The sequence below is a fragment of the Muscardinus avellanarius genome (genome assembly GCF_963383645.1).
Source record: "Muscardinus avellanarius genome assembly, chromosome: 16".
Taxonomy (NCBI): Eukaryota; Metazoa; Chordata; class Mammalia; order Rodentia; family Gliridae; genus Muscardinus; species Muscardinus avellanarius.
In genome coordinates, this window is record NC_137802.1 from 51,109,669 (window position 1) to 51,181,757 (window position 72,089).

General features: G+C 41.2%; 4 protein-coding genes across 4 annotated transcripts; 3 read left to right on the forward strand and 1 right to left on the reverse strand.

Annotated features, from left to right (window-relative positions):
• Positions 1 to 6,703: 6,703 nt before the first annotated feature.
• Positions 6,704 to 14,757, forward strand: LOC308275707 (uncharacterized protein; the record flags this gene model as incomplete). The annotated part of the gene is made up of 2 exons (XM_080714059.1): positions 6,704 to 7,500; positions 13,635 to 14,757. The coding sequence occupies 2 exons, from the start codon at positions 6,704 to 6,706 to the stop codon at positions 14,755 to 14,757; spliced, it is 1,920 nt and encodes a 639-aa protein (XP_080570185.1).
• A 10,812-nt stretch (positions 14,758 to 25,569) lies between these two features.
• On the forward strand, positions 25,570 to 40,966 carry LOC308275708 (uncharacterized protein; the record flags this gene model as incomplete). Its single annotated transcript, XM_080714060.1, is given in 3 exon segments — positions 25,570 to 25,950; positions 37,147 to 37,927; positions 40,422 to 40,966. Coding segments are annotated over 3 exon segments (1,707 nt in total).
• Positions 40,967 to 46,018: 5,052 nt separating this feature from the next.
• LOC308275709 (uncharacterized protein) lies at positions 46,019 to 46,525 on the forward strand (the record flags this gene model as incomplete). Its single annotated transcript, XM_080714061.1, has 1 exon — positions 46,019 to 46,525. One exon carries the CDS (start codon positions 46,019 to 46,021, stop codon positions 46,523 to 46,525), a length of 507 nt encoding a protein of 168 aa, XP_080570187.1.
• Positions 46,526 to 70,873: 24,348 nt separating this feature from the next.
• KRTAP29-1 (keratin associated like protein 29-1) lies at positions 70,874 to 71,943 on the reverse strand (the record flags this gene model as incomplete). The annotated part of the gene is given in 3 exon segments (XM_080714062.1): positions 70,874 to 70,948; positions 70,951 to 70,974; positions 70,978 to 71,943. Coding segments are annotated over 3 exon segments (1,065 nt in total).
• Between the last annotated feature and the right edge of the window lie 146 nt (positions 71,944 to 72,089).

Sequence of the window (72,089 nt, forward strand, 5' to 3'; positions counted from 1 at the left end):
ATCCTTCCGTTCTCATGCCAAGATCTTAGCTTTCCATGTAAATAACTTAGAAAAACACTTCTTCATAAAAATGAATTAGGTTTATACAACTATCCAACTTTAATCCTCTTTTCTATAGCATTGTTCTCCACATTCCACTTGCTGTTTTTTCCTGTGATGGTCTCCTTAGGTGTATTTTTAGGGGGAAAAAAAGCATTCTTAATAAATACTTAATAAAACCAATGTCAGTAAAATTCCATTGTGTACATATCCCATGGTTCTGTAATCCATTTATCTGTTGTTGATGAACACCTTGGCTGGCTCCACAGTTTTATCAATTGTGCAGCTATGGACATAGCATGCATTAGTTTGGTAAATTGGTTTCCATTCTTTTGGGTAGACACCCAGAAGTGGTATTGCTGGATCATATGGTAAGTTCATTCCCATTCTTTTACTCAGCCATAAAGAAGAACAAAATTACATAATTTGCAGGGAAATGGTTAGAACTGAAGAACATTATGTTAGGTGAGATTAGTCAGTTACAAAAAGTAAAAAATCAGATGCTCTCTCTAATATGTGGAATCTAGAGAGAAAAAGAATCATAGGCAGAACTCTAGATGAAGAAAAAGAAATCACAGATGAGCAAATAAGGCAACCTAACAGGAAAATGGGAGGGGGAAGAGGGAAATTCTCTAATGTATGTGATTTACATTCACAAACATATCAAACTTGAGAATGAGGGAGAGGGGAGGGAATGGGGTTGGAATTGAAAAAAAGGCTAAATAAGTGATGTGTTCATGTATGCCACTACCATCTTGTACCCCATTAAGATGTATGACTACAATGCACCAATAAAAAATAAATAAATAAATAAATAAATAAATAAATAAATAAATAAATAAACTCAGTGTCACAATTCATTCAATATCATCTTTGTTTTTGTGTGGTAAGAGCACTGGCAAGAGGGTTGCATGCCTAATAATTTTTATGTTCAAAACACATTGTCATTATATAACACTCTTTAGGCAAAATATGGTTCAACTGATCCCTATAAACTAGTCATCTTGTCTGGATAAAATGATATATCTATTGATTAGCAACTTTCTACTTCTTTCTACTCAAATCCTTGGTAATGACCATTCTATTCTTTTCTTATTTGAATTTAATAATTTTTCCAGACCTGGTCTAGGTGGAATCATGTAATGTTTGCCTTCTAGGACTGGCTCAGTTCATTAAGAAGAGTGTCTTCGAGCCTGCCGCGAGGTTAGGCCGGTGCCGGGGCCAGCAAGGCTGGGATCAGAGCCTGCCACGTGGCAAGGCCAGTGCTGGAGCCAGCAAGGCTGGCATCAAAGTCTGCTGGATGGCCAGGCCAGTGCTGGGGCCATCAAGAGTGGGATCAGAACTTGCAAAGCGGCATACACAGAGAAATATCACAGAAAATAAAAAACCAGATGCTTTCCCTAATGTGCAAAAACTAGGGAAAAAAATGGGTAATAGGCGGAGATCTAGTTGAAGAAAGGGCCCTATAGAGGAGCAATAAGGTGACCAATCAGAGGGGATGGGATGGGGAGGATGGAATCTCTTCAAAACTCATGATGTACATAAACAAATGTATCAAAGTTAATCACCAATCAAGCATGGGACTGAGGGAGGGGGAGGGAATGGGATGGGGATTGGATAAAGGCTAATTGGATGATATGTGCTTGTATATCCTCACAAGTCTGTGTTCCATTGTGATGTATGGCTACAATGCACACACACACACACACATACACACACACACACACACACACACACACATATATATATATATATATTTTTTTTAAGAGTGTCTTCAAGATTCATCTATGCTTTCTCAACTCAGTTTTCCTTCTCTTTTAAGGCTGAACCATTCCATTGTATGTATATACCAAATTATCTTTACTTATTATGAATGCACATTGGTGTTGCTAACCCATATTGAATATTATTAATAGTGCTGCCATGAACACAGGAGTTCTAATATCTCATCACAATTTTCACTTCAATCCTTTTACCTAATTCTCCTGAGAAAGGGTTAATGAATCACATAGCATTTCTTTTTCTAATTCCCTAAGATAGCTTCACACATATTTCCCCAGCTCCTGAACCATGTCACATTCCAACCAGGGAGGAAGGGTTTCAAAGTCTCCACAGCCTTTATAACAGCTATATAATCTTGAGTATTTTTCATAACAGCCAGACACAGTATTCCAATATAAAAATTATAGCAACATTGGAATTAATATGGCAATGCTTGCTGACAGCTCATTCAACATGGACAACATGCTTGGTGCTGCCGAAGGAAATGGGAAGTTAGAAATAATGTCTCTCCCCTATGCTATGATAGGAAGGGCACTGCTAACAATCTTTTCTGTTCAACAACCCACCCTCAGCCTTCAGTCTTTATGGAAGAACACCATATTGCTTTTTTAAATTTCTTATTTTGTTTGCACAAGCTCCTCAGTCCAGCTAGTATAAATTCTGCTAACCTTGATACTACTGTTCTTTCACTTTGAGGAGCTTTAGCACCAAGTGACTTTGCTTCTCCTTTGGTCACTTTGCAGTTTCACTTTCCAAGAAAAATCAGATTTATCTTTTTTTTCTTATGTTTTGGCACCTAAGAGTAGAGATGAAAAGATGATACTTCTGATTTATTACTCTAAGCTCAGTACTCTCAGTTGGAACAGGTTAGGGCCAATTAAAATAATATCATATGAGTGTAATATTACTTTCAGATTATTGAGTGCTTCTCCCTACATTTTTTAAGCTACTAATTCACAACTTGGAGTTAGAAACACAGTGAAGATCTGTGTTCAGGAGCACAGGGCCTCTTCCTGTATTATGTGGTAGCTGATTACGTTATAATTTGATATCTTCAGCTCTTGATGAGTTCAATAAGCACACTTTTCCCCAAGCCTCTCTTCACTGGGTTCAACGTTCTACAAGTAAGTGCCTCCTCTTATCATTTAAATTAATGGCAAAATGTATTGTCATTTGTATTATCTATAATAATACAATATTGTGGTATAAGTGATAAGTGTCAATTTTTACAACATTGGTCTGGAATAGTTTTCCTTATTTCAGGCACATAATAAAGCTGAACAATTTTTCAACAAGTGTCTCCTTAGAAGAGCTCCCATGGTTTACACTCTAGTCTACTTACTGCAAAGATAAATGCTGCTCCCCATGCTAAGACTCTGCAAGAGCTCAGCTAGCGCAGCCTATGGGCATGAGAATTCTTTTAGACAACTGTGCAGGAGCCACATAAAATCCCAATTTGGTCACAGAAAAGTGTAGTAGTTTGGCTTCCTCTGACCTGACTTACTTAGAGAAGGTGGAGGAAACACAGTGAAGAATGGAAAGACAAATTAGTGGAATGTTCACTGATTTACATAAGATTTGTAAGGATATATACACAAAAATGTATATTTACACTTGAAGGATATGTACATAGGAATATATGTACATAGGAATATATGTACATAGGAATACACACACACACACACACACACACACACACACACACACACACATAGGAATGTATATATCCTTCAAAAACGGAAGTAAGGCTCAGTGATATATGCTTATGATCATACCCACATTATATTCTTTTCAGAAATTCAAGATTTACCTAGCATTTGGAAACTCTTCAATGTTTTTATCATATATATGGAAAAGGTAGGAAAAGCATAGGATGGTCTCAATTCTTAAGGAAAGGCATTCTATAAACAACAACATTTTATCAAGATAAAACATATTAGCAACTAAAACTAAAAAGGTCTCATTGCTGTAACTTCAACAAGGCCTATTTAATTCTTTGTGCACTAGGCCAATCATGAAAAGAAGTAGGTTTCCAAATAGAAATAGATTATTCATGAGCCAGACACACAAAGGATGGATGGTCAAATCTCAAATCTGCCTCCAAAACAGAGGTTTGGGGAATACTCATGAGATTCAGGGTCAGGATGGGACCAAGGAGAGTGGGAAAAGATGAGGGAAAACAAAAAAGTGAGGTGGCCAGTGGTCTGTGAATAAAGTCAAACATCATGTCTCTTTATAGAACACACATTCAGAAAACCATGGATTAACATGACTTCAGTGTGAGGTTTTGCTCTCATGCCAGAGATGACTGCAATCCAACACTTTCCCAGGCCAAAGTGAAAAGTCAGTAGTTTCTGCCATATGCAGATAGACAAATAAATGCTGACTGCAAATATCTGAGAATCCATCTCAGCAACTGTTACCACGACAACACACACCAGAGATGTTATCTCTACAAAAGCTAGTGGTGCTCTTGAGATATTTTGCTTAGCCTAGGATCTCTAAAATGGGTGCTTTTTTAAGTCATTAGAAGCAGAAATCTAAAAGGATGTGACACAATTTCAGTCTAGAAGGTGTTTTAAGATGCATCAAAATGGCAGTGCTGTCATTAAAAGAATCTACTACAAAGACAAGGGGCATGATGGAAAAGTGAACTATATTAAGAGTTCTGCTTTCTCTGCTGAGATTGTTTGTATCTGTTCTAGGCACAGTTGTACTAGAGGGTCTACTGTTGGACCAAGGCAAGAAAAAAAAAGACACATAAAGATACTGTGACGATATAAACCAAACATTATCATTGCATATGACATGACTGTAGTGAAAAATTACCCTTTTTTTTAGTAAAACCTATAATGTACTACTAAATAAAACAAGGAAGCTCAAATAAAATGTAAACCTACAAAATGAATAACTTTCAATATATGATAAGCATGAAAATGTAGCCTTTAAACTGTAACACACATATGGAATAAAAATAAAACACCTAGACAGGCGTGGTGGCCCATGTTTGTAATCCCAGTACTTGGGAGGCTGAGATAGGAGGATCTGGGTTCACAGCCACCTCAGCTACTGAGTGAGGCCCTCCAAAACTTAGTGAGAACCTGTTTAAAAATAAAGAATAAAAAAATCAGTCTGGGTGTGTAGCTAGAAGGTAGAATTCCCCTGGGTTCAATACCCCTCACCAAATATATATGTAATACCTAAGAGTGAATTCATTGAAAACCAGGCAAGACCTCTAGAAAGAAACAAATATAAATTTCACAAGAAAATTCCATTCCATTAACAATTTTGTACCAAATTTTATCTCCAACAGAAATGATCTGACACTTTTGTGAAATGTTTTGTTCAAAACATTTATAGTAGCAGCATTAACTCAATAGTTTCAACCTGCATATATATATATATATATATATATATATATATATATATATATATATATTACATGTTTAACTAGAGAAACATCAACAAACCAATTGTGTCAGATTCATTCACTGGAAGATTATATGGCTCTGAGAATGAACATACTAAGCATAAATATGTTGATGACTATCATTCTATCACTCTACAAACACAAATAGAGAGAAACAAATTATTTTCATTATAATAAGAGTCAAAATGACAAAATCAACCTAAAGAGCTCTTAGACAACAGGGTGATGAGCTCATTTGGGGGAGGTGCTAGAGGATTAAATTTATAGGGATTGGGGTAAATTTCAATTTGCTAACCTGTTAAAAGTGGCTTGAACAGGTACAAATAATCATTTTATTGGTGCATTGTAGTCATACATCTTAATGGGGTACATGATGGTAGAGGCATATATGCACACATCACTCATTTAGCCCTTGAAAATTAATAATTTGTATCCTTTTAAGTAAATAGTAGATGTGGAAAGGTTTGAAACATATTAATGATCAAAAATAAGCCATTTGTAACTGAACTACGCTTGGTTTCCTCATGCAATAAAAAACTAAAGGAATATAAGAAAAAATAAAGGAATATAAGAAAGAGAATGATCACAGAGAAGAAAGAAATAGAGACAGAGGAACAGGTGCAGAAAGAAAGAGAGATTAATCCCTGACTGAACATAAGTGACTCTACTCATGCCAGTTTAGGACTCAGTCACCTGATCATCCTGGTTTGATTGAATCTGCAGAGCACACAGGCTCATGACAGTGAACCCTGCACCCTGTGAATACCAGTCCCAGTGGTCACTCACACATCGATTGATGCCTGCTCCACCCTAATATTCTGCTTCTGCTTCTACACACAGGTTCTGCTTCTACTCTGCTGTTGAAAATATTATGCAAAACATCTTCCTTTCAAGTGCCTTTGACACACCTGGGGCACAACAGGTGGAAGAGCTAGTGCAGAGTCAGATGCCTGTACTAGTCCTGAGTCACGATTAAGAGGGTAAACAAACATGGTGCCAGGTACTCAGCTCATCACTGTGATTAGAGAAGCATCATGTCCCACCCAAAGATACTTCCTAATCTAAGCACAACCAAAGGAACAGAGCTGTGGAGGAGCCACTATCCTGACCCTCCGAGGCCACAGGAGCCACCACATGACCAGGGGGTGGTGACAGCCCAATCAAAGCTAATGATGTGACTGTCTTCCTTTCATTTGAAAAAGTTCCAGTGAATTACCCCCACTTAAGAAACAGATTAAACAGTACTTTCAAAATATTAACAACATTTAAAGACACGTTTCTTCCTCAACACACACACAAACAAAAGGTGGAAAATAATGTAAACAACAACAAAATATCTCCTGCTGATTGGTCTAACTTTGGAAGCCCGATGTATAAAAGGCTGAGTTTGAAGGAGTTACAATATTCTTCCCATCTCACCTGTGAACAGGACCCACCCTCCACACTGACACCATGTCCAACTCCTGCTGCTCCCCTTGCTGCCAGACCACCTGCTGCAGGACCACCTGCTGTAAACCAGCCTGTGTGACCTGCTGCAGCACACCCTGCTGCCAGACCACCTGCTGCAGGACCACCTGCTGTAAACCAGCCTGTGTGACCTGCTGCAGCACACCCTGCAGCCAGCCCAGCTGCTGTGAACCCTGCTGCCCACCTACTTGCTGCCAGACCATCTGCTGCAGGACTACCTGCTGTAAACCAACCTGTGACTCCAGCTGCTGCAGCACACCTTGTTGCCAGCCCAGCTGCTGTGAACCCTGCTGCCCACCTACTTGCTGCCAGACCACCTGCTGCAGGACCACCTGCTGTAAACCAACCTGTGACTCCAGCTGCTGCAGCACACCCTGCTGTGAGCCCAGCTGCTGCAGAACTATCTGCTTCAGGACCACATGCTGTAAACCATCTTGTGTGACCTGCTGCAGCACGCCCTGCTGCAAGCCCAACTGCTGTGAGTCTTGCTGCTGTCCCAGTTGCTGCATCATCCCCTGCTGCCAGCCCTGCTGCCCCCCAACATGCTGTCAGACCACTTGCTGCAAGACCACCTGCTGTAAACCATCCTGTGACAGCTGCTGCTGCAGCACACCCTGCTGCAAGCCCAGCTGCTGTGTGTCCAGCTGCTGTGAGCCTTGCTGCTGCCCCAGTTGCTGCATCACCCCCTGCTGCCCCCCAACATGCTGTCAGACCACTTGCTGCAGGACCACCTGCTGTAAACCATCCTGTGCCACCAGCTGCTGCAAGCCCAGCTGCTGCCAGCCTTGCTGCCCATGATCCAGCTTCCAAAGCACGAACAACTGTACAACCAAACGTCTGCCAACTGATTTTTCTTACTGCACAAATTCAGTTCTTTCCTTGCTTTAGAACCATCTTGCTATAACCAGAAATTTTATTCATCAGCCCTAAGCATGTGTGAAACCTCTGGAAGGAGTGCTGAGTCCTGCACCCTCAACCTCTTCTTTCTGAGCCCTTGTGGGCCTTGTGCCAGCTGCATGGATCCTTGATGTGAACATGTGGTCTTGGCTTCAATTCTGAGCCAGGAAATTCATCTCTTCATTTAAATCATCTAGTAAAATGCTTCTTTGTTAACCTTTCAAAGGATTGTCATGCGAGTGACCAATCATCTTTCTAACCATGCTTTCTTTTGCACTGGGCATCAGATTTCTGCATGCTCCATTTCCCTCTCATCATAGTCTCCTTCTGTTATCTCTTTAAATATAAGCATCCTTAGTAAATTCTTAATAAACACAGAACCATCATTCATTCCATATTGTCTTTCTTTATTTTTCTGTGGGATAAAAACACCTGACATGAGATTCACATGCTTACTGAAGTTTATATGCAAAATGAGTCAGTCCATATACGGAGGTATCCTCAAGGTTCATTCGTATTATCACAACCAGGAGGGTTTCCTCTTCTTTTATTTTGTGGTGCCGGGATTGGAATTCAGGGGCATTTCTACCTTTGAGCTACACCCCCAGTCCTACATTTTACCCCCCAGTCCTACTTTTTATTCTTTATTTTGAAACAGGGTCTCACTGAGTTGCAAAGGGCCTCACTAAGTAGTAGCTGAGGCTGTCCTGGAACCGTGATCCTCCTGTTTCAGCCTCCCAAATGCTGGGATTACGAACTTGTGCCCCCACACTTCATTTGTTTCTTTTTTTTAAGGCTGTGTAATTCCACTATGTGTCTACACCCCATTTTTATAATCTACACTTCATTTACACACATTGGGTTGCTGCCCAACCTGGGGTATTATTTGCTACCATAAACACACAGGTGCTGATATTTCTTCCAGTCTCTGATTTCAGTTATTTTACCTAAATTTCCTGAGGAAGGGTTGCTGGATTACATGGTGTTTTGGTTTCTAAATCTCTCAGAAATATAGACACACATTTCCCCAGCTCCTAAACCATGGCATATTCCAACCAGGGTGGAAGAGTTTCAATATCTCCATGGCCTTTTCAACATCTATATGCTCTTGGGTAATTCTCATAAGAGCCAGACACAGTATTTCAATGTCAAAATTATTGCGACATCGGAATGATATGGCAATGTTTAGTGACAACTCATTTTGTTCAACATGGACAAAATGCTTGGTACTGCTGAAGGAACTGGAACATCTAGAAACAATGTCCCTCCCCTGTGCAATGATCTAGAGGGCCAATATTTCTATTCTTTCACCACCACCACCACCCTACCCTCCACCTCCAACCTTTATAGTGGACGACCCTACTGCCTCTGTAAACTGTTTGCACATGATCCTGCTAATTGTCATGCCATTCATTCACTTTGAGGTCCTTTAGCAGCAATTAACTCTGATCCTGCTTATGTCACTTTTTTATTCAAATGAAGTTTAAATGCTGCAGAAATAAAAAATATTAGAATTCTATATACAATAAAAAGTAAATATAAATTAGCCATGTCCATGGACATTCCCAGTTAAACACTCATACAAATACATGTTCACCCTTTTTTTTTAGAGAGAGATAACACATGCATACATGATATGAGCATTCTGGCAAAATAATCAGAGCTACTAAAAACATTCTCAGGTTTTAAAAATAGTATGGAATATGTTTCAACAACATTGTATATGAATGTAAACCCTTGATTTAATTCAATGATTTTATCATGCCAGAACCATGGTTGGTTTTACACACTGGCTTATTAATAATTAAGGCATGTTTCACATACAGTATCTCAATGTGAATAAACATTTTTATATTGATTATTTACTATGATATTTTAAACTTTAAAAGTCTTTCAACATAATAGCTGCACACCTTTAAGTTTTTTATGAAACACAATAAAAAATTAATGATGATTTGGTTCCTAGTAATAAGTCCTCTCTTATTTTTAGCTTAGTGTAAATTACATTCTCATGCAGGATTGCATTAAGGCTCAGTACTTCTTAAGCAATGTGGCCAGATAGCCGTGCAATCCAGAATGCAGCAAGGGCGAGCAATCTCCACAGCACACTTTCGCTTCATTGAAGCTGAACCTGATCATTCAGGATAGTTTTCTACTTCAATGTGAAGTATATTGTTAGGTTTTCATTAGTGGTTCTATTGTGTGGGTTTTTAAAAGAAAAAAATCCACATAATAAATTATTTCTTCTGTAGTTCATAGTTCTAGAAGAGACCTATTTTGGGAAATTGTATAGTCCAAGGATGTTCTGAATAACCAAATGCTCTTTAGTGGACAAACTCTCTCAGTGCAACTGTAATAAATATGCATCTACATGTTCAGCTATATTACCCGTATATCTTGGAACCAAGGTAAGATGATTTTTCTGTTCCCACAATCCACTTAACTGTTGTTGCACTTTCCAAGAAGAATTTTATTTCTCCCATTTTCTTATCTTTGAGCACCTTAGGGTAGAGACTAAAGTGTGATACTTTCAATTTCTTTACTCAAAACCCAGTGCTCTTCAGCGAAACACTTCCAAGCCAATTACAACATTATCCTACAAGTGTAATTTTATTTTTAGATTTTGGGGTGCTTCTTCCTTCATTTTCTCAAACTACTAATTAACAAACCAGAGTTAGAATCATGGTGTTAGGAGCATAGGCACTCTCCTTTTGTGTGGTAGTAGATTGGGTGATAATCTAACTTTATCGGCCCTTGACAAATTCAAACAGCATTAACCTCCAGGCTCTCTTCAAAGGGTTCATCTGATGCTTGCATATCCTGCAAGAAATTTTCTATTCCTAAAATTTAAGCTAAAGGCAAAACACACTTCTTCATTCATGTTTTTTCTAGTAATGCACTTTTGTAGTAGTAATCACCGGTATGAATTGTTAAAAAATTGGCCTGGAGCTTGTTTTTATTATTTCAGGTACATAATGGAACTGATAAATTTGTCAAAAAGTGTCCTTTTAGAAGTCCTCCCACCTTCATACCATTGCAGGAGCCACATTAAGGCCCAGCTGGGTCACGGGAGGGTAGACAAGCTCAGCTTCCTCAGATATGACTTGAGTAGAGAAGGCAGAGGAAACAAAGTGAGGATGGAAGGGTAAATAAGAAGAATGCAAACTCACTATGCATCCTTCAAAGACAGAAGTGAGTCAGATGTGGAACCAAGTGCTCATGATTCTATCTTCATGACATAGCTTTGGAAATGCAAGATTGGTCAGTATTTTCATCATATATATTGAAGCAGGTAGGCTAATCCTAAGGTTGTCTTGATTCATAAAGAAAAGGCGTTCTATAGACATTTACACATTTTCCCACATACAACCCCTTAACAAACAATGACTGAAAAGGTCTCATTGCTGTAAATGAAATAGTCCCATTTAAGCCTTTGTGCACTAAGCCAATCAGGATGAGAACTAGGTTTCTAAAGAGAAAGGGAATGGCCTCCATGTAGAGTTTGGGGACCTTTAATGTTAAAAGACAACTTCCATCAGACACTTGCCCAATTCAAAACAAAGAGCTAGTAGTTTCAACCACTTTCAAAATCCTAAATGGTACAAGTCCCTGAGAAGCCAACTCTGCAACTGCTACCATCATAACACACATATCAGAGGAGTTATCCCTAGAAAAGCTAGTGGCAGACTTGTAATATATTTCATAGCCTGTGACTATTAAAACTAGTGCTTTTCAAAAAGGACATGAAGGACATGACACCTAAAAGGACATGAAGGAATTTCAGATTAGAGAATGTTCCAAGACTGCTGGAGCCAGCCGGCAAAAGTACGGGTTCCGAAGAGAGGAGTGAGGATGAAAGAATTTAACTCTTAAGAATAGGATTCCAAGAATTTTTTAATTCTAACATGGGGGAAGGGCTGCCAGCCTACTCCTGAGTCGATATCTCTACTGGCCGACCCCTGCTCCTGGGTCAATATTTTCTACTGGCCGACAATGGGTTTATTTCTCTTGAAGTATTTATACAGTTACAGGTCAATCAATATCCTCGTGCTATCACCACCAGAATACAACAAAAGACCAATCCAAAGCACATACATTACAGGTAGGTCAATCAATACCCTCGTGCCATCGCCACCTGATCTTCTCTCAGACCTTTTACTTTGAACCTTCTATGACCCCAAACCTTGTTGACTCTGGGTGAAGGACAGTCAGCTGAGTCAGAAATATTATTTTAGGGGAAAACCTTAATGGCTCCCCACACAAGACTCATTACAATTTCAGTGCTGTTATGGAAAAAAATATCTATAGAAAATATGAGGAGTTATTATGGATAACTGAAATATATAGAGAGTTTTCCAATCTATGCTGAGGTTCTACAGAGATATTTCTTCTACAAACAATTTTACTAGAGGTGTTGTAGTGAGCATAACTGTCCATAGCCAATTATTAGTCCGTCAAGCCACACTTTATTACAGGTTCGAACCTGAACCCAAGCGCATGTGTCTCCACATAAGCGACAAGGGCCAAGATCGCCATTTTGGGGGATTTTTATACAGTTGTACAACATCTTGCAAGTCATCCTGTTACAGCATTGATGACACTTTCTGAATTTACAGCTTCCATCCAATAAGGTAATTTGTACAGACCGTTTTTTAAGATAATAGGGTAGGGGTAGGGGGTATTTTATCTACTATTGTGTTGTAAAGTCATTCTTATTACATAAGCCTTAACTTTTAACATTTACAACTCTATACATTAAAGCAGCTACACAAAGCACATAGATGTTCCGGAAGATAACAGGGTCACACGAGAGAAGGTCACTTGAGAGAGGGTCTCTTATCTAAGATATGCGACCTTGGGTCGGGCAAATGCTTTCAGCTAGGGCTGATGTCCTTAGCTAGGGTGGATGACCATAGCTAGGGTTAAACTTATTTAGGACTATTTAACTTAAAAAAATACTCTTGTACAATATTATTGATCAACATTATTAGTTTAGGCAATTTCTTAGCAACTACACCGCATTGCACTCTCATAGCACACTTTGTTAAAAAACTTTAACCACAACAGAGGGTCTACTGAATCATACAAAGATTTTATAATATAAACAAAACTATTGCCGGGCGTGGTGGCGCACGCTTGTAATCCCTGCGCTTGGGAGGCAGAGACAGGAGGATCGCGCAGGTTCGAAGCTAGCCGCGCGCGCTGGCTTAAGAGACCCTGTTTCCAAATAAAAATGTAAAAATAGGTCTGGGAGTGTAGCCCGGAGGTAGAAGGGCTTCCAGGAACCCCAGTACCACCAAAACAAAAACAAAAAAAAACTATTATCTTAGGCCCTCATCCCAGTAAGCCCCTCCACCATATATACATCAGTCCCAGTGGTCACTCACAATCTAATGATACCTGCTTCATCCTAATATTCTGCTTCTAATTTTACATACAGGCTCAGCTTCTACTCTGCTGCTGAAAACAGTATGCAAAACATCTTCCTTTGAAGTGCCTTGACACACCTGAGACACACAGGTGGAAGAGCTGGTGCACAGTTGAGTACCAGTACTAGTCCTGAGTCACAATCAAGTGGGTAAACACACATGGCGCCAGGTACTCAGTTCATCACTGTGAATAGAGCAGGACCATGCCTTCCCAGAGACACTTCCTAATCTAAATACAGCCAAAGGAACAAAGCTGTGGAGGAACCACTACCCTGACCCTCGCAGGTCACAGGAGCCGCCACATGACATGTCAGAGGACAGTCAATGCTAAGAATGTGACTGTCTCCCTTTCATCTAAAAACAGTTCCTGTGAGTTATACCCTCTTAAGAAACAGATTAAGCCCTTACTTTCAAACCATTCATAACATTTAGAGAAACACTTCCTCCACAACACACAAAAACAGAAGGTGGAAAATAATGTAAACAACAACAAAAAAACTCCTGCTGATTGGTCTAACTTTGGAAGGCAGTTGTATAAAAGACTGAGATTGAAGTAGTTACCATATTCTGCAAATCTCACCTGTGAACAGGATCCACCCTCCACACCACACCGACACCATGACCAACTCCTGCTGCTCCCCTCGCTGCCAGCCCACCTGCTGCAGGACCACCTGCTGTAAACCAGCCTGTGTGACCTGCTGCAGCACTCCCTGCTGCCAGTCCAGCTGCTGTGAACCCTGCTGCCCACCCACTTGCTGTCAGACCACCTGCTGCAAGACCACCTGCTGTAAACCAGCCTGTGTGACCTGCTGCAGCACTCCCTGCTGCCAGCCCAGCTGCTGTGAACCCTGCTGCCCACCCACTTGCTGCCAGACCACCTGCTGCAAGACCACCTGCTGTAAACCAGCCTGTGTAACCTGCTGCAGCACACCCTGCTGCCAGACCACCTGCTGCAGGACCACCTGCTGTAAACCAGCCTGTGTGACCTGCTGCAGCACTCCTTGCTGCCAGTCCAGCTGCTGTGAACCCTGCTGCCCACCCACTTGCTGCAAGACCACCTGCTGTAAACCAACCTGTGACTCCAGCTGCTGCAGCACACCCTGCTGCCAGACCACCTGCTGCAGGACCACCTGCTGTAAACCAGCCTGTGTGACCTGCTGCAGCACACCCTGCTCCCAGCCCAGCTGCTGTGGCTCGAGCTGCTGTGAACCCTGCTGCCCACTCACTTGCTGTCAGACCACCTGCTGCAAGACCACCTGCTGTAAACCAACCTGTGACTCCAGCTGCTGCAGCACACCCTGCTGTGAGCCCAGCTGCTGCAGCACACCCTGCTGTGAGCCCAGCTCTTGCAGAACTATCTGCTGCAAGACCACCTGCTGTCAACCAACCTGTGACTCCAGCTGCTGCAGCACACCCTGCTGCCAGCCCTGCTGCCCACCCACTTGTTGTCAGACCACCTGCTGCAGGACCACCTGCTGTAAACCAAACTGCGGTACCAGCTGCTACAGCACACCGTGCTGTGTGCCCAACTGCTGTGAGCCTTGCTGCTGTCCCAGTTGCTGCATCATCCCCTGCTGCCTCCCAACCTGCTGTCAGACCACGTGCTGCAGGACCACCTGCTGTAAACCATCCTGTGACTCTACCTGCTGCAGCACACCCTGCTGCAAACCCAGCTGTTGCCTGTCCAGCTGCTGCCAGCCTTGCTGTCCATGACCAGCTGCCAAAGCACAAACATCTGTACAACCAAACTTCTGTCAATTGATTCTCCTCGCTGCACATATTCACCTTTTGCCTTGCCTGAGAAACAGAAAATTTATTCATTACCCCTTGTATAAGATATTGTCAGTCCCCTGGGGGAAGAGCAAGGCACTGCACCCAATCCCCTTTCTAATCCCTTGTAGACCTTGTGCCAGATTCATGGATCCTCGAGATGAATATGTGGTCTTGGCTTCAATTCTGAGCCATGACCTTCACCTCTCCATCTAAATCACTGAGTAAAATACTTCATAAAATTTACATAGGATTATACAACTGACTAATCATCTTTCTAATCATGCTTTCTTTTGCACTGGACTCCAGATTCCTATATGCTCTATTCTCTTCTTAGTCTCCTATTGTATCTTCAGATATAAGCATCCTAAATACATTCTTAATAAACTCAGAACCAGCATTCATTCCATGGTGTCTTTCTTTTTTTTAATTTTTTATTGGCATATCGTAGTCATACATCTTAATGGAATAAAAGACATGTGGAGACATACATGCACACATCACCCAATTAGCCCTTACCCAATCCCCACCACATTCCCTCCTCATCCCTCCTTCCCATGCTTGGCTTAGTAATTGACTTTGATATGTTTGTTTAAGTATATCATGTGCTTTAGAGAGTTTCCCTCTTCCCCCCTCCCATCCCCTCAGTTAGGTCACCTTATTTGCTCATCTATAGAATTTCCTTCTTTATCTAGAGTTCTTCTTGTTACCCATCTCTCCCTAGCTTTTGCATATTAGGGAAAGCATCTGATTTCTTATATTTTTGGACTGACTAATCTCACTTAGCATAATGTCCTCCAGCTCCATCTATATCCCTGTAAATGATGTAATTGTGTTTTTCTTTATGGCTGAGTAAAATTCTACGGTGTATATATCCCACAGTTTTGTAATCCATTCATCTGTTGATGGACATCTTGGTTGGTTCCACAGTTTGGCTATGATGAATTATGCAGCTATGAACATAAATATACATGCATTAGTTTGATAGTTTGGTTTCCTTTCTTTTGGGTAGATACCCAGAAGTGGTATTGCTGGATAAAATAGTAAGTTCATTCCCATTCTTCTGAGGATCCTCCATACTGTTTTCCAAAGTGGTTACACTTATTTGCAATCTCACCAACAAAGTTTTAGAGTTCCCACTTCCTTGCCAGCATTTGTTGTTGTTTGTGTTTTGAATGATGGCCATTCTAGTTGGAGTTAGGTGAAATCTCAGGGTAGCATGATGTGCATCTTTCTGATTGCCAACGGTTTCTTTCTTTATTTTTCTGTGGAACAAACACCTGATATGAGATTCAGATGCTTAATAAAGTTTTATGTGCAAAATATATTACCTTCTATCACACTCTCTAGGCACAAGATTGCACAAAAGCCCTCTATAACCTATTCATTTTACCTTAATGAGATGTGACAATCATGTAGTGTCTGCCTTCCTGAAATGGCTCGGTTTGTTAAGGAGTTCACCCATGCTATCACAACTGGGATGTCTTCTTTATTCATTTATTTATTTATTTTTGCAGTACTGGGGATAGAATCCAAGGGCATTCTACCTTCACACTACACCCCCAGTCCTATTTTTTATTCTTTCTTTTAAAACAAGGTCTCTCTGAGTTACAAAGGCCCTCACTAAGTAGCTGAGGCTGTCCTTGAACCGCGATCCTCCTGTCTCAGCCTCCCAAATGCTAGGATTACAAGCATGTGCCACCACGCCTGGCTGTCTTCTTTCTACTAAGTGTCTCTACAAAGTAGAGACATACCATCCCATTGTATGTCTCTACTTAGTTTCTTGATCACTGACAGACACTGAGTTGCTGCCCCACCTGGACTATTATTATTGCTGCTGCCATGAACACAGAAGCGCTGATATCTCTTCAAGATTCTGATTTTACATGGGTTTCTTTTATCTAAATTTGCTGAGGGAGGATTTGATGAATCACATGGTATTTCTGTTTTAATACATTGAGGAAGCTCCACAAACCCTTCCACAGTTCCTGAATCATGTCACATTTCAACCAGTGTAGGGGGTTTCAATGTCTCCACAATCTTGTCAAAACCTGTATGTGCAGGTATTTTTTCATAATAACCAGATATAGGATTCTGATACTATGTCTGAGTAGCTGAGGCTGTTTGCAAACCTCAATCCTCCTGTCTAACCCATCCCCCAATGCTGGGATTACAAGCGTGTGCCACCACACCCAGCTAATTCTGGGAATCTTGACAAAAATCTTATACTCTGGAGGCAGGCTTTAGACTTTTCCATCTCTCTTCTTACTGGCTCATGAATAATACCTGTTTTTTAAAGAAAGCTCATTTTTTTGTGATGGGCATACCACACAAAGGGTTACATGGACCTGTTTCAATAACAGCAGTTTCAGTCCCTTTTTGTTAAAGTGTTTTAGAATGCCTTTTCATTAAGAACTGAGATGATCTTATGATTATTCTGTTCTTCAATAAATGTGATGAAAACATTAAAACTATTCAAATGATTCTAAGCACATAAGGCTGGATCTCACTCACTTCTGTCTTTGAAGGATATATATTGAGTTCTTATTCCAGGAACGTATCCATCCATTCTCACAGTATTTCCTTCTCTTTGCCTACTCAAGTCAGTTCTAAGGAAGCCAGGCTTCTCCACCCTCCAGCCTGGCCTTGATGTGACTCCTGCACTGATATCTAGAGGCACTCTCATGGCCACTGAATGCACTAGCAGTGCTCTTGCAGAGCCTTATCTTGGGGAGCAGAAGTTCTCTTTGCAGTAAGTAGACCAGAGTATCCCAAGGGCTCCTCTCTGGCACACAAGCTGGAAGCAATCCTAAGGAGACACTTATTGATATTGAAAACATCATGGCTCTTCATCAGACACACGTTTGGAAAATTATGGGTTAGAAGACTTCAATGTGGAGTTTGGGAACCTCTAATGTTAGAGATGACAGTCTTTAGACACTCTCCAAGGCCCATGCAAAGTGTCTGTATTTTCAACCACCTCAGCAACAGATACCATCACACACACACACACACACACACACACACACACAGCCACTATCATCATCATCATCAACAACAACAATCATCATCATCTCTAGAAAACCTAGTTTCAGTCCTGCAATATATTGCCTAGTCCAGGACCTCTACTATTTATGCTTTATAAAGTCATTAGAAGCAGAAACCTATAAGGACATGAAGCAATTTCAACTTAGAGGGTGTTTCTAGGCTCATCAAAATACACTATTAGATATAATCAGAAAGTCTGAATATAAGGAAGCCTTACAAAAATAGGGGTATTTCTAAATTGCTTGATTCCAAAATGTTTATACCAGTATTAATTTAATAGTCCCATGTTTCAAAAACAAAACAAAATACATAAGAAACAAAGAAATGAAACAACCACATATTTACCTAGAGGACCATCAACAACTCATCTGGGTCAAATTCATTCACTGGAAGATTATGTGCTCTGAGAATGAAGATATTAAACCTAACTATGCTGACAGATCTCACACTCCAAATAAAAAGATACATAGAAATTAATTCTATTATTTTAATTAACATAAGTCAAAAATCAAAAAAGTGACCTAGAGGGTTATAAGTCAATAAGGTGATCAGTCATTTTTATGAGGACTGATTGGAAGGAATGATTATTCTAAGGAAATTATTGGAAGGGAACAGGATTAATTTCTACTCCTGTTAAAAGTGGCTTGAATATGCACAACTAATAGCATTTCATCAAGGTAAAAATTAATAATTTGCATCTTTTGTAAGTTAATGGTAGACCTGAATGTGTTTTGAATATGTTAATCCTCAAAGATTAATCATGTATTACTGGACATAAACTTAGTACCTTTATTCAATATAAAATAAAAGAATCAGCCAGGCATGGTGGCACATGCTTATAATCCCCGCGCTTGGGAGGCAGAGACAGGAGGATCGCACAGGTTTGATTCCAGCCTCACTGGCCTAAGAGACCCTGTTTCCAAATAAAATATAAAATAGATCTGGGAGTGTAGCCCGGAGGTAGAAGTGTTCCATCCCCACCAAAAATAATAATAATAATAATAATAAATAAATAAAATAAAAGAATCTAAGAAAGAACAATATAGGATTATTGCAGACAGCAAAGAATCAGAGAAAGACAGACAGACACAGAAGGAAGGCAGAATAGACATAGAACAATCCGTGTCTGAACATAAGACTCTACTAATGGCCAGATTAGGACTCAATCGCCTGCTCCCCCGGTTTGTTTGAATCTCCCGAGTTCTACAGACTCATGACAGTGAACCCATCTATCCAGGGTAAATCAGTGGTCACTTAAACATCTACTGATACTTGGCCATCCTAACGTTATGCTTCTGCATCTACTCCTCAGAGGTTCTGCTTCTATTATGCTGTTTAAGACATTATGCCAATTTCTTCTTAAGCGTCTTTGACATACACCTGATACATACAGGTCAAGAGCTGATACAGAGCGAAATGAAAGTTCTAGTTGTGAGTCAGGATTGAGTAAAACGCACATGTTGCCAGGCACTTAGTTCATCACTCTGAATACAGCAGCATCATGACCTTTGCAGAGATACTTCCTAATCTAAGCAAAGACAAAGGAGAAAAGTGTGGAGGAACAACTATCCTGACCCTCCCAGGTCACAGAAGCTACCACATGGTGGTCAGAGCACAATCAGAGCTAATGGTGTAACCATCTTTCTTTCATCTGAAAAGAAAATTCCTATGAGTTATGCTTACTTTAAAAGATTAAACACTTACTTACATAATAAACTGTCATAACATTTAAAGACACACTTCTTCCTCAACACACATACACAAACTGAAAATATTGTAAATAACAAGGAAAAGCCCTGCTGATTGGCCTAAAACTTGGAGTCTGGATGTATAAAAGACTGAGATTGAAGGAGTTATCATAGTCTTCCAAACTGCAACCAGGATCCACCCTCCACACTGACACCATGGCCAATTCCTGTTGCTCCCCTCGCTGCCAGCCCTTCTGCTGCAGGACCACCTGCTGGAAACCAGCCTGTGTGACCTGCTGCAGCACACCCTGCTGCCAGCCCAGCTGCTGTGTGTCCAGCTGCTATGAGCCTTGCTGCTGTCCCAGTTGCTGCATCCCCTGCTGCCAGCCCTGCTGCCCCCCAACATGCTGTCAGACCACTTGCTGCAGGACCACATACTGCAAGCCATCCTGTGATGTCAACTGCTGCAGCACGCCCTGCTGCCAGCCCAGCTGCTGTGTGTCCAGCTGCTGTGAGCCTTGCTGCTGTCCCAGTTGCTGCATCCCCTACTGCCAGCCCTGCTGCCCCCCAACATGCTCTCAGACCACTTGCTGCAGGACCACATGCTGCAAGCCATCCTGTGACGTCAGCTGCTGCAGCACACCCTGCTGCAAGCCCAGCTGCTGTGGCCCCAGCTGTTGCCTGCCTTGCTGCCCATAATCAGCTCCCAAAGAACAAACATCTGCACAACAAAACCTGTCAACCGATTTGCCTTACTTCGCAAATTTATCTCTTGTCTTGGCTGAGAACCATCATGCTATGAACCAGAAAATCTATTCAAAACCTTTTTCTAAGAGCATGTGAATTCTCTAATGGGAGTGCATAATACTGTACCTTTGTGCCACCTTTGTGAATCCTTGATGTGTACATGTGGTCTTGGCTTCAATTCTGAGCCAATATGGTCATTTCTTCACCTAAATCACTTAGGAAGATACTTCATTATAAAACTTTCATCAGATTATGCAACTGACCAATCATCTTCATCTTTTTGTTTTATTTGACACTATACTTCAGACACCTGCATGCTCCATTTCCCTCTCATAGTCTCCTTCAGTTTTCTCTTTAGGTATAAGTATCCTAAATAGATTCTTAATAAACCCAGTACCATCATTCATTCCATATTGTCTTTCTTTATTTTCTGTGGAAAGAAAAATGTACATAATATTCACATGATTGATCAATTTTAAGCACAAAATACATTAGCTTCTACCACACTCTCTAGACACAGATTGCACAAAAGATGTCAAGAAACTGCTCATCTTGTCTAAATGAAATGGAATATCTATTGACTAACAATATCCCACTTCCTCCTAACCCAGACTTGATAACCATCACTCTATTCTTTCCTTATTTGAATTTAATAATGTTCCATACCTCATCTAGGTGAAATTACATAGTATTTGCCTCCTAGAACAAGTTCAGTTCTCTCAAGACAGTGTCCTCAAAGTCCTTCATGTTATCACAACTGAAAGGCTTTCCTTCTGTTTTAAGGCTGAGCATTCCATTGAATCCCTACATCCATTATTTTAATTTACACTTTGTTGACAGTCATTGGGGTTATTGCCCCATCTGATCTACTACTAATAGTGCTGCCATGAGTGCTCATATTTCTTCAAGATTCTGATTTCAAGCCTTTTACCTAAATCACCTAAAGAAGGATTGCTGGATCACATGGTATTTCTGTTTCTAATTCTGCAAGGAAACTTTATACACATTTCCCAGCTCCTCAACTATGGCACATTCCAACCAGGGTGGAAGGATTTCAATGCCCCCACAGTCTTTTCAACATCTGTATATTTGGGTATTTTTATAAAAGTCAGACATAATATTTCCATATTGAAATTGCAATGTTGGAAAAATATGGCAATGTTTACTGACACCTCATTCAACACAGACAAAATATTTGGTATTGCTGAAGGAATGGAAAAGTCAAGAAAAAATGCCCCACCCCTATGCCAAGTTCTGATTGGCCCTGGCAGCAATTCTCTCTGTTCACCACCCTCCCCTCCACCATAAAACATTACGGTGGACCACCCCACTGCCTCTGTAAACTACTTGCTTGCACAAGATCCTTAATAAGGACAGTAAAAATTCTTCTAATCTTTTTTTTTTCACTACTGGGAATGGAACCCAGGGCCATTCTACCTTGGAGCTACACCTCAGCCCTATTTTTTACTCTTTATTTTGAAACAGGGTCTCACTGAGTTGCAAAGAGCCTCCCTAAGTAGTTGAGGCTGTCCACAAACCATGATCCTCTTGTCTCAGCCTCCCAAATGCTGGGATTACAAGCATGCATCACCACACCCAGCTTAATTCTGCTAATCTTAGTTCCATCTTTTCTCTTTAAGGTTCATTGGCACACATTGATTCTACTCCTGATGATGTCCCTTTTCCATTTCACTTGCCAGGAATAACCTGATATCTCTAATTTTCTTGTTCTTTCTTGTGGCACCTGAAAGTACAAGGCCAAAAGGTGATAATTCCAATTGGTTACTCCAGACTCAGCACTCTCAGTCATAACAGCTTAGAACTCATTAAAATATTTTTATACAAAGGTAATTTTATTTCTAGCTTAGTTGGTGTTTCTTCTATTTCTTAAAATGCTAAATTTACAGCTTGGAGTTAGAATCCTGGTGCAAAGTTGGTGCTCAGGAGCATACTTCCCTCCACTCCATCTTCACTGGGTGTAGCTGAGATGTTTCTATATGCTGCAAGGATGTTTCTACTCCTATAATTTGAATTAAAGCAAAATGCATTACTTCATTTTTGTTTTCCATAATAATACAATATTATGGTTGGAATGACCAGTATTCATTTTTTAAAATTGGTCTGCAGGGTTTTTTTTTCCCTTATTTTAGGTATATAAGGAAGCCAGCAATTTTTCAACAAGTGTCTTTTTAGAATTGCTCCCATAGTATGTGCCAGAGAGGAACCTATATGATGTTCTAATCTTCTTACTGCAAAGAGAACTGCTGCTTCCCATGCTAAGGTTCTGCAAGAGGGAAACTAGTGCACCCCCTGGCCACGAAAGCTCCTTCAGACACCAATGCTCACTAATGCCCAATCAAGTCACATCAAGGTGGAGAATCATGGCTTCCTCAGCACTGAGTAGAGAAGGTGAAGGAAATACAGAGATAATGTAGGGATACGTTAGTGGAGTGCAAACTCAATATAAGTTTTATCCTCCATAAGACATAAGTGAGTCAGATCCAGTGCCATGTGCTTTCAATGATATCCAATCTGATATCCATATTACGTTGTTTTCAGAAATGCTATATTCTTTAATGTTTACATAATGCTTACTGAGACAGAGTGATCATGAAATAACCTCAATTCTTAACCAAAAGACATTATATAAACATCAACATGTTTTCAACAAGGACATAAAACAGAGGACTGAAAAGATCTCACTGTTATATTTGAAACAGCACCACTTAACCTTCTGTGTACTATGTCATGATAGAAAATATCACTTTCTCAAGAGAGATAATTCCTGCGACAACCACACAAGGAAAGGGAGAAAACATCTCAAATCTGCCTTCCGAGACTAAGGATGTAGGGATATCATGAGATTCAGAGTCAGGCGGTCTATAGAGAATAGGGAAAGGTTATGGGCAACAAGGAAAAGTGAGGTGATCTGTTGCCTTTGTACACATAGTCAAACAACATGGCTCATTTAGGACACATGTTAAAAAAAAAAACATGGGTTAGTAGCAACTCAATATGTAGTAATGTCAAAGACAACTGCCATCACTTGCCCAAGTCCATGCAAATGATCCCTGTGAGTCTCTGAGAAATCACCTCAGCAACTGTTACCATCATTACACAGGCAGCAGAGGTGTTATCTACATCAAAACTAGTGACAGTCTTGCAACATATTGTTCACTGGCGAATTATAAAATTGGTGCTTCTTAAAGTCATTAATAAGCAGAACTCTACAAGAAAATGAAACCACTTCAGTCTATAGGGTATTTTAAGACATAAAAATTTTATTGCTGACATGAAAAGAATCAATAGAAAAGAAAATGGATATTATAGATAATTAGGAAATATCAACAGTTCTTCCTTTCATGGTGAGATTACTCAAAGATGTCTATTCTAGGCACAATCATAAGTAGAGTCTACCATTTGGCCAAGACAAGAAAAATGACACATAAGGAGACCATGTTGATATGAACAAAACTATTAAACTATTATACGCATATAACACGGCTCTGCGTAAATATTACATTTCTCCAGTAAAATCTATGATAAAATCTAGATATAACCAGGAAGCTCAAAAATAAGGTAAACCTACAAAAATTGATCACTTTCAACATATGAGAAGTATTAAACTGTGACATAGTTTATAAAATTAAAATACTTAGCCAAACTATGAAACCAACCACAATGTCCATCAACAGATGAAGTGATTACAAAACCATGGGATATGTACACAATGGAATTTTACTTGGCCATAAAGAAGACAAAATTATGTCATTTTCAGGCAAATGGATGGAACTGAAGAACATTATACTAAGTGATATTAGTCAGTCATTAAAGGTAAAAAAAAATCAGATGCTCTCCCTAATATGCAGAAGCTAGGAGAAACCTTAGGTAAGCAAAGAAGGTGATTTAACTGAGGGAGGTGGGAGGGGGAAAAAAGAAAATTCCCTTATATACATAAAGTACATTCACAAACATCAGAGTCAATCACTAAACAGAACTCAGGAGGGAGAGCAAGGGAATGGGATAGGAATTGGGAAAGGGCTAAATGAGTGATGTGTGTAAAGTGTGTACCTCTACCATCTTGTACCTAATTAAGATGTATGATTACAATGCGAAAATCATATATATATATGTATATAAAATATAATTATTATAATATATAACTGGTGTTATATACATATAGAACAGATGTAATGAAAAATGACTTCTCCAAATAAGACCTCTATGAATAAGAATAAATATTTTACATGGAATTCTATAAACAATTCTATACTTAGTTATATATCCAAAAGAAATGATCAGACACTCTTTAACTTAATAGTAGATTTGAAAACATTTCAAATGTTAGTCAAAGCTAAATACACATAACTTCACCTAAGAATAGTTCCCTCATACGATAGAAAAGAATATAAAAACAAACAGAATTATGGCTGAGTACAAAGAGGAAAAGACATCAAAGACAAGAAAAAAAAGATGTAGAATGATCCCTGACTTAACAGAAGACTCTACCAGTGGCCAGATTAGGATGCAGTCACTCACTCCTGCTGATCTGGCTGAATCTGCAAAGCCCTTAGGTTCATGCCAACGAAGCCCTCCACCCTGAGCAAATCAGGCCCAGTGGTCACTCACACATCGATTGATGCCGGCTCCATCCTAATGTTCTGCTTCCACGTAGACTCTGCTTCTACTTTGCTTTTGAAAACATTATGCAAAACATCTTCCTTTCAAGTGCCTTTGACACACCTGGGGCACACAGGTGGAAGAGCTAGTGCAGAGTCAGATGCCTGGACTCGTCCTGAGTCAGGATTAAGTGGATAAACACACATGGTGCCAGGTACTCAGTTCATCACTGTGATTAGAGAAGCATCATGTCCCACCCAAAGATACTTCCTAATCTAAGCACAACCAAAGGAACAGAGCTGTGGAGGAGCCACTACCCTGACCCTCCAAGGCCACAGGTACCACCACATGACCAGGGGGTGCTGACAGCCCAATCAAAGATAATGATGTGACTGTCTTCCTTTCATCTGAAAAAGTTCCAGTGAATTACCCCCACTTAAGAAACAGATTAAACAGTACTTTCAAAACATTAATAACATTTAAATAAACACTTCTTCCTCAACATAAAAACAAAGATGAACAATGTAAACAAGAACAAGTCGTGCTGATTGGTCTAACGTCGGAAGGCAGGTGTATAAAAGACTGAGACTGAAGGACTTATGTATTCTTCATATCTCACCTGTGAACAGGATCCATCCTCCACACTGACATCATGACCGTCTCCTGCTGCACCTCTTGCTGCCAGCCCACCTGCTGCAGGACCACCTGCTGCAGGACCATCTGCTGTAAACCAGCCTGCGTGACCTGCTGCAGCACACCCTGCTGCCAGCCCAGCTGCTGTAGCTCCAGCTGCTGTGAACCCTGCTGCTCACCCACTTGCTGTGAGACCACCTGCTGCAGGACCACTTGCTTTAAACCCACTTGCGTCTCCAGTTGCTGTAGCACACCATGCTGCGAACCCAGCTGCTGTGTGTCCAGCTGCTGTGAGCCTTGCTGCTGCCCCAGTTGCTGCATCACCCCCTGCTGCCAGCCCTGCTGTCCCCCAACATGCTGTCAGACCACTTGCTGCAGGACCACCTGCTGTAAACCATCCTGTGCCACCAGCTGCTACAGCATTCCCTGCTGCAAGCCCAGCTGTTGCATAACCACCTGCTGCCAGCCTTGTTGCCCATGATCAGCTCCCAAAGAACAAACATCTGCACAACAAACTTCTCTCAACTGATTTACTTTACTGCACAAATTCACCTCTTGCCTTCCCTGAAAACCACCATGCTATAATCAGAAAATCTATTCATCATCCCTTTCTTTTTTTTTCTTTTTGCGGTACTGGGGATTGAGCCCAGGGGCATTCTACCTCGGAGTTACACCTCCCCAGCCCTATTTTTTATTCTTTATTTTGAAACAGGGTCTCACTAAGTTACAGAGGGCCTCACTAAGTAGCTGAGGCCAGCTGAGAACCTGCGATCCTTCTGTCTCAGCCTCCCACATACTGGGGTGAGAAATGTGCACCACCACACCCGGCTTATTCATCATCCCTTTCTACCAGCTTCTGAATCCACTGGAGGGAGTAAGGAGTACTGCTTTCTCTTCCTGAGACCTTGTGCCAGCTCTGTATACCCTTGATATGGATATTCGGTCTTAGCTTCATTTTTGAGCCAACATCTTCATCTCTTCATCTAAATCACTTAGGAAAACGCATCTTTGTAAAAGTTTCATCGCATTATTCAACTGCCCAATCATCTTTCTATTTGTGCTTTCCTTTGCTCTCTACCTCAAATTTCTGTTTGCTCCACCCTCTTCTCATAGTCTCCTTCACTTGCCTTTCTAGATAAATGCATCCTAAACGAATTCTTAATAAACTCAGAACCATCGATCATTCCATATTGTCTTTATTTTTCTATGGTACTACTAAAAATCATTAGAAGCAAAAATATAAAAGGAAAAGAAGCAATTTCAGTCTGTAGACTATGTTGAGACATCAAAAGTTCATTACTGTCAAGAAAAGAATCAGCAGAAAGGTCAAGGAGCTTCATAGATATTTGGGAAATATAATATAATGTAAATATTTATATATAATATAAACAGTTCTTCTTTCTATACTGACATTATTCAAAGATCCCAGCAAAGCTAGGATGAAAGGATAGGAGAAGAAGAAAGCTGAGGTTGATTAATGGAGGAGCTACACCTGAATATGAGTAAAAGTATGAATATAGCATGGTTAACCTGAACACTCATTGTTGGGAAGAGGAAAAGGAAAATGGCAGGGGGGCACCAAGCACAGTTTAAATGTATACCACTTGCAATAAAAATTAATTAATTAAAATAATGATCAAAGTTGTCCATTCTGGGTACAATTGTACTTCAGGGTCTACTGTCACACCAAAACAAATAAAAATTACACAAAAAGAGATTTTTAGGATACCAACAAAGATGTTATCGTTACACTTTGCATGAAAAATTATGCTTTTATAGTAAAAATCTATAATCAACTACTCTGAGCTACATTATGATGTCAGACTACAGTGTACCATAAAAGTATATAAAAATTATTGGATATAACCACAAAGCTCAAATTGAAGGTAAACCTACAAAAATGGATTGCTTTCAATAAGTCAGATCCATTAAAACTATAGATTTTAAACTATAAGACATATAGTGATTAAAAAGTAAAATACCTAAGAATATATCTAATGAAAATGGGAAATACCTCTAAAAATAATAATGAACGTTTCATGAGAATTCTATATGTAATTTTATGCCTAGTTATATATCCAATAGAAATGATCACTCTATAAAATGCTCTGTATATATAGCAGCATTAATAGTTCCAAGCCAAAAAGAATTTAAAAGCCTGCATGCTTATCTAGAAGATCATCAACAACTCAATTGTGTCAAATTCATTCACTGGAAGAATATGTGACTCTTAGACTGAATATACTAAACATAATTATTGTTACAGTAGGATATCGAATATCACCTGAAGAATTCAGATTTGATTTAGTCAAGTCATAAGGGTTGTGATCTCATCAATAAATTAGATAAATTCATTATAATCAGTTTATCTGAGTGATAACCTAGGCTGGTAGGATGTGGCTGAAGAAGTTGGGTCCCTGGAGCGGGGGGCGGGGGGGGCTCAGGGATTGTGCTTGTGTCTTCCAATCCCTTTGCTTGCTGCCCCTCTCTTTCTGCTTCTGGCCTCCATGAGCTTTGTATGCCTCTTCTTCTTCTTCTTCTTCTTCTTCTTCTTCTTCTTCTTCTTCTTCTTCTTCTTCTTCTTCTTCTCTCTCTCTCTCTCTCTCTCTCTCTCTCTCTCTCTCTCTCTCTCTGCTTTCCTCTGCCATTTCCTAAGCTTCAGACCCTGGCCTCACATGAACTGAACTCATAATCTTCAAAAGACTCTGATCAAATAAATTTTTCTTCATCTAAGGTGTGTTGTCAGTTGTTTTGGTTAACAGCAGTGAGAACATTGATCAAGACAAGTATGTTGATGGTTCTCACACTCCAACTATACATAAAGAGAAACCACTTTTTTATTTTCATTAGCATGAGAATAAAAATGACAGCACTGACCTAGAGGGTTATACATCAGCAGGGTAATCAGCTCCCTTTGGGGAGAAAAGAGAGGATAAAATTTTTAGAAAACACAGTTAATTTCTATTTCCTATCCTGTTAAATGTGGCTTGGATATAGTTCCTTAATAACATGTTATGAAGGCAACAATTAATAATTTGCATCCTTTTTAAGTTAATGGTAGTCATGTAAACATTTGAAATATGCTAATCCTAAAAGGCAAATCACATATCACTGCACCTAATGCTAGTTCCCTCATGCAATAGAAAAGAATCAAAGAATGCAAAAGAGAGGATGATTGCAGAGGAGAAAGAAAGAATCCGAGAGAGAGGGATACACAGACATGGAAGGAAAGAAGAAAAGACACGGAATGATCCCTGAGTGAATATATGTCTACTCCACTAGTGGCCAGAATAGGAGTCACTTGCTCCTCCAGGTCTGGCTGGATCCACAGAGTCCACAGGCTCATCCCACTTAGCCCCTCCATCCTGAGAAAACCAGTACTAAAAGTCATTCACATACATAATTATCATACCTGTTCCATCCTGATGTTCTGCTACTGTCTCTACACACAGGTCCCACTTCTGTTTAGCAGTTGAAGACATTGTGCCAAACATCTTCTTTTCAAGTACCTTTGACACACCTCAAACATTGGTGGAAGAGCTGATACAGAGTCAGATCCCTGCACTAGTCAGGAGTTAGGAGTAAGTAGGTAAACACACATGGTGCCGGGTATTCATTTCACCTCTGAGAATAGATCATCAAAAATGCCTCTCCCAGAAATATTTCCTAATCTAAGAATAGCCAAAGGGTAAAAGTAGTTAAGGAAAAAGTTCCTTGACCCCTCAAGTCACAGGAGTTACCACATGACCAGGTGATGCTCAGAGCACAATCAGAGCTAATTGTTTATCTGTCTTCCTTTCATCTAAAAAAAGTTCCTATGAGATACCCCACTAAGAAACATGTTAAACATTTAACTTCAAAACATTCGTAAGGCCGGGCGTGGTGGCACACACTTGTAATCCCCGTGCTTGGGAGGTGGAGACAGGAGGATCACATTGATTCGAAGCCAGCCTCGCTGGCTTAAGAGACCCTGTTTCCAAATTAAATATAAAATAGGTCTGGGAGTGTAGCCCGGAGGTAGAAGGGTTTCCAGGAACCCCAGTACCACCAAAAAAAATTATAATATTTAAGAGACCATTTCTTCCTGAACAAACACAAATTATAGATGAAACAAAATGTAAATAACTACAGGGAAATGTCCTAATAATTGGTCTAACCATCAGAAGCTGGGTATATAAAAGATTAAGATTGAAGGAGTTACAATATTCTTCAAGTCAAACCTATAAACAGGATCCACGCTCCACACTGACATCACGACCAACTCCTGCTGCTCCCCTTGCTGCCAACCCACCTGCTATCAGACCATCTGCTGTGGGACCGCATGCTTTAAACCAACCTGTGATACCAGCTGCTGCAGCACACCCTGTTGCCAGCCCAGTTGCTGTGGCTCCAGCTGCTGTGGGTTAAACAGCTGTGAGTCCTGCTGCTGCCAGCCCTGTTACCCACCCACTTGCTGTCAGACCACCTGCTGTAGGATGTGCTTTGAACCAATCTAAATGACCAGCTGCTGCTGCAGCAAGCCCTGCTGCCCGCCTAGTTGCTGTGTTTCCAGCAGCTGCAAGCCTTTCTGTTGTCCCAATGCCTGCATCATTCCCTGCTGCCCATCTTACTGCCTCCTGCCAGAGCACTTGCTGCAGGACCATGTGCTGTAAGCCATCCTGTGTCACAAGCTGCTGCTACAAGCCCAGATGCTGCTGGTCTTGCTGCCCATCATCAACTCACAAAACACAACCTCTGCACAACCAGACCTCTGTGAACTGATTTGCCTTACTGCACAAATTCACCTCTTGCCTGGTCTGAGATTAATCGTGTTATTACAAAGAAATTTGTTCCTTTTTTTTTTTTTTTTGGTGGTACTGGGGCTCCTGGAAACCCTTCTACCTCCGGGTTGCACTCCCAGACCTATTCTTTATATTTTTATTTGGAAACAGGGTCTCTTAAGCCAGCGCAGCTGGCTTCGAACCTGCGCAGTCCTCCTGTCTCCACCTCCCAAGCACGAGGATTACAAGCGTGCGCCACCACGCCTGTCCGGTGTTTGTTCCTTATTTTTAAAAGATTGTGAATCCCCTGGAGGGAGTGCAGAGTACTGTACCCTCATCCTCTCTTACTGAGGATTGTGGATCTTGTGCCAGATTCATAGACCCTTGATGGGGAGGTGGGGTCTTGGCTTCAATTCAGGGCCAAGATATTACCTCTCCACATAAATTACTTAAAAAAATGCTTCTTCATAAAATTTTCATGGGACTGTGTAACTAGCCTATCAACTTTCTCATCGTGCTTTCTTTCACACTGTAATACTGACCTTGCATGCTACATTTCCCTGCCATAGTCTCCTTTAGTTGTGTCCTTAGGTATCAGCATTCTAAATAAATTCTTAATAAACTCAGAACCATCATTAATTCCATATTGTCTTTATTTTTTCTGTAGAAAGAATGCCTGACATGAGATTTACATGCTTGATAAATTTTTTATGTGCAAAATATATTGTCTTCTACCACACTCTCTAGGCACAATATTGCACGAAAGATCTCTAGAAGCTATTCTTCTTACCTTAATAAAACAGAACATCTATTGATCAGCAACTTCCTACTTTCTTCCTGGTAACCATGATTTTATTCTTTCCTCATCTGAGTATAACTATTTTTTATACCTCATCTAGGTGGAATCATTCTACAATTGGCTAGGTTTACTTAAGAGAGTCCCCTTGGCTTTTATCCATGTTATCACAACTGGGAGTTTTTCCTTCTCCTTTAAGGCCAACCCATTCCATTGTATGTCTACACACCACTTCCCATATCTACTCATCATGGACACACATGAGGATGCTTCCCTCCTTAGCTATTATTAATAGTGCTGCCATGAACATGAGAGTGCTGATATTTCTTCAGGATTCTAATTTCAATTATTTTACCTAAATCTCCTGAGGAAGAGGGGATAGATCACATGGTATTCTGTTTCTAACTTTCTGAGGGTGCTCCTTACACATTTCCCCAGATCCTAGACCATGTTGCATTCCAGCTTGGATAGAAGGGTTACAATTTCTCCACCTTTATACTCTTGAGTGTTTTATAAACAGCTAGAGTTTTCCAATACTGAAATTATTGCAACTTTGTAATATTATACCAATATCTTATGACATCTTATTCAATATGGGCAAAATGCTTGACATTGCACAAGGACCTGGATGATCAAGAAACAATGTCTCTCCCCTGCATTACGCTCAGTGGGCACTGACAACAATTTCACCTGTTCACTACACCCAGCCTCCACCTTTAACCTTTAACCTTTGTAGTGGAATGCCATGCTGGTTTTTTAAGCCATTTATTTCTTTGTACAAGAGCCTCAATCAGGCTAGTGTAAATTCTGCTCATGTTAGTGCTACTCATTACATTTATGGAGCCTTGGCACCAATGAACTCTGCTCCTACTAATGTCAACTTTCAATTCCACTGTCCAGGAATAATCTGCCCTCTCTTATTTCCTTATGTTTTCTTGTCTTGTGGCACATGAGAGCACAGGCCAAAACTGGATGTTTCCAATTTGTTACTGTGAACTCTAATGGAGTTGAGTTCTAACTCTTTAAAGTTAATTACAATATTGTCATATGAGTGTAGTTACATTCATGGTTTTTATGTTCAAAGAGCACAGGGGCTCTTTCTAATGTAAGAGATGACCACCATCAGACACTTTTCAGATCCAAGCAAAGAGTCAGTAGTTTCAACTACTTTCAGATAGACAAATGCTCCAGGTCTCTGAGAAACTAACTGTTTCTATCATGTCACACACTGTTGGTGGGAGTGCAAGCTAGTTCAGCCACTATGGAGATCTGTGCGGAGATTCCTAAGAAAGCTAGGAATAGATCCACCATACGATCCAGCTCTACCCTCCTGGGTAATTTTCCCAAAGGGTTGAATCCAGAGAACTATAGCAACATATGCATACCTATGTTCATATTACAATTCATAATAGCCAAAATATGGAACCAACCCAGGCCTCCATAAACAGATGAATGGATTGCAAAACTCTGGGAAATACACACAATAGAATTCTACTCAGCCATAAAGAAGAACAAAATGATATCATTTGCAAGAAGATGGAAAGTCCTGGAGAGCATTATGTTAAGTGAGATCAGCCAAGCACAGAAGGAGATATGTTTCCTCTAATATGCCCAAACTAGGGAACGTAGAGGATACCAGTGGGACTCCAGATAATGGAGGGGAAATACCAGCAAAGCTTGAATGGAAAGATAGGGGAGGAGGAAGACTGAACTTGATTAATGAGGGTCTACATCCAAATATGTGTAAAATTATGAATATGGCATGGTTACCCTGGACAATCATTGGTGGGAGGGAGGAAGAAAAAACAGGAGCGGGGGGGAGAGGGCACCAAGTATAGTTTAAATGTATACCATTTATGTTCAATAAAAATAAAAAAACATATGGCCATAAACTATAATTATATTCTTGGCTTACTTGGCATTTCTTCTTAAAAACACTTAATTCACAACTTGAATTTAGAATCGTGGTGAAAGTCAAAAAATACAAGGGCCCTCTCTAATGTTATACATGACAGACATCAGAAACATAAGAATAAATCTAATGGAAAATGGGCAGGACCTCCAGAAAGAAATGAGTAAACATTTCACATGAGAATTCTATAAGCAATCTATATACATTCAGTAGAAATGATCAGATACTTTATATAATTCTCCATTCAAAAATTATCCAGCATGGAGCCAGTGAGGCTGGCATCGCAGCCTGCCGTGAGGCATGGCCGGTGCTGGGACCTCCGAGGCCAGTATTGGAGCCGGCCGAAGGGTTAGGCCGGTGCTGGGGCCAGCGAGGCCAGGATAAGAGCCTGCCGAGGGGTTAGGCCGGTGCTGGGGCCAGTGAGGCCAGCATTGGAGCCTGCCGTGAGGCATGGCCGGTGCTGGGGCCTCCGAGGCCAGGATCGGAGCCTGCTGAGGGGTTCGGCCGGTGCTGGGGCCAGTGAGGCCGGCACCGGAGCCTGCCATGAGGCAAGGCCGGTACTGGGGCCTCCGAGGCCGGGATTGGAGCCTGCCGAGGGGTGAGGCCGGAACTGGGGCCAGTGAGGCTGGCATTGGAGCCTGCCGCGAGGCAAGGCCGGTGCTGAGGCCTCCGAGGCCGGGATCGGAGCCTACCTTCAGGCAAGGCCGGTACTGGGGCCTCCGAGGCCAGAATAAGAGCCTGCCAAGGGGTTAGGCCGGTGCTTGGGCCAGCGAGGCCGGCATCGGAGCCTGCCATGAGGCAAGGCCGGTACTGGGACCTCCGAGGCCGGGATAAGAGCCTGCCGAGGAGTTAGGCCGGTGCTGGGGCCAGCGAGGCCGGCATCAGAGCCTGCCGAGAGGCAAGGCTGGTACTGGGGCCTCCGAGGCCAGGATAACAACCTGCCGAAGGGTTAGACCGGTGCTGGGGCCAGCGAGGCCGGCATCAGAGCCTGCCGTGAGGCAAGGCTGGTACTGGGGCCTCCGAGGCCAGGATAACAACCTGCCGAAGGGTTAGACCGGTGCTGGGGCCAGCGAGGCCGGCATCGGAGCCTGCCGTAAGGCGAGGCCAGCATTGGAGCCTGCCGTGAGACATGGGCAGTGCTGGGGCCTCCTAGGCCGGGAACGGAACCTGCCAAGGGGTTAGGCCGGTGCTGGGGCCAACAAGGCCAGCATTGGAGCCTACCATGAGGCTAGGCCGGTGCTGGGGCCTCTGAGGCCGGGATTGGAATCCTGCCAAGGGGTTAGGCCGGTGCAGGGGCCAATGGCCAGCATCGGAACCTGGCGTGAGGCAAGTTCACTCCTGCGGCCTCCAAGGCTGGGACCAAAGCCAGCTTAGGGGTTAGACGGGTGCAGGGGCCAGCGAGACCAGAACTGGGGCCTCCCATGAGGCAAGGCCGCTGCTTGAGCCAGCGAGGTCTGGATCAGTCCACTGAGTAGCCAGGCCACTACTGGGACCATCAAGAGTGGGATCGGTACTTGCAACGTGGCATGCACAGAGAAATATCGCAGAAAATATAAATCAGATGCTTCTCTTAATCAGCAATAACTAGGAGGAAAAGGGCAACAGGAAGAGGTTGAGCTATAGAAAGGGCCCTATAGTGAAGCAACTAATGTGACCAATCAGAGGGTATGTAATACTGGAGGACGGAGCCTCTTTAAAACGCAGGAGGTACATAAACAAATGTATCAAAGTAAATCACCAAAGAAGCGTGGGATGGAGGGAGGGGGAGGGAATGGGATGGGGGCTGGAGGAGAGCTAATTGGATGATGTGTGCTTGTATATCCTCTCAAGTCTTGTACTCCAATGTGATTGATATATGACTACAATGCACCAATTTAAAAAATAAATTAATAAAAAATAAATTAAAAAAAAAACAAAAATTATCCAGCATTAATAGTCTTAAAATGCAAAAAACTGCATGTTTACCCAGATGGCCATCAATAATTCAATTGTGTCAGAATCATTCACTGGAAGATTATATGCTCTGACAATGAACATACTAAACATAACTATGCTGATGAATATCACACTTCAAATACAAATACAATGCCGGGCGTGGTGGCGCACACTTGTAATCCCCGCGCTTGGGAGGCGGAGACAGGAGGATCACGCAGGTTCGAGGCCAGCCGGGCTGGTTTAGGAGACCCTGTTTCCAAATAAAAATATAAAAAATAGGTGTCTGGGAGTGTAACCCGAAGGTAGAAGGGTTTCCAGGAACCCCAGTACCACCAAAAAAAAAAAAACAAAAACAAAACAAAACAAATACAGTATATACATATCTTATATTCATTAGCATAAGAGTCAAAATGGCAAAATTAACCTAAAAAGTGATAATGAATGATTAGTTTCTTTGGGGAGGTGTGAGAGGATAGGATTTGTAGATGATGGTCTAATTTCTTTTTTAATTATAATAATGTCTATCTTATTTTATTACTGTACTATAATCATACATCGTGATAAAGTCCAGAGTGCTAAAAGCACACAGCACCCAGTGTTCCCTTCCCCAGTCCCCCCCGCCATTTTCTCCCCTCCCCAACTCCCAGTGTGACTGGCATTGATAAATTGTGTGTGTACATCATGTTCACTAAAGCGTTTTCCTCTTTGAGGCTCCCTCCCCCTTCCCACCTCCTCAGTTAGGTCCCCTCTCTCACTCCACTAATGTCTCTTCTCCTTTGTCTGGAGTCCCTCCTATGTCTCAATTTCTCCTTAGCTTCCACGTACGAGGAAAAACATCTGTGCTTTCACTTTTTGTGATTCGCTGATATCACTTTGCATAACATTTTCCAATTTCAGCCATTTCTCTACAAATGACATAATTTTGTTCTTTTTATGGCTGAGTAGAATTCCACTATATATGGATCTCATAATTTTGTAATCCCATTCATCTGTTGATGGACACCTTGGCTGGTTTGATAGTTTGGCAATTATGAACGGTGCTGCTATAAACATGGCTATACATGCATTATTTTTGTAGTCTAGTTTTAATTCTTTTGGGTAGATACCAAGGAGTAATATAATTGGGTCATATAGTAGGTTTAGGAATAGAGTAATTTCTATTTCCTAACCTGTTAATAGTGGCTTGGGTGTGTTCAATTAATAATATTTTATAAAGTTAGAAATTATTCATTTGAATTTTTAAATTATTTTAAAGATGTTAACCCTCATATAAAAATCATATATCATGAGTTTTACCTGACTTTAGTTTCCTCATGCAATAGAAAAGAAATTAATCTATGAAATAAATGGAATTGCTGTGAAGGAGAAAGAAACAGAGACAGAGGGACAAAAACAGAAGGAAAGAAGGACAGACATAGAATGGTGCATGACTAAACATAAGACTCTCCTAGTGGCCATAAAAGAGATTAGTCACTCGTTCCTCCTAATTTGGCTGAATTTTAGAGTCCCACACGCTCATGTCATACAGCCCCTTCATCCTGGGTAAATCAGTACTCACATGTCTACTGATACCTGCTCCATTCGAATGCTCTGCCTCTGATTCTACAAATAGCTCTGCTTTTGTTCTTCCACTGAATACATTATTCAAAACGTCTTCTCTTCAAGTGCCTTTGACACACCTGAAACACACGGGTGAAAAAGCTGGTACAGAATCAGATATCTGCACTACTCCTAAGTGAGGATTAATTGGGCAAACAGACATGGTGTCAGGTACTCAGCTCATCCCTGTGAATAGAGCAGCATCCAGTCTCTCCTAGATACACTTCCTAAGCTAAACACAGTCAAGGATACAAAGCTGGAGAGGAACAAATCTCAGGTCCTGTGTATTCTCAGGCCACAGGAGCTACCACATGACCAAGTGATCAGAGCCAATCAAGACGGTATGACTGTCTTCCTTTCATCTGAAGAATGTTATTGTGAATTATCCCCACTTAAGAAACAGGTTTAAAACGTACTTTTAAAACATTCATAACATTTAAAGAAACACTTCTTCCTCAACACACGCAAAAGGAAGACAGAAAATAAGGTAAACAAACAAAATCCTGCCAATTGGTCTAACTGTGAGATCCTGATGTATAAAAGACCACAACTGTAGGAGACGACATATTCTGTGAAATTCACCTGAGAACAGGATCCACCCTCCACACTGACACCATGGCCTGCTGCTCCCCCTGCTGCCAGCCCACCTGCTGCAGAACCACCTGCTGCAGGACCACCTGCTGGAAACCAGCCTGTGTGACCTGCTGTAGCACACCCTGCTGCCAGCCCAGCTGCTGTGGGCCTAGCTGCTGCCAGCCCTGCTGCCCACCCACTTGCTGTCAGACCACTTGCTGCAGGACCACCTGCCTCAAACCAACCTGTGTCCCCAGGTGCTGCAGCACACCCTGCTGTGAGCCCAGCTGCTGCGAGCCCAGCTGCTGCGAGCCTTGCTGCTGCCCCAGTTGCTGCATCATCCCTTGCTGCCAGCCCTGCTGTCCCTCAACCTGTTGCAAGACCACCTGCTGCAGGACCACCTGCTGTAAACCAACCTGTGTCTCAAGTTGCTGCAGCACACCCTGCTGCAAGCCCAGCTGCTGTGAGCCCGGCTGCTGTGAGCCTTGCTGCTGCCCCAGTTGCTGTATCACCCCCTCCTGCCAGCCCTGCAGCCCACCAACTTGCTGTCAGTCCACCTGCTGCAGGACCACCTGCTTTAAACCAACCTGCGTCCCCAGCTGCTGCAGTCCATCCTGCTGTGAGCCCAGCTGCTGTGAGCCTTGCTGCTGCCCCAGTTGCTGCATCACCCCCTGCTGCCAGCCCTGCTGCCCCCCAACATGCTGTCAGACCACTTGCTCCAGGACCACCTGCTGTAAACCATCCTGTGACACCAGCTGCTGTAGCACACCCTGCTGCCAGCCCAGCTGCTGCCTGTCCAGCAGTTGCCAGCCTTGCTGCCCTTGATCAGCTCCCAAAACACCAACAGCTGCACAATCAAACTTCTATCAACTGATTTTTCTTACCTCACAAATTCACCTACTACCTTGGCTGAGAATCATCATGCTATAACCAGAAAATCTACTCTCTACTCCATTCTAAGAGCTTGTCAATGCCATGCAGGAGTGGGGAGTCCTGCGCCCTGTTCCTCTTCTTCCTCAGCCCTTGTGGACCTTGTGCCATCTTCATGGATCCTTAATGTGGACATGTAGTCTTGGCTTCAATTCTGAGCCAAGATCTTCCCATCTTTATCTAAATCACTTACAAAAGCACTTCATAAAATTTTTATAGGATTATGCAACTGGTTGATCATCTTTCTAATCATGCTTTCTTTTGCACTGAACTTCAGATTCCTGCATGCTCCATTCCCCTCTCATAGTCTCGCCCAGTTGTCTCTTAGATAAAGCATCCTGAATAAATTTTAATAAACTCAGATAATCATTCATCCCATATTGTCTTTATTTTTCTGTGTAACAAAACATCTGACATGAGATTCACATGCTCAATGAAGTTTTGTGTGCAAAATGCATTGACTTCTTACACACTCTCTAGGAACAAGATTTCACAAGAGGTCTCTAGAACCTGTTCCTCTTTCCTAAATAAAATAAAATATTCTTAATTAGCAACCATGTGCTTTCTCTTTTGGTAACTGCCATTCTATTCTTTAGTGAAGTTTAACAATTTTCCACACATCATATAAGAGAATTGTCTAGTACATGCCTTCAAGGACTGGCTCCGTTCATTTAGGAATGCCCATCAAGGTTCATGCATATTATTACAGTTGGCAGTATCCAGTTTCTCTTAGGTACCTTCCTGCTCTGTTTCTATAAGATCAACTTTTTAAGATTCCTCAGTAAGTGACATCACAAGGTGACTGCCTGTCTCATTTCCTTAGCATAATGCCCTCCAGTTCCATCCACATTGTCATGAATGACAGAATTTTCTTCTCTTTTAAACACTGTATGATGTACTGAGTTTATCATTCAAATTCAAAGTATCAACTTCTCCCCATGCGCCACGCATTAGTTTGGTATTTTGGTTTTCATTCTTTAGAATGGCCATTCTTCCAAAAGTGAGCTACAGATTTAACCAATACCCATTAAATTACCAAGGTCATTCCTCACAGACACAGAAAAATGAGTTCTTAAATTCATTTGGAACAACAACAACAACAACAAAAAAAAAAAACAGAATAGCCAAAGTAGTTCTCCGCAACAAAACCATGCAGGAGGCATCACAATACCTGACTCCTCATGTTTGGCTTAGTGTTTGACTCTGATATGTTTATGAATGCACATTAAGAAATTTCCCTCTTTCCCCTTCCCATGCCCCTCAGGTCATCTTATTTGCTTACCTATGGTATGAACAATTCTGCACCTATTTGTATATCCAACAGAAATGTTCAGATATTTTCAAAACACTCTGCACAAAAAATAGTTTATAGAGGCATTAATTGTAATAGTCCCGGGTCGTAAACAAGTTGCATGTTCCTCCAGAGGACTCAGTTGTGTGAAATTCAATCAAAGATTAAATGACACAGAAAATTGACATACTATGCACAATTATGCTGGTGGATCTCACACTCATAATATGAATAGAGGACAAACAACATGATTAATTTTATTTAAGAGCCAGAAAGCCAAAATTGACCTAGAGGGTCATAAGTCAATAGGGTGATCGGCTCCCTGAAAGAAGTGAGAGGATACAATCTGTATGAAATGGTGTTAATGTAGATTTCCTAATGTTTAAGAGGGGCCCTGCAGGCATAACTATCAAAAGTCCTACAGGTTCATCCCAGTGAACCACTCCCTTCTGAGTAAATTGGGATCAAAGGTCACACTCACATCCATTGATACCTGCCCCATCCCACATTTCTGCTTCTGCTTTTTTCTACAAACTCTGCTCTGTTCTTCTGTGAAACAAATTATGCCAAACATCCTTTTTCCAAGTGCCTTTTATACAAGCAGGTGGAAGAGCTTGTACAGAGATAAATGCTCGCACTAATAATGAGTCAGGGTCAGGGTTATGTGGGAAACTATGCATGGTGTCAGGCATGTAGTTCATCACTGAACAGAGCAGCATCATGCCCCTCCCAGAGAGACTTCCTAATCTAAGCACAGTCAAAGGAACAAAGCTATGGAGGAACAGCCACCCTGACCTTCCAGGCCACAGGAGCCACCACATGACCAGGTGATGGTCAAAGCAAAATCACAGCTAATGGTTGACTATCTTCCTTTCATCTGAAGAAAAGTTCCTGTGAGTTACCCCCACTTAAGAAGCAAATGAAACACTTACTTAAAAAATATTCATAACATCTAGAGAACCAATTCTTCCTTGAAAAAACACAAACTACATTAAAAAAATAATGTAAATAACAATAAAGGAAAAATCCTACCGTTGGGTCCAAACTTTCAAGGCTAAATGTATAAAAGACCTAGATTGGAAGGAAATTTCATATTCTGCAAATCTCATCTGTGACCAGGATCCACCCCCACACACCTACACCATGGCCAACTCCTGCTGCTCCCCTTGCTGCCAGCCTACTTGCTGCAGGACCACCTGCTGGAAACTAGCCTGTGTGACCTGCTGCAGCACACCTTGCTGCCAGCCCAGGTACTGCGGATCCAGCTACTGTGGGCAAAACAGCTGTAGGTCCAGCTGCTGCCATTCCTGCTGTCCACCCACTTGCTGTCAGACCACCCGCTGCAGAACCACATGCTTTAAATCAGACTGTGTCTCCAGCTGTTGCTGCACACCCTGCTGTGAACCCAGCTGCTGTGTTACCAGCTGTTGCCAGCCCTGCTGCCCTTCCCCTTGTTGTCAGACTACCTGCTGGAAACCATCCTGTGATGCCTGCTGCTGCAACACACCATGCTGCAAGCCCAGCTGCTGTGTGTTCAGCAGCTACAAGCCTCGCTGTTTTCCTAATTGCTGCATCATTTCCTGCTGCCAGCCCAACTGCTGCCGGCCTTGCTGCCCGTGATCAACTCTCCACAGCACCAACATTGGCGTAAACTTCTCTCAACAGATTTGTCTTACTGCACAATTTTACTTTTTTCCTTGGCTGAATTCATCATGCTACTACCAGAAAACCTGTTCATTGTCCCCTTTAAGAGCTTATGAATCTCCTGGAGGGGGTGGAGAGTACTCCACCTCATCCTCTTCTTTCTGAACCCTTGTGGGATCTGTGTTACCTTTATACATAATTGATGTGGATGTGTGCTTTAGGCTTCAGCTATGAAGCATAATCTTAACCTCTAAATAACTTACAAAAAGACTACTTCATAAAAATGTCTTGGTTTTATGCAATTGACCAATCATATTTATAATCCTATTTTCTTCAGAGTATTGCATACTCTTGTTTCCTGACACGGTCCTCTTTATCGTCTTCTTAGGTAAAAGCATCCTAAATGCATTATAAATAAACTTGGTTCCATAATTCATTTCATATTGTCTTTTTTATGAGATGAGAACACTTGTCACATTATATGCAAAACACTTACATTCTATCACACTCCGTAGGCACAATATCATACAGCAGATCCTTAGAAGCTACCACTCATTTTGCCTGAGTGGAATATCTATTTGCTATCAACTTTCTAATCCCTTCTATCCCCAGACTCTGGAAACCATCCTTCTATTCTTTTCCTCTCTGAATTTAATAATTTTACATACTTCATATAGGTGCATCATGTACTGATTTTCCTTCTGGGACTTGCTTGGTTTCTTGGTTTTTTTTAAGAGAGTGTCTTAAGTTTCATCCATGTTATCACATTTTGAAAAATATCATTCTCTTTCAAGGGTCAATATTATCCCTTTCTATGTCTGTGTCCCATTTTCTTTATTTTATTTTATTTCATTTAAAAAAATTTTTTTTACTAGTGCACTGTAGTTATACATCTTAATGGAGTGCAAGATGGTAGAGGCATACACGTACACATCACTTACCCAATTGCTGCCCCATTTGTCCCCCCTTCTCCTTCTCAGGTTTGGCTTAGTGATTGACTTTGATATGTTTGTGACTGTACATTCTGTATATTAGGGCATCTTCCTATCCCCCTCCCATCCCCCTGTTAGATTGCCTTATTTGTTCATCTATGGTATCTGCTTCTTTGTCTAGAGTTCCTCCTATGACTCATTTTCTCCCTATCTTCTGCATAGTAGGAAGAGCATCCAATTTCTTATTTTTTGTGATTGACTAATCTCACTTAGCATAATGTCCTCCAGTTCCACCCACTTCCCTGTAAATTACATAATTATGTTTTTCTTTATGGCTGAGTAAAACTCCATTGTGTACATATCCCACAGTTTTGTAATCCATTCATCTGTTGATAGATATCTTAGCTGATTCCATAGTTTGGTAATGGTGAATTGTGCAGCTATGAACATAGATATGTATGCATTTGTTTGGTAGTTTGGTTTCCATTCTTTTGGATAGATACCCAGAAGAGGTATTGCTGGATTATACGGTAAATTTGTTCTCAACCTTCTAAGTATCCTCCATACAGTTTTCCAAAGTGGTTGCACTAATTTGCAATCCCACCAACAATGTATTAAAGTTCCCACTTCTCCACATCCTCACCAGCATTTGTTGTTGTTTATGTTTTGAATGATTGCCATTCTAGTAAGAATTAAGTAAAATCTCAAGGTAGTTTTGATTTGCATCCCTCTGATTTCTAATGATGTTGAGCATTTTTTTCATACATTTATTGGCCATTTGAATTTCTTCTTTGGTGCAGTGTCGATTTAGTTTACTTGCCCATTTTTTGATTGGGTTATTTGTTTTTTTAGTGCTAAGTTTCTTGAGTTCTCTGTATTCTACAGATTCAATGCAATACCAATTAAATTACCAAGGTCATTCCTCACAGACATAGGAAAATCAGTCCTTTTAAATTCATCTGAAAAAAAAAAAAAACAGAATAGCCAAAGTAGTTCTAAGCAACAAAAACCATGCAGGAATAATCACAAAACCTGACCTTAAACTATACCACAAAGCCATAGTAATAAAAACAGCATGTTACTGGCACAAAAACAGATACATAGACCAATGTAACAGAATAGAAGACTCAGAAAAAAATCTGCACACTTACAGTCAATTGATTTTTTACAAAGAAGCCAAAACCATACACTGCGAAAAAGATGGTCTGTTCAACAAATGGTGTTGGCAAAATTGGTTAACCACAGGCAAAAAAAATGGAAGTAAACCCCACTTTCTCATCCTGCACAAGAGTCAATTCAGGATGGATTGAAGGCTTGGAAATTAGACCAGATACCTTGAGACTCATTGAAGAGGGCATAGATCCAACACTGCAACACATAGGCACAGATAAAAATTTTCTCAACAAGACCCCGAAGGTACAAGAAACTAAAAGGCAACCTGGGATTGCATGAAACTGAAGAGCTGCTGTACAACAAAGGAAACTATCAAGAACCTCAACTGAAAGGCAACAGAATAGAGAAGATTTTTGTCAACTACTCCTCTGATAGAGGACCAATAAGTAGAATATACAGAGAACTCAAGAAAGCACTAAGAAAACTAATAACCCAATCAAAAAATGGGCAAGTGAATTTTTTGTGGTACTGGGGTTCCTGGAAGCCCTTCTACCTCTGGGCTATGCTCCCAGACCTATTTCTTATATTTTTATTTGGAAACAGGGTCTCTTAAGCCAGTGCAGCTGGCTTTGAACCTGCGCAATCCCCCTTTCTCTGCCTCCCAAGCTCAGGGATTACAAACGTGTGCCACCACACCTGGCCTGGGCAAGTTAATTAAATAGATACTTCACACACAAAAAAAAATTCAAATGGCCAATAAATGCATGAAAAAATGCTCAACATCATTGGCAATCAGAGAGATGCAAATCAAAACTACCCTGAGATTTCACCTAACTCCAGCTAGAATGGCAATCATTCAAAACACAAACAACAACAAATGCTGGCAGGGATGTGGAGAAATGGGAACTCTAAAACACTTTTGGTGGGATTGCAAATTAGTGCAACCACTTTGGAAAACTGTATGGAGGAAGAATGGGAACGAACTTACTATTTGATCCAGCAATACCACTTCTGGGTATCTACCCAAAAGAAAGGAAACCAAACTACCAATGCATGTGTATCTATGTTCATAGCTACACAATTCACCATAGCCAAACTATGGAACCAGCCAAGATGTCCATCAACAGATGAATGGATTACAAAACTGGGATATGTACACAATGGAGTTTTATTCAGCCGTAAAGAAAAACATAATTAAATTATTTACAGGGAAATGGATGAAACTGGAGGGTATTATGCTAAATGAGATTTGTTAGTCCAAAAATATAAAAAATCAGATGCTTTCCCTAATATGCAAAAGCTAGGGAGAAATGGGTAACAAGAGAAACTCTAGATGAAGAAGGAAATCCTATAGATGAGCAAATAAGGTGACCTAACTGAGGGGATGGGAGAGGAGGACGAGGGAAACTCTCTAAAGCATATGATGTACTTTAACAAACATATCAAAATTATTCACTAAAGCAAGCATGAGAAGGAGGGAGAGGGAGGGAATGGAGTGGGAGTAGGTAAGGGCTAATTGAGTGATGTGTGCATGTATGTCTCCACCATCTTTTATCCCATTAAGATGTATGATTACAATGCACCAATAAAATTTTTTTAAAAAGAGGGTGATCAGCTCCCTTCAGAGAAAAGTAAGAAGATAGGACTTACACAGAACATGGTTATTTATCTTTTGTTTCTTTTTTTGTTTGTTTGTTTTCTTTTTGTGTGTGTGTGTATGTGGTACTGGGGTTCCTGGAAGCCCTTCTACCTTCGGGCTACACTCCCAGACCTATTTTATATTTTTTTATTTGGAAACAGGGTCTCTTAAGCCAGTGAGGCTGGCTCCGAACCAGCGTGATCCTCCTGTCTCCGCCTCCCAAGCACAGGGATTACAAGCATGTGCCACCACGCCCGGCTGGTTATTTATCTTTTCTTACCTGTAAAAAATGGTATGGATGTGCTTAGTTAATGATATTTTATAAGTTTTCAATGAATAATTTTTTATCTTTTGTAAATTAATGTAGACCTAAAAACATTTTATATAGGTTGGTTTTCAAAGACAAATTATGTATAAACTCATCTCTCTTAATTCCTTTGTGTAATAGAAAGGAAAGAATGGAAGAAACCAACAAACAGAATTCTCATGTAGGAAGCAGAAAGAAACAGAGAAAACGATAGGCAATTACAGAAAGAAAGATAAAGATCCCTGACCTATGGTGAGTCAACTGATACACAGATTATGACTATAGTTGCCTGCTTCTCCTAGTTGAGCTGGGTCTGTAGAGTCCAACAGACTCCTCCCAGTGAGCTCCTATATCCTGGGACAATCAGAACCAATGGTGAGATACACATCCATTGTTACCTGTTCCATTCTAATGCTCCACTCCTACACATTGGCTCTGCTTCTATCTGCTATGGTAGACAATGGGCAAAACATCCTTGTCCTAAGTGTCTTTGATACACCTTGGACACACAGGTGGAAAAACGGATACAGAGATAGATGCTTGAATTAGTCCTGAGTCAGGATCATGTGGGCAAACACATGCGATGCCAGGCACTCAATTCATTGCTTCAAATAGAGCAGCATAGTGCCCCTCCCAGAGATACTTCCTAATCTGTCAGCCAAAGGAACAAAGCTGTAGAGCAACAAGAACCCTGACCCTCACAGGCCAGTAAGAGTGACCACATGACTGGGTGATAGTGTGCAGTCAGTATTAATGGTGTGACTGTCTTCCTTTCATCTGAAAGCTTTCCAGTGAATTGTCCCTACTTAAACAGATCAAACACTCACTTTCAAAATATTTGTAACATTCGGAGAACCACTTTTTTCCTTGACAAACATGAAGTGAAGATAGAAAATAATGTAAACAAAAACAATGAAAAGTCCTGTTGATTGGCCCAAGCCTTGGAAGACCAAGGTATAAAAGATCTAAATTGTAAGGAGTCATCATATTCTTCAAAACTCACCTGTGAGCAGAAACCCACCTTCCATATTGGCACCATGGCCAACTCTTGCTGCTCCCCTTGCTGCCAGCCCACCTGCTGCAGGACCACCTGCTGTGAGACCACCTGCCAGAAGCCAATCTGTATGACCTGCTGCGGCACACCCTGCTGCCAGCCCAGCTGTTGTGGCTCCAGCTGCTGTGAACCCTGCTGCCCATACACATGCTGTAAAACCACCTGCTGCAGGACCACATGCTTTAAACCCACCTGTGTCTACAGCTGCTGCAGCACACCCTGCTGTGTGCCCTGCTGCTGTGACACTTGCTGCTATGAGCCCAGCTGCCGCGTGTCTAGCTGCTGTGAGCCCTGCTGCTGTGAACCTTGCTGCTGCCCCAGCTGCTGCATAGTCCCCTGCTGCCAGCCCTGCTGCCCCACAACTTGCTCTCAAACCACCTGTTGCAGAAACTCCTGCTCTAAAGAAACCCATGTGACCAGCTGCTGTAACATACCCTGCTGCCAGCCCAGCTGCTGTGTGCTCAGCTGCTGCCAGCCTTGCTGCCCATGATCACCTCCCAAAGAACTAGTATTTGAACAACCAAACAGCTGCCCACTGGTTTGCCTCATTGCACAAATTCACCTCCTGCCTTGGCTGAGAACCATCATGCTATCACCAAAAAACATCTGTTCATTATTCCCTAAGATTCATCATCCCCTTTCCAAGCTTGTGCATCCCCTGGAGGGAACACAGAGTACTGCAACCTCATCCTCTTCCTGAGGCCTTCCTAGATCTTCTGCCAGCTTTGTAGATCCTTAATGTGGTTGTGTGATCTTGGCTTCAATTCTCAGGTCAACATATTTACTTCTCCTCTAAGTTACTTCTTCAAAAAAAAATGTAGAAGTTTATGCCACTAACCAATCATCTTTATAATCCTGCTTTCTTTCTCCTGCCCTAGTCACCTTCAGCTGTCTCCTTAGGTACTTGAACTCTTAATAAATTAATAAATTCAGAACCAACTTTATTTAGTATTGTCTTTATTTTCCTATGGAAAGAACACTTGACGTGGGATTCACGTGATTGAAAGGCTTTATATGAGCAATGTGTTGTCATTCTGTCATACAATGTATGTTCAATATTGTACAACAGATCTCTACAAGTTATTCATCTTGACTTGAATTGAAATACCCATTAATTAGTTCCCTCCTACCTCCTCCTAGCCCCAGCCTCTGGAAACTACCCTTCTATTCTATCCTTATCTGAGTTTAATGGCTTTATATACTTCATACATGTGGAGCCATATAGGACCTGCCTTGGGGTACCGGCTGAGTTCTTTTAGGAGAGTGTCCTCAAAGTTCAACCATGTTATCACAGGTGAGAGTATGTCTTTCTCTTCTAAAGCTGAATACAATTTCATTGAATGTCTGTATTCAGATTTATTTTTATATGCTCATTCCTTGATGGACGTGAGGGCTCCTGCCACGTGTTGGCTGTTATTCACAGTGTAGCTATGAACCTAGAAGTGTTAACATCTCTTCAAGATTTTGATTTCAATTATTTTCCCTAAATCCTCTGAAGTAGGGTTGCTGGAACATATGGCATTTTGTTTTCTAATTTTTTGAGGAACCTTCATTAGTGTTTTCATAGCTCCTGTACCATATTAGATTGCATCTTGTTTACAAAGTTTCAATTTCTCCACAAATTTATGAACTTTTTTACTCTATTGGGTATTTTTAATGCACACAGACACAATTTTCCAATATTTTAATTATTGCAGTGTTGGAGTAATATACCAATGATTATTGGCATCTCGGGCAATCAGGAAAATAGCATTGGTATTGGTATTGCTGAAGAAATTGAAATATTAAAAAGCAATGTCCCTCCGTTGTTCCATATTCAGGTGGCCCTGTCGACAATTATATCTCTTTCTCTCAATCTTCCAACACTGAACTTTCATGGTGGACCACCCATTGCATTTTTAAAAATACATATTTGTACCAGGCTTGGTGGCGCATGCTTGTAATCCCAGCGCTTGCGAGGCTGAGACAGGAGAATCGCACAGGTTTGAAGCCAGCCTCAGCTACTTAGTGAGGCTCTCAGCAACTTAGTGAGACCCTGTTTCCAAATAAAGTGTAAAATAGATCCGGGAGTATAGCCCGGAGGTAGAAAATCCCCTGGGTTCCACCCCCAGTACCACCACCAAAAAAAAAAAAATATATATATATATATATATATATATATTTGTTGATCAACAAATATATTTAAAAATATTCAACAGCATTAGCAATCAAGGAGATGTAAATCAAAACTGCATTGAGATTCCATCTAACACTAATCAGAAAAATTATCATCAAAAAAACAAACAATAAATGCTGGCGAGGATGTGGGAAAATAGAAACTCTTCTCCACTGTTGGGATTGTAAATTAATGTAGCTGCTGTGGAAATCAATGTGGAGATGCCTCAAAAGCTGAGAATAGATACACCATATGATCCAGCTATACCACTCCTGGGTATTTTTCCAAAAGGACTAAAATCAGATTATAGTAATACATGTATATCCATGTTTATAGCAGCACAACTCACAATAGCCAAATTATGGAACCAACCCAGGTATCCATCAACAAATGAATGAATTACAGAATTATGAGACATACACACAATGGAATTCTTTTTCTATTTTTTATTTGGAAACAGGGTCTCTTAAGCCAGCAAGGCTGGCTTCAAACCTGTATGATCCTTCTGTCTCTTCTTTCCAAGTGCGGGGATTACAAGCACGTGCCACAACACCTCGCTACACAATGGAATTCTACTCAGCAATAAAGAAGAACAAAATTATGTCATTTTCAGGAAAATATATGGTCCTGGAAAACATTATGTTAAATGAAATTAGCAAAGATCATATGTTTTCTCTCATATGTGGAAGGTCCTCTTTCTATAATTTGAATTTTGGAGTAAAGTCATTAATTTATTCATGTTTTGCAGAATAATATAGTTTTGTATAAATGAGCAATATCAATTTTTAAAAATTTGTTCTGAATTTAGTTTTATTTTTCCAAGTGCATAAAAAAGCTCAACAACTTTTCAACAAATGTCTTCTTAGAACAGATGCAGTGGTGCAGGTTTACAATCCCAGTTCATGAGAGGATCAGACAAGAGGATCTCAGATTTGAGGCCAGTCTCAGGAACTTAGTGAAACTCTATTTCAAAGTTTAGAAATAAAAAAGACTGATAATAAGGCTTGGAGATAGAATACCCCTGGGTTCAATTACCAGTACCAAAAAATAAAAAAATAGTTACTGCCATGGTGTGAATCCCAGATAAGAACACTTGAGACATTTTAGGATTCTACCAAAAAGAGAGCTACTGCTCCCTGGCTAAGTTTCTACAAGAACACAGCTAATATATCTCATATATATAATAGTTTCTTCCAGAAAACCAGCACAGAGAGCTACATCAAGGCCCAAGTGGGTCACAGGAGGGTGGAGTATCTGACTTCTCTAGAACTGACTTGATTAAAGAAAGTGGAGGCAATACAATGAAAACAGAAGAACACACTGTAGATCATACATCCTTCATAAGACAGAGTCAGATGCATGACCATATCCATGTGATTATATTCACATTGAATTGTTTGGGGAGATGAAAGTCAGTCTTAACATTTAAAAATGTTTCAATGCTTTCATCACATTTACTGAAAAAGTTAAAATAATCATAAGATTACCTCTATAAACATCATTCTATAAGCAATACATTCTCAAAACACCCCAACAATGAGGTGCTTTAAAAGTCTCAATAGTGTTATTGAAACAGACCCATTTGACTTTGAATGCAGTGTATCAATTACTGGTATCTTGAAGTTTCAAAAAAGAAAAATATGATTCTTGTACAGACAATAAAGAGATGGGTAAACGAGTCTCAAATCTGCCATCAGGGCATAATAAAGTTTTATGGGTATTCATGAGATGAAGAATCAGGATGGCCTGCAAAGTGGGGAAAGGTGATATAAAGCACAAGTGAAACCATCAGTGGTCTGTGCACAAGAAGTCAAACATCATGGTACTTCATCCCTTGGAAAGCTCATGTATTAATGTTCAGAGTTGATATAGCTGAATCATGAGTGTTGTAATCTCATCAGTAGAAAAATATAATGTAATAGATGTACTGGGTGATAACCTAGGCAAGTGCAGTGTGTCTAAAGGAGGTGGGTCCCTGGGTGTGGCCTTGAGATTATATATAGTCCCTCTTCCCCTAGCTCTCCTTTCTGGCTTCGAGCCTCCATGATGTGAGGACACAGCCTTGCTCTCTCCCTCTCTCTGCTTCTAGCCACCATGCCCTGAGCTCCACAGACCTGGCCTAACATAGACTGAACCTAGAATCTCAAAATAAAACTGTGAGCAAATAAATCTTCCTCTCTCAAAGTTGTGTGGTCAGTCATTTTGGATCATAGCAGTGAGAATGTTGACTGAGACAACGCATATTGAGAAACTCATGAGATAGCATGACCTCAGGGTGGAGTATTTCAACCTGTGATGACAGAGAGGGCTGCCATCAATCACTTGCCCTAGTGCAGGGTGAGTAGTTTCAACCACTTAGAAGTAGACACATGCTGCCTCCACATCCCTGAGAAATCACCTCAGTAGCTGTTACCATTGTGACACACACATCAGATGTGTTCTCTTACCAAAGCTAGGGGCAGTCCAATGATAGATTGGTTGGCCCATGATCTTTAAACTTGGGGATTTTTAAAGTTATTAGAAACAGGCAACTAAAAAGACATGAAGCAGTTTCAATCTAGAAGTTCTGTTCAAACTCATGAAAATTTCATCACTCTCCTGAAAAAAACTTCAAGAGACAGGATCACCATGAACAACTGGGAAATACTGAGAATTCTATTATCTATGCAGAAATTGCATAAAGGTATCCATTAGAGTCATAGCAATTGCACTAGAGAGTCTGCTGGTGGACCAAGGCAACAAAAATGCAATATAAAAACTATAATGACAAAAGTATTAACCTTGTATATGACATGACCATGCATGAAAAATTGGCCCCCTATAATGGGGAGGTAAGAAAGGAGCTGGGGGAAAGCCCACCAAGTCCCATGTTCATGGATGTCCTATCACAATGAACTACATTATGATGTGAGACTATAATGCACCAATAAAAGTTAAAAAAACTTTCTCCTACAGAAAAAATTTATGCTAAACTATTAGAAAGAAATAAGAAATATTGATACAAAATAAACATATAAAATGAGTCATTTCTAGTATTTCAGAAGCAGAAAATTTTAGGTTTTGAATTGTAGCATGTGTAGTGCATAAGAAATAAAAATAAATCTAACAAAAAATAGCAATACCTCAAAAAATAAATGAATAAACATTGGACATGAAAACTCTATTAAAAATTCTATACCTAGTTTTGTATCAAACAGAAATGGTTATATATTTTAACAAAGACTCTGTACAAAAATCCTTATAGCAGCATTGTGTTACCGACTAGCTCAGTTCTTGTGGGGGCAAGTCCACTCGCGACCGGGAGCCTCAGAAAGATGGGGCAAAAGGCAGGTGGATTTCTGCAGAAACTTATCTGCAGCAATTCCTTCCCCTCTATGAATTCCCTAAGTTTTTGGGTACGACTTTTGGGAAGGAATTTGAGGTGGACAAAGGCTTCTTGAGCCAATGACACTTTATTACAAAAACTCCAAGAAATTTATACCTTTCACCAGTAAAGTTAATAGTAAGAGGAGAGGGAGGTGGGTGTAATCATTGTGAAGTAATAATGAATGACATGTAAACAAAGGTAATAAAACTAGTCCTTCAGCTGACTGTTGATCTTGAGAGATTGACTTCTGACTCCTGATTCTTTTCCAAGGTCTTTGCAGATAAGCAGTCCCAGGGGGCCACTTCCCAAAATAAACAAGCATGGCCAAGGCTTGGGGGTTTCTCGGGGAATCTTCTTTGGCTTTCTTGGAACTTTCCATCTTTTGGGCTCAGTTCATATAGCAAGTGTGGGGAGACGTGGTGATTCAGGTGGATGTGATAAAGTTTCTCCAGGTGTTGGCATTTTATCTCCTAAATCTGAAAGCTTAAGCAAACTCACAACACAGTTTTGCAGACAAAATACCACAAACAACACCACAAAGTTCTTGGTTTTAATTGTCAGATATATTTCCTTGACTGCTGAACACTCTTCTTTAGACAATAAGCCTATTAAGAGTCTAACCATCTTTAATAATCCATTTCTCTGTCACAAACCCTCTGCAACCTGCTTCTAACTTTCTAATTCCTTCCTTTCCCAGTTGGGACTTTCTTATGATAAGCTCTTCTTCATGCAAAAATGCTTTTCTTACTCTTACGGTATTTCCTTTCCTTCATACATATATATTTAGAACGTCTGTCCTTTATTTTGTCATATTCATTAACCATGCGGTCAGCCTCTCTGTCTTCAGGAATATTTACACTGGGCGTAAAAGTCACCAATCTTTTTCCTTGAGTCTATTGTATTTGGGCAACTAAGTTGTTTATCAACTAAATTGCTTTAAGGTCACACACAAGTTTTTTATCTTCTCTGTCTCTAGGCAGGATCTCAAGGGTAAACAAAGTTTCCTTAAACTGAACTACCTTACCTGAGTTAATAGCTTAACCTAAGTTAGTGATAGTGAGGGTCAGAGACCCTTTGTAATTGCTGCAGCTGGAATGCTTATTACAGCATCTGAGTTCTGGCCAGTTTTTTCATTACTTTTGAGCAAAGCCAAGGACGTTTTAGACAAATTATTAGAGATTTTATTTCCACGGACTCAATTTCTGATCTCACATCATCAGAGCAATTCGTGTAGAGAGTTAAAAGAATACCAAGAGAATAATAGTTATGAAGGATATCTAAAAGTGGGGGATATTTTTTGCCAGAGACGATACCTCTTTCTCGGGGCGTTCTGCCGATTTTTACTATGTGGAGTGGGGGTCCTCAACACATAGATGCCGAGGCAGCAGGATGTCTTGGCAGCATTGATTTTTTTTTTTTTTTGAGGGTCTGGGGATGGAACCCAGAGGCATTTGACCTCCGAGCTACCCCTGCCCAATTTTTTATTTGTTTTTGGGGTCTTTTTTGTTTGTTTGTTTTTTGTTTTGATGGTACTGGGGGTGGAACCCAGAGGCTTTCTACCTCCGGGATATACTCCCAGACCTATTTTATATTTTATTTGCAAACAGGGTCTCACTAAGTTGCTGACAGCCTCACTAAGTAGCTGAGGCTGGCTTTGAACCTGTGCGATCCTCCTGTCTCAGCCTCCCAAGAGTGGGGGTTACAAGCATGAGCCACCACTTTGAAACGGTCTCACTGAGTTGCAGAGGGCCTAAGTAGCTGATCCTCCTGTCTCGGCCTCCCAAATGCTGGGATTACAAGAATACGCCACCATGCCCAGCTAGCAGCATTGATTTTAATACTCCCATTCTGCAAACAAGGTACATTTTTATCCAAAGGACAATGAACTCAAATGTGTCAAATTCATTCAAGTAAATATTGTCTAGCACTGAGTATTTAAATAATACAGAAAACTATATTGATAAATCTCACACTTATAATAGAATTTAAAAGAAATTTTTATTATTTTGCTTTCCCTGAGAATCAGAAAAGCCAAAACTGTCTTAGAGATCTAAAAGTCAACAATGTTCTTCTGCCTTTGGGAAGGAGAGAGGGAAGATTATTTGTAGGGAATGGGGTTGATTTCTTAATCTGTTAAGAGTGGCATGGGTGTCTTCTTTTCGTGACATTTTATCTAGCTGTAACTTAATAATTTGAATCCCCATGCCGCCCAGTACTTGGGCGACTACTACAGGAGAATCACAAGTTCAAGGATGGTGCAATGTAACTTGCAGTGAAACCTTGTTTCAAAATAAAAAATAAAAAAAAGCTGGGTGAATAGTGTCCTGGGTTCAATAACACATAGCAAACACACAAATTTCATCCTTTTTCAAAGAATGGCAATCTTGTAAAAGTCTTAAATATGCTAATCCTCAAAGGTAAATCAGGTATCATGTCATGTAAAGCAAATTCCCTCATAATAGAGACAAAAGAATGCCAGAAAATAATGGACAGTATGGGAGAGAGAGAGGGGGGGGAGGGAAGGGGAGGGGAGGGGAGGGGAGGAGAAGAGAGGACAGGAGAGGACAGGAGAGGACAGGAGAGGAGAGGAGAGGAGAGGAGAAGAGAGGAGAGGAGAGGAGAGGAGAGGAGAGAGAGAGGGAGGAAAGAGAGGAGAAGAGCCCTGATTTAAGATCAGTGAATCTACTGCTACTGAGTTTATGGCAAGATTCACCTGCTCACCCTGGTTGGGCTGAATCTGTAATCAAAATTCTCATAAAAACCCAGAGGCTCATCCTGGCGAACCCAATGACCTGAATAACTCAGAACCAGTGGTCACCAACACATCATGCACATCTTCTTCATCATCCTAATGTTCTGCTTTTGCTTCTGCCTCTGTTCTGCTATGGAATGATGCCAAACAACTTTTTCCCAAGAACCTTGAGCACACCTTAGACACACCGAAACAGACGCCTGTGACAAGTCCCGAGTCGGGATTAAGTGTGTAAACATACGTGGTGCCAGGCACGCAGTTCATCTCTGTGAAAAGAGCAGCATCGTGCCCCTCCCAGAGACACTTCCTAATCTAAGCACAGACAGAGGAACAGAGCTGTAAAGTGACAACTTCCCTGACCCACCCAGGTCACAGGGTCAGAACACAATCAGAGCTAATGACTGCCTTCCTTTCATCTGAAAAAGTTCCTGTGAGTTCCACTTACTTAGGAAGAAGATTAAACACTTACTTAGAAAACATTCATAACATTAAAAGAACCATTTCTTCCTTAACAAATATAAACTGAAGACAGAAAATAATGTAAACAAAAACAGCAACAAGTAAAGTCATGCTGATTGGTTTAAACTGTGGAAGCCAGCTGTATAAAAGATCTAGATTGGAAGGAGACATAGTAGTCTGCAAAACTCACCTGTGAGCAGAAACCCACCTTCCATATTGGCACCATGGCCAACTCCTGCTGCTCCCCTTGCTGCCAGCCCACCTGCTGCCAGCCCACCTGCTGCCAGCCCACCTGCTGCCAGCCCACCTGCTGGAAGCCAGTCTCTGTGACCTGCTGCCAGCCCTGCTGCTGTGTGTCCAGCTGCTGTGAGCCTTGCTGTTGCCCAAAAGCCTGCATCAACACCTGCTGCCAGCCCACCTGCTGCCAGATCACCTGCTGCAGGACCACATGCTTGAAGCCAGTCTATGTTACCAGCTGCTGTAACACACCCTGCTGCAAGCCCAGCTGCTGCGTGTCCAGCTGCTGCGAGCCTTGCTGCTGCCCCAGCTGCTGCATAGTCCCCTGCTGCCAGCCCTGCTGCCCCACAACTTGCTCTCAAACCACCTGTTTCAGGACCTCCTGCTCTGAACAAAGCAGTGTGACCAGCCGCTGCAGCACACCCTGCTGCCAGCCCAGCTGCTGTGTGTCCAGCTGCTGCCAGCCTTGCTGCCCATGATCAGCTCCCAAAACACCAGCATCTGCACAACCAAAATTCTGTCCCTGGATTTGCTTCACTGCATAAATTCACCTCCTGCCTTAGCTGAAGACCATCATGCTATCCCCAGAAAATCTATTCTTCACCCCCTTTCTAAGAGCTTGTGAATCCCCTGGAAAAAGGGTAGATTACTGTGCAGATGACTCTTCCAGAGGCCTCCTGGGTTTTGTGCCAGCTTCACAGATCCTTGACTTGGGTGTGTGGTGTTGGTTTCAATTCTCAGGCCAAGATCTTTACCTCTCCCTCTAAAGAACTTCTTCATAAAAACTTCATAGGTTTGTGCTACTGCCGAATCATCATTTATAATCCCATTTCTTTTGCACTTACTCCAGATTTTCTGCATGCTGATGTCTCCACTTGTGTTCTCTTTCAGTTTTCTCTTTAGGTGCAAGCATCTTTCATACCTTTTTAATAAATTTGGTACCAACAGTCATTCCATTTTGTCTGTCTTCGTTTTAATGTGGAAAAAAAAATCCAAAATAGGATCCGCGTGCTGAGTGTATTTCTATGTGCAAAATGCATTGTCATTTCATCCAATTCCTAGACACAGTATTGTACAGCAGAACTCCAGGATGAAATTAAGTATCTATTGCTTAGCAACTTCCCTCCCCCCCAGCTTCTGGAAAACTCCATTCTGTTCTTTCCTAATCTGGGGTTATTGATATTACATACCTCATAGATGTGGAATCATACGGTGTTTGCCTTCTGGGACTGATTGAGTTCATTTAGGAGAGTGTCCTCAAGTTAAAAATGTGATAAGCTCCTATTGGGGATTATTAAAAAGGTATAAATTTTCAGAAAATGAGGTTTATTTCTATTTCCTAACCCATTAATAATGGTATGCGTATGTTCATTTTATATTTTACCAAGTTAAAAATTAATAACTAGCATCTTCTTTAAATAGTAGACCTAAAAAGTTTGGTTTTTGTTTGTTTGTTTTGTTTTGTTTTTGCGGGTCTGGGGATGGAACCCAGGGGCATTTAACCTCTGAGCTACACCCCCTGCCCTATTTTTTATTCTTTATTTTGAAACCGGGTCTCACTGAGTTGCAGAGGGCCTCACTAAGTAGCTGAGGCTGTCCGCAAACCGCGATCCTCCAGGTCTCAGCCTCCCAAATGCTGGGATTACAAGCGTGCACCACCATGCCCAGCTAACCTAAAAAGTTTTAAATATGTTGATCCTCAAAGATAATCAGATATTGTCTCATCTAATTCTAGTTCTCTCCTGAAATAGAAAATGCAGGAAAACAACAATCAGAATAAGAAGGGCCGAGAGAGAGAGAGAGAGAGAGAGAGAGAGAGAGAGAGAGAGAGAGAGAAGAGAGAAGAGAGAAGAGAGAAGAGAGAAGAGAGAAGAGAGAAGAGAGAAGAGAGAAGAGAGAAGAGAGAAGAGAGAAGAGAGAAGAGAGAAGAGAGAAGAGAGAAGAGAGAAGAGAGAAGAGAGAAGAGAGAAGGAGGAGGAGGAGGAGGAGGAGGAGGAGGAGGAGGAGGAGGAGGAGGAGGAGGAGGAGGAGGAGGAAAGACATAGAAGGATCCCTGGCCTAAGTGTAGTGGAGGTACCACTGTGGTACCATATGACAAGAGTCTCTGATAATCCTGGTTCAGATGGATCTGTAGGGGCTATTTAGCAAAGTACCCTTGGCTCAACCTGGCGCTCCCTTTCATTTTAAGTCAAGACCAATGATCATCCATACATCTACTGATACCCGCTGCATCCTATATTTCTGCTTCTAATCACAGATTCTGCTTCTATTCTTCAGTTGAAGATATTTTGCCAAGCATCTTCTTTTGCCTTTGACACACCTGGCATACACAGCTGGTACAGAGTCATATGCCTATGCTAGTTGTGAGTCAGGATTAAGTGTGTAAACACATGTGGTACCAGGTACTCAGTACATCACTGTAAATAGGGCATCATCATGCTCCTCCCAGAGATACTTCCTAATCTAAGCACAGACAAAAGAACAGAGCTGTGGAGGAACCACTACCCTGACACTCCCAGGCCACCAGAGCTACCCTGTGACCAGGTGATGGTCAAAGCACAATTGGGGCTAATGATGTGACTGTCTTCCTTTCATCTGAAAAAGTTCCTGTGAGTTACCCCCACTTAAGAAACAAATTAAACTCTTAGTTACAAAACATTCATAACGTTAAAAGAACTACTTCAAATAATGTAAACAACAACAAAGAAAAGTCACGATGATTGGCTCAAACTTTGGAAGTTGAATGTATAAAAGACCTAGATTAGAAGTTGTTATACTCTGCAAACCTTGTCTGTGACCAGGACCCAACCTCCACACTGACACCATGACCAACTCCCGCTGCTCCCCTTGCTGCCAGCCCACCTGCTGCCAGCCCACCTGCTGCAGGACCACCTGCTGCAGGACCACCTGCTGCAGGACCACCTGGCAGGACCACCTGCTGCAGGACCACCTGCTTCAGGACCACCTGCTACAACACACCCTGCTGCCAGCCCAGCTGCAGTGGCCAAAACAACTCCTGAGAGTCCAGGTGCTGCCAGCCCTGATGCCCCCACCACTTGCTGTCAGAACACTTGTTGCAGGACCACCTGATTTAAAACCTACCTTTGTCACCATCTGCAGCACACCCTTCTGTCCACCCAGATGCTGTGGCCAAACCAGCTATGAGTCCAGCTGCTGCCAGCCCTGCTGTCCCCCTACTTGCTATCAGACCACCTGTTGCATGACCCCATGCTTTTAATCAACCTATGACACCAGGTGCTATAGTACCCTCTGCTGCCAACTCAGCTGCTGCAATATCCCCTGCCAGCCAATTTGCTGTGGACCAACATACTTCACAAGAACCTGGAACTACTCCATCTGTCTGCCCAGTTGTTTAGCTCAGAGCTGCAGATCCAGCTGCCACCAGACTTGCTGTATCCCTACCTGCTGCCAGAACACCTGCTCTTGCACCACCTGCTGCCAACCCAGCTGCTCCTGCAGTCCGTGCTGCAGGCCCAGCTGCTGATCACCTTCCTGCAGCTGGTTCTTTCTAGGTAGAATCATTTGGCACAGTGAACCTTCTGACTGTTGACTTGCCAGCTCCCTGTGTTTCTGCCCCAGGCTCCATCACCAGGTTTCTCCATTGCCCAGAAAGCTGCTGCCATCTTTCTAGTAGTTCTCTTGATACAAAGGCTTCGTGAGTCTGCTTGGTAAGATATAGTCAACTCCACCCTAGTTCTCCTCGAGTTTATTTGCTGTCTGTCTCTGTGATAGCTGCAGACCTTCTTTGTGTCTCCTTGATCCACTCTCATTGTCTCAAAGTTGGAAAAATGAGTATCGCATTTCCTTTCAGTAACATAAATCCTTTTGCTAGTTCTTGGGTTTTTCCATGTGCATATTTCCCTATACTAAACCACATTTTCCCCTAATGCATTCATTATTCTTCTGTCTTACTTTCTTCTTTTCATTATTTTACATTGTCTTTCCAGCCATGGGGAAGCTTCCCTTATCCCTTCCCAATAAAGTCTTCGCTATATTCCAGCCCATATTATATTTTCACATTTTCTCTGGTCTTACTTTTTTTCTGACCCCTCAGCTTTATTTTCTGTTATACTCTCATATACAGGAATCACCCTTACAAGGCATATACATATCCTGTGATATCATGTCTCTTTTTTTAACTTTACTGGGATACAGTCAGCAAATACAATTGTACATATTCAAGGTATACAGCATGATATGTTTGATATTTTAATATACATAAAGAACTTATTGCCATACTCAAACTAATTAACATACCACTATCTAACATAGCTATTTCTTTTGTGTGTGGTAAGAATGGGTAAGACCTATTCTCAGCAAATTTGCAGTAACAATGCAATACATTATTACAAATTTCAAGTTATAATGCAATACATCATTATTAACTATAGTCACCAGGCTGAACATTAACTTTCTACAACTTATTAATATTATAACTGCAAGTTTGTGCCCCTGGACCAACCTCTCCCTACTACAGAAGGGAGTACATTATTCATAGTTAATTTTTATCATGCCTATTCTCTCTACCCCATGGGGGTAGAAGTGGAGACCAAATGAGCTTTATGTGTGCATTTTCTGAGGGCTAAACACAGTGCATCATTATTATTTTTATTAGTGCATTTTAGTCATACATCTTAATGGGATAAGACTTGTGTAGACATACATGCACGCATCACCCAGTTAGCCCTTACCCAATCCCCACCCCATTCCCTCTCCATCCCTCCTTCCCATGCTTGGCATAGTGGTTGACTTTGATATGTTTGTTAAAATACATCATGTGCTTTAGAGAGTTTCTCTCTTCCCCCCTCCCATCTCCTCAGTCAGGTCACCTTATTTGCTCCTCTATAGGATTCCCTTCTTCATCTAGAGTTCCTCCTGTTACCCATTTCTCCTTAGCTTTCACATATTAGGGAAAGCATCTGATTTCTTATATTTTTGGACTGACTAATCTCAGCATAATGTCCTCCAGTTCCATCCATTTCTCTGTAAATGATGTTATTGTGCTTTTCTTTATGGCTGAGTAAAATTCCATTGTGTACATATCCCACGGTTTTGTAATCCATTCATCTGTTGATGGACATCTTGGCTGGTTCCATAGTTTGGCTACGGTGAATTCTGCAGCTATGAACATAGATACACATGCATTAGTTTGGTAGTTTGGTTTCCTTTCTTTTGGGTAGATACCCAGAAGTGGTACTGCTGGATCAAATGGTAACATTGGATCTGTCAACTCCTTGGTAGGAAGTTTATCAAGATTCCTTCCATGCTTGGGATTCCTCAAAGTCCCCAAAAATCCTCTGTCTTTCCCCATCATTATAGATTGATTAACACTCTCATTATCTGAAGTCCAAACGCATTCAAACACTCAATGCTTTAAGGAAAACACACCCTGTCATGACAAATGGCATTCACTTGATGAGGAAAAAAAACTTGATGAGAAAAAAAAAATGCTGCCCTCCAAAAGACATTCAAGGATGAATTCACGATTTTCATTTTCCAGGGTTTGGTCTTTTAGCCTTGCAAACCCAGAGAACTGATTTTTGTTTTATATCTAAGATGAAGCTACCTTCTTTAAGCAGACTCTTGTTAAGCAAGCCTAAAAAGCAAAGGCACCTTTTTATTAACTTCCAGAAGAACTATCAAGAACATCTTAACCACCACACAAGCAAGGAATCAGTACAGTAGTTAAGAAAGCTAAATGTTGAAGGACAGTTGACACATTCATTTCAAAATAGGTCTGGGAACTTGGAAGTCACAGTCCCATGACTAACTCTCCCTCTCCAGGGGGCACTGGTAACGTTTTCCCCAGCACTTTTCATGGCTCTGAGTTTCTATGTTTCACCAATGCCCTCCTTTAGGATTCACATTTTTATGTATTCAGCAAGATATGAACCAATTCCTCAGACTTTGAAGATTCCTCAGAATTTTTAAGGTGATTTTTTTTTTTTTTGTGGGTTTGGAGATGGAACCCAGGGGCATTTGACCTCCGAGCTACATCTCCTGCCCTATTTTTTATTCTTTATTTTGAAACCGGGTCTCACTGAGTTGCAGAGGGCCTCACTAAGTAGCTGAGGCTGTCTGTGAACCACGATCCTCCAGGTCTCAGCCTCCCGGATGCTGGGATTACAAGCGTGCGTCACCACGCTCGGCTTTAAGGTGATTTTACTGGCAAGATACTGGCAAGAATTACATAGAGCTCTATACTGATATTTGACTGAAAAAAAAGGGGGGGCCAAGTGGAGAATACTAGTTGGAGCCATTAGAAATTTCCATTTTTATAGATCAAAAACAACTGCATACCTGCAATTTCAAAAGTTTAACCTTAGAAAGTTACATGAAGTAGGCCTTAAACAGGATGGAGCCCAGGACAATAATGAAGGAAGCTCCAAATGCTCTCAGGTTGGAAAAAAAGAAAAAGAAAAAGAGACTCCATTAGCATCTGTATAAGAATTTATTTGTCCTTGCTGGATTGTTTATACCCTAAAAACTAATGCTATAATTTGTTAATATTTTACCTGCTAACTAGCATATTATCAATAAATGGTGCTCTGTATTTACCTGTCATTTATAAAAAAAAAGAAAGGAAGGAAGAAAGGAAGAAAGAAAGAAAGAAAGAAAGAAAGAAAGAAAGAAAGAAAGAAAGAAAGAAAAGAAAAGAAAGCAAGCAAGCCAGGCGTGGTGGTGCAAGCTTGTAATCCCCACGCTTGGGAGGCTGAGACAGGAGGATTGCACAGGTTCGAGGCCAACCTCAGCTACTTAGTGAGGCTCTCAGCAACTTAGTGAGACCCTGTTTCCAAATAAAATGTAAAATAGGTCTGGGAGTATAGCCTGGCGGTAGAAAGCCTCTGGGTTCCACCCCCAGTACCACAGAGAAGAAAGAGAAAGAGAAGAAAGAAAGAAAGAAAGAAAGAAAGAAAGAAAGAAAGAAAGAAAGAAAGAAAGAAAGAAAGAGGTAGTAGATTTGGCAGAAAAAATGACACACACACAATGAAAAATGTTTAAATAGAATGATTATAAGCAAAGTGAGGATGCCACCAGGCAAGAAAATACTGAATTGTGAGTGTAACTCAATAGTAGGGGTCTCACCTAACAGGTGAAATGCATTGAGTTTGATCCCAGCTGAGATACCTCAGCTCAGACTCTAAGGTAGAGATATCTCGCTAAGCGACACCTATATTTCCAACCCACCGAAATGGTAAGATGGTGAATATTTGTTTTCAGCCATTGAGTGTTGGGGTAATTTGCTTTATAGCAAAAGATAACTAATATAATGAAACAACAGAGGCCTGTGGGCAGAGTTCCGTGCTACCATCCATTGGCCCTGGGCTGCCTGGGTGCAGATCCAGGAGGGCAGGTGGCTGATTTCTCATGGATTGTGTCACTCCTCTCATCTCTACAAGAATGTAAGTGCTGTGAGACCCTCTGGCTTATGGCTGCATCTTGGAGATTAGAGCTGGGCCCCCTGCAAAGTGGTCATGGGCCTATTCGTGTTGTGGCTGAACCTGGCTCATTTTCACAGCTTTTGTTTAAGCTGTTCTTGAACAAATTTGTTCCATCAGGATGCCTCCCTACCTCCCAGTTGCCAACATCACTGTGTGACTGCACAGATCACTGGACTGCTTGAGCTTCAGTCCTCATACCTATAAAATGAAGATGCTATGATCTCTAAGGTCTCTTTCAGGCATAAAAATCATACCTTGCTCTCTTCTCCCACTCATCTGATGGCTGATGGCAAAACACATCAGCACAGACAAAGATAGCAGTGAGGTGCCCTCTTTTGCCTTGTAATGGATCTACTTAATACATAGCCTAAGGAAACGAATTGGATCTAAAGGTAGAGCCTCCTGTAGTCAATAAATCCATGATGGAACATATGTAACATAAATATTTTATATATATTATATATTTTAAACAGATATGTGTATCAAATGCAGAATTCTTAAAAGTAATAATTAAATTAAAAAGCAAATCACATCATTTCACATTGGATATGTAAGTTTTTAGCTTTGAAAAACCCTAATAATCGATGTTATTTAATACTTTGTAAATATCATAGACTGCCTCTATTTTTATATAAACTGACAGAAACTGGGAGGGTATACAATGAAATCATGACAGAGGTTGTGGCTGAGATGACAAGAAGGTAAATGATACAGGGGAAGATAAAGGAGACTTCAACTTAATAAATAATGGTGAATTTTAATTATATTTTTTAAATATCCAAAGCAGTTAGGCATGGTAGTGCACACCTATAATTCCAGTATTCTGGAGGATGAAACAGGAAGATCACATGTTTGAGTACAGCCTCAGCAACTTAGTGAGACCCTACCCAACTATTATGAGCCTATTTCAAAAGAAAAATTAAAAAGGAAAAGCTGAAGATAGAGCTTGAAGAATGCCCTTCAATTCAATAGAGAGAAAGGAAGAAGAAGAAAGAAAGAAAGAAAGAAAGAAAGAAAGAAAGAAAGAAAGAAAGAAAGAAAGAGAAAAGAAAAGAAAGAAAATGGGTGGCCCAACATAGTTGTAAAAAATGGTCAGTAGTTCTGGGTGGTATTTATCATATTTTTCTCACATTTTAAAAATTGCACTACTCCTTGCAAACTAGCCCACCCACCATGGAGTTCAGTGTGAAGGGTCCTTAGAAAACTGGGAAAGGATCTATCATTTGATCATACCATGGTCATGTGGCCATATTCACTACTGGTATCTTTATGAAGGGGTTGAAACCAGATAACTACAGTAATATATCCATATCCATGTTCACAGCAACACAATTCACAATAGCCAAACTACAGAACCAACTTAAGTGTCCATTAACAGATGAATAAATTACAATATTATGCAGAAAATACACAATGGAATTCTACTCAGCAATAAAAAAATTACATTTGCAAGAAGATGAAAAGACCCAGAGAACATTATGTTAAGTGAAATTAGCCAATCACAAAGAGTGAAGGGTCCTATGTTTTCTTTAATATGTACAGGATATGGAGTATTTGGGATTCAAGAGAGACTCCAGATGATGAGGAGAAACCTCCGGGGAGCCAGAGAGGAGATATAAGAGTAAGGATGGAGGAAGACTTCGATTCATTAATAAGAAGTACTACCACAGACTATGTGTATACATGTGAATATATACCAGCATCAATCTGGGTACTCCATATGGGGAGGGAGGGAAATGGGGGGAGGACCAAGAGCGTGTACATGTATGTCATTGTCAACTTAATTTACATAATGACATGAGACTATAATGCACCAATAAAAGCACAAAAATTTTAAAAACTAAAAAATTTGCTCCCCTACTTGGTGCCTAAGTTTTAATAGGGATTTTGTTATAAGCATGTTCAGGCTAGGCAGAACATGGTTTATAAAAAGAGGTTCAGATGTTTTCTGAACAAGTTCTAGCAAACCTAAAAGGAGCAAATAAATGCTATTTATTTGAACTGTAACCAAACATGAGAAAAGATACAGATCTTTCCAACCCACGATTTGTACTTGACATGTTTAGAACCTATAGTTTGCGTGCTGGCAGATGGCCAGTGAAAGATATTCTCCCGTTAACTGAGAAATCCATAACTGAAACAATAAAAAGAATAAGATAGACTCAGATGGGTCAAAACACTTGCAAAGTAAAATTTAAAATTTAAAATCTCAGTTATGTAGAGAATTTTGGTAGGGATGAAGAAATGATTTGAGATGTAATTCCCCAATGTAATGTAAGGAAAGGTGAAAATTCTGGACAGTACTGAGGCAAGTTATATGCTATTTCCAAGATCTTCATCCCTTTTTCAGCATGACTAAACTTTCTGTGGAAGAGTTGGGAGAGAGAATATGGACAGGTGACCCATCAAAATGTCATTTCTAGCCAGCTATGGTGGGGCACACCTGTAATCCCAATGACTCGGAAGGCTGAGGCAGGAGGATCACATGTTTCAGGCCAGTTAGTGACACCCTGCCTCAAACTAAAAAATAAAAGGGCTGAGGTGTATCTCAGTGGTAAAACACCCCTGGGTTCAGCCTCCAGTATCACAAAATAAAAAGTTATTTCTAGAAGATGCCAGACGTGGTGGAGCACGCTTGTAATCCCCGCGCTTGGGAGGCAAACAGGAGGATCATACAGGTTCGAAGCCAGCTGCGCTGGCTTAAGAGACCCTGTTTCCAAAAATTTAAAAAAGTATAAAATAGGTCTGGGAGTGTAGCCCGAGGTAAAAAGGCTTCCAGGAACCCCAGTACCACCAAAAAAAAAAAGTTATTTCTAGAAGACATTTTATCCGTGGCAATTCCTTTGTGATGACAAAGTCTCTCTCACTTGCTGCAATTTTCCTTTTGGACCAGTGTTGCAAAGAATTTGAGTCATATTCATCATTTTATATGACATCATCATATTTGGTACAGTTATACCACCCCTCAGTATTTTTCCAAAAGAATTATTAAGAATACTCTAGTGATGCGTGCATATCCATGTTTATAACAGTACAACTCACAATAGCCAAATAATGGAACCAGCCTAGGTGTCTGCCAACAGATGAATGGATTAAAAAAAAAAAAAGTGGTATATCCGGGTGTGGTGGCGCACGCTTGTAATCCCAGCATTCAAGAGGCTGAGACAGGAGGATCGAGGTTGGCAGACAGCCTCAGCTACTTAGTGGGCCCTTCACAGGTTAGTGAGACCCTGTTTCAAATAAAGAATAAAAATAGGGCAGGGGGTGTAGCTCGGAGGTAGAATACTCCTGGGTTCAATCCCCAGACCTGCAAAACAAAATGTGGTATATACACACAATGGAATTTCACTCAGCCATAAAAAAAGAACAAGATTTGCAAAACAATGGATGGAACCAAAGAATATTACAGTAAGTGAAATCAGCCAGTCTCAGAAAGTCATGTTTTCTCTCATATGTGGAAGCTAAAAAGAAAATAAGAAACAAAAGGGACTTCAGATAAATGAGAAGAGAGATCAGTAGAATAGTGAAAGGCAACTGAGGGAGAGTATCTTAGAAAGAAAAGGATTGAAGAAGAGAACCGTTCAAATATTACTATGGCATTAGTTTGGTAGTTTGGTTTCCATTTTTTTTTTTTTTTGGGGGGGGTTAGATACCCAGAAGTGGTTTTGCTGGACTATATGGTAAGTTCATTCCCATTCTTGTGAGACTCTTCCATACTGTGTTCCAAAGTGGTTGCACTAATTTGTAATCCCACAAACTGGGTTTCTGCTTTTCCGCATCCTCAACAGCATTTGTTGTTGTTTGTGTTTTGAACGATTGCCATTCTAGTTGGAGTTGGGTGAAATCTCAGGGTAGTTTTGATTTGCATGTTTCTGATTGCTAATGATGCTGAGCATTTTTATACATTTATTGGCCACTTGAATTTCTTCTTCTGTGCAGTGTCTATTTAGTTCACTTGCCCATTTTTTGATTGGGTTATTTGTTTTCTGTGCGTTAAGTTTCTTGAGTTCTCTGTATATTCTAGATATTAGTCCTCTATTGGAGGAATAGTTGGCAAAAGCTTTCTCCCATTCTGTTGGCTCTCTGTTAAGGTTTTTGATAGTTTCCTTTGCTGTACAGAAGCTCTTCAGTTTCATGCAATCCCATGTGTTGATCCTCCTTTTAATTTCTTGTGACTTTGGGATGTTATTTACCCGTGCCTATGTGTTGAAGTGTTGGACCTATGCCCTCTTCAAGGAATTGCAAGGTCTCTGGTCTGATTTCCAAGTCTTTGATCCATCTTGAATTGACTCTTGTGCAGAGTGAGAAACTGAAGTTTATATCCATTTTTCTGCATACAGTTAACCAGTTTTGCCAACACCATTTGTTGAAGAGGCTATCTTTTGTTAGTGTATATTTTTGGCCCCTTTATCAAAAATCAATTGGCCATAAGTGTGTAGATTTGTTTCTGTGTCTTCTATTCTGCTCCATTGATTTATGTGTCTGTTTTTGTTCCAATACCACGCTGTTTTTATTACTATGGCTTTTATGGAACCAGCCAAGATGTCCATCAACAGATGAATGGATTACAAAACTATGGGGTATGTACACAATGGAATTTTACTCAGCCATAAAGAACAAAATTATGTCATTTGTGGCGAAATGGATGGAACTGGAGAACATTATGCTAAGTGAGCTCAGTCAGTTACAAAAAGTAAGAAATAAGATGTTCTCCCTAATATACAGAAGCTAGGGAGAAAAGGTCATAGGAGAAACTCTAGAGGAGGAAAGAGAAACCATAGATGAGCAAATAAGATGACCTAACTGAGGGGAATGGGAGGGTAGAAGAGGAAAATGTCCTAATGTACATGATATACATTCATAAACATATCAAAGTCAACCACTAAGCCAAACCTGAGAAGGAGGGAATGGGATGGGAATTGGGGAAGGGCTAAATGAGTGATGTGTGTATGTATGCCTCTCCCATTTTGTTCCCATTAAGATGCATGACTACATGAACCAATGAAAAGAAATCAAATGAAAATAAAAACAAAAGAAGAAAGAAAGAGAAAGGAAGGAAGAAAGATGGATAGATAGAAAAGAGGAAAGAAAGAAAGAAAGAAGGAAAGAAAGAAAGAAAGAAAGAAAGAAAGAAAGAAAGAAAGAAAGAAAGAGAAAGAAAAAGAGAGAAAGAACGAGCTATCAGGCTATAGCAATAGACAAAGTTATCATTGCCAATCTCAGTAACATGTGCAGGGAGGAAGGAGGTGGAAGCGGGGTGGGATACAAAGGAAAATACACCAAGTATTCCATGCGTGTATGTTTGTAACACTTTTAAACTTACCATGATGTACAGTTATGATGCACTAATAAAGGCATAAAAAGATCTCTCATTTATTTGTTCTCTACATACTTATGTGTCAATTATTTAAATTCTCTTCTTCCCGTGGCTCATTCTCTTCCTGCAGGCAGCTATTCTGTTGTGTTTAATGCTCCTGTTTGCATGTCTTCTTAGAAAACATTGTTTATGTGAATGGCATCCATGATAGTGTGGATATATGAAATGTGCAATATGTCTCCTGTTTTGTCACTGATAGAATATTTTAAAGGTCCATGTATGTATACAAACATATAATACATTGCTTCTGATTCCTACCTGGCACTCTACGGAGTGAATTACAATATGTCACGTATTCACTCTCTCAATGGTGGACACTAGATTTCCTTTAAAGCCTGTTCCACCACAGAAACACCACAGTAAACACCCTCACCTGTGTCCCCTATGGACCTGTTTGGGAATTTTGGAGGAATAGATCCTCAGGTGCAGAATTTCTGGATGATGAAATATACATTTATACAATTTACACAAATAGGTTCCATTTGTTTTTTCAAATAGTCAAACAAACCAATAATCTCACGAGCAATGCAGGAGGCATCCCATAAATGCACGTTCCCACCAACACTTAGCATTAACACAGGAGTCAGCAATCTATGGCCTGTGCGCCAAATACTACCCTAGCATGTTTTTGTAAATAAAGTTTTATTAGAATTCAGCTGCACTCATTTGTTTATATATTGTTTATAGATACTTTCATGATGCAATGACAAAATTCATTGTTGGAACAGAGACCATACACCCTACTAAGCCTAAAATATTTTCCCTTTAGAGAAAAAGTTTGCTGAGTTCTGATACAATATTCTAATTTTTCTAATACCTATAAGGTGCTATGTAATTGTTGTCTTAATTTGGACTTCTCTGAAAAATAATACTTTTGAGCCTCCTTTCTTAGGTTTTTGAGTTTACGGGCTCATTTACTATGTTTGTGGTTAATGGTTAATAGTTAATGTGTCCCATTTGTATCTGAAGGCATGTCCTTTCCCGTCAGTTCCAGAAGTAAACTTTATCTACTGGAAAATTACTGGAATTCTTGGGACACAAAGAAAAGTACTCAGAGAAGAATTAATCTAGCTCCTTCCTTTTTTTTTTTTTTTTTTTTGGTGGTACTGGGGTTCCTGGAAGCCCTTCTACCTCCGGGCTACACTCCCAGACCTATTTTTTACATTTTTATTTGGAAACAGGGTCTCCTAAGCCAGCGCGCGTGGCTGGCTTCGAACCTGTGCGATTCTCCTGTCTCTGCCTCCCAAGCGCGGGGATTACAAGCGTGCGCCACCACGCCCGGCCTAGCTCCTTCCTTTTGTAGAGCAGGATCTTGATCTTACAAAAAGTCATATAGTAAATCAGTGTGCAGTAGGCAACACGAGCCTTCTCCTCTGAATCAGTATTCAGGGCTCTTCACTTGCCACCACCACTGGACTTCCCCTCTGGGTTGCATTTCCACAGTGAAGATTGCTGCGCTTTGACCATCAGTGTGCATGGGATCATGCTGTGATGTCTGCCTGGAGACAGACATGTCTCCCGCATGCTTTCAGCCTGTTCTTCTCAGTAGCGAGTGAGTGGAACCCAGCAGGCACCTAGCCCTCCAGCAAGTTCTGGTCTCCCTACAAAGGAGAATTGACATAAAGAGTCCATGGAAATTATTATTCTCATCTGTCTTAATCCTAATTGGCCTTTCCACAGAATATGCCCTGACTTGAATGGTTTAATGCACTGATTTTTTTTTCTTATTTGCAAAATATTTCTTACTATTTAGTTAGAGAGAGGGTGAGATGAGTTCTATATTCCATACGAATGACCAAATAAATAATAAAACAGGATCAGAAGTTATCTTCAATTAATTTTGTATGTGTGTGGTACTGGGAATTGGACTCAGGTCCATCCTACCTCTGAACTACACCCCTAGTCCTATTTTATTTTTATTTTGAAACAGGTCTCACTACATTGATGAGAATCTCACTACTTGCTGAGGTTGTCCTCAAACCTGTGATCCTCCTGTCTCAACCTCCCAAGTACTGAAATTGCAAGAATGATCCCTGACAACTAATTGTTTTTTAAAACTGTCCTGCCAGCTGTGGTGATGCACACCTGTAACCCTAATACTTGGGAGACTGAGACAGGACGACAGCCTCAACAGCATAGCAAGGCTCTCAGCACCGTAGGGAGATTCTGTTTCAAAACAAAAATTAAAAATGGCTAGGGATGTAGCTCAGAGGTATAAAGCTCAGAGGTATAAATCCCAGTACCACAAAAACAAAATCATTAAAATGTCAAAATGTCAAAAATACAGCAAATAAACAAACCACCAAAAAACTCTAAAGAGTTTTACATTTTATTTAAGTTGGCCATTAAGTAAATTAGTCAGTAAAAACCAGTGTTACGTGCATTAAGATATCCCATGTATATTTTAATCTATGGCTTCCCTGAACCATTTTTATCTTTAGTTTCCCAAGTCTATTCATTATAGGAAAACTAAGGCCACTCAGCTCAAAGAGCTCCAGGTGGTGGAAAGTTTAGAATCCAGTAAAGTGCTTGTCCTTGCTGCTTTTCATTTTGAGCAGTTATAATTCTAGACACCTGCCACCCATGCAGAACAATGTAAACCCTGCAACTTGGAGGACCCAAGGTCATTGGATTCAAATGTGACCTACAAGACATCTGGGCAGGGATGTAAGAGGAGAAAAGAAAGCGCTGCTCTGTGGGCCGTATTCATTATACTTAACCACTCACATTCTTATTAGCAGTTCACAGCAAAGAAGGCTTCTGAATGAGCGGGCAGCATCCAAAGAAACAACTGGACACAAGTCTTGGCCAACATGAACTGAATAGGCACCAGGAAATGCTAGCTAGAGAGTAGACCACACATGCTGAAAGGTTACCTTTGGTTAGGAAAGTTCTCCTAGTGGCTGACAAATTCTTTCCTGAGCATGTGGGGCTGGAGGGGCAGGCACCCACGGGACAGCTCTGTGGATATGAACAGCAGGACACCCTCCGAGAAGCTGTGCAGGCTGCTCCTTCAGCAAAGCATTGCCTATGGAAGCTGGATGGGCTCGCTGCTGGTTTGGCAGAGAGTTGGTAAGCAGGTTCTTGCTTTGCATGAACTGGGGAAGTTAGCCGGAAGCAACTGCAGCCTCAGCTGGATGATTTGCCTAAACCTGTCACACAGCAAGATGGTAGGCAGGAAGGGGATTTGCAGCTACTGTGGTCATAGGAAGTGGGTCCACCACAAGTTGGTTGGCCGGAAAGCATGGTGCCACAGAAAGCCGCTTTGCAAGAGCTCTTGACAGAACAAGGAAACTGGTGGTTAGCCATTGGTTGGCAGATGAAGAATGTAGAAGGAGCTGGTTGGCAGCAAAGTGGCTGGCATGGGGAGGGCACACAGCAAGCAGGGTGGCAAGAACTAAACACACAAGTCAATGGCTGGCAGGAAATGGGCATGCAGGGAACTGATTGGCAAGGCTTGAAGACGTAGCAGATGGGTTGGAAATTCATGGGTCTGCAGGGCTGGCCTTCACCACTGACAGGTTGACAGAGATCTCCTTGGCAGCCAGTGGGTTGGCATGGACTGGAAGCACAGGCCATCGGTGGGCAAGGTGGCTCCGGACAGGAAGTCACTTCAGAGCAGGATGGTTGACAGGATGCAGCACCACAGCAGACTGGTTGGCCACAAGTTGCCTGGGATGATCCAGATGTGCAGACTGCCTCCTGGCAGGAGCTTTTTTGACAGGAGCTGGTGTCACAGCACTCTTCCCGAAAACCATTGGATTCAGAGCTGGATGGCCGACACGAGGTCACTGGACAAGGAGACTGACCAGTTCCAGATTCACAACGGGTTGTGCAGGAGCAGATGGGCTGGCAAACAAAACCCACACAAGAAGTTTCTGAAAAGCCGATAGGTTGGCAAGAAACGGGGTCACAAGCACTCAGAGCACTGCTGGGTGGCTGACCATTTTCTAAGCACGTAACCAGTTGCCACGTCCTGCTCTGGCAAGAACTGGGCAAACGGATGGCATTTCGGGAAATGCTACCCTGTGGGTAGACAATGCTGGTTGGCATGGCTGGGATGGCTGTGTCGTTTCCAGGACAACAGCTGTCTGCCATGGCACTGGCTGCTGGCCTTGCTGGGAAGTCTTGAACTCAGTATGTCTGAGTTTGAAAGACAGTGAATACAGAGGGGTTTTATAGCCCTCTGCCAGGGGCGTTGGCACTCTGTAGAGCATCTTTCCTTATTACTGTTCTTCCTCATT